Genomic DNA, 72,089 nt, shown 5'->3' on the forward strand with positions numbered 1-72,089 from the left:
TTGGGGTGCATGTGTCTCTTTCTATTCTGGTTTCCTCGGTGTGTATGCCCAGCAGTGGGATTGCTGGGTCATAAGGTAGTTCTATTTGCAATTTGTTAAGGAATCTCCACACTGTTCTCCATAGTGGCTGTACTAGTTTGCATTCCCACCAACAGTGTAGGAAGATTCCCTTTTCTCCACACCCTCTCCAGCATTTATTGCTTGCAGATTTTTGGATCGCAGACATTCTGACTGGTGTGAAGTGGTACCTCATTGTGGTTTTGATTTGCATTTCTCTAATAATGAGTGATGTTGAGCATCTTTTCATGTGTTTGTTAGCCATCTGTATGTCTTCTTTGGAGAAATGTCTATTTAGTTCTTTGGCCCATTTTTTGATTGGGTCGTTTATTTTTCTGGAATTGAGCTGCAGAAGTTGCTTGTATATTTTTGAGATCAGTTGTTTGTCAGTTGCTTCATTTGCTATTATTTTCTCCCATTCAGAAGGCTGTCTTTTCACATTGCTTAGAGTTTCCTTTGTTGTGCAGAAGCTTTTAATTTTAATTAGATCCCATTTGTTTACTTTTGCTTTTATTTCCAGAATTCTGGGAGGTGGATCATAGAGGATCCTGCTCTGATTTATGTCGGAGAGTGTTTTGCCTATGTTCTCCTCTAGGAGTTTTATAGTTTCTGGTCTTACATTTAGATCTTTAATCCATTTTGAGTTTATTTTTGTGTATGGTGTTAGAAAGTGACCTAGTTTCATTCTTTTACAAGTGGTTGACCAGTTTTCCCAGCACCACTTGTTAAAGAGATTGTCTTTACTCCATTGTATATTCTTGCCTCCTTTGTCAAAGATAAGGTGTCCATAGGTGTGTGGATTTATCTCTGGGCTTTCTATTTTGTTCCATTGATCTATATTTCTGTCTTTGTGCCAGTACCATACTGTCTTGATGACTGCAGTTCTGATGAGATGGATGAAACTGGAGCCGATTATACAGAGTGAAGTAAGCCAGAAAGAAAAACACCAATACAGTATACTAACACATATATATGGAATTTAGAAAGATGGCAATGATGACCCTGTATGCAAGACAGCAAAAAAGACACAGATGTGTATAGCGGACTTTTGGACTCAGAGCTAGAGGGAGAGGGTGGGATGATTTGGGAGAATGGCATTGAAACATGTATACTATCATGTAAGAATCGAATTGCCAGTCTATGTCCGATGCAGGATACAGCATGCTTGGGGCTGGTGCACAGGGATGACCCAGAGAGATGTTATGGGGAGGGAAGTGGAAGGGGGGTTCATGTTTGGGAATGCATGTATACCCGTGGTAGATTCATGTCAATATATGGCAAAACCAATACAGTATTATAAAGTAAAATAAAGTAAAAATAAAAATTTTAAAAAAAAACACACACATTGAAGGAAATTCATTAGTTTTCACAATTTTGTGTGGCAGTTTCCATCTATGGCAGTGGTTAAATTATCTCTCCCTTCCAGCTCATCCTTTACTTTATCAAGTCATTTTCCAACAGAATCTTTCTATCACTTGAGCTACTTTCTGATGAATGAGGAAATTAAGGCTGGGAGAGAAGGTTCAAGCCCGTGGGTCAATCCAAAGGCAGAGCAGGAAATTCTATTAAGAATTTAAACCACAAGTTCACTTTTCTTTGGCAGTGGGCATGTTTCTAGAAGCACTCGGTTATCACCATCCTTCCAGCTGTGTCCTCTATATTCCTGCATATTAATTCATTCATTCATATAATTGTATCGCTCAGGAGAGGGAACCCTAACAAACAAGGGCAGTGACTGTGACTCAGAGAACCTATGAGTTCTTCTAGGTCTAAGGACCTCAAAGAATAAAATATTAAAAGTCAACACAACAATTAACATGCTAACTATTCTAGCATCTTCTTCTCAACATCTCCTAGGGGTGAGTTGGAGAATATCAATATTGGAGCTTGAAAAGAGACGGGACAGCTAATTTTAAGAACAATTTGAGCCCCTTCACTTTATAAGCATTCTTCAAAGCACAGGAGAAGTGAAAAAGAGATATTTTAAGTTGGTATTCTCCAGTCCACTAAATTTTCTAACACAAAATTCAGTGCCCTTTTTAAGTCTCCCAGTAGCCTTGTTAATTCTTAGTGACAAAGATATTGTCCTTAACTTTTCATTTTGGGTATATCTTGATGGCTAATATGTGAATAATTTGTTGCTGTTCAGTCACTCAGTCGTATCTGACTCTTTGCGACCCCGTGGACTACAGCACGCCAGGCTTCCCTGACCTTCACTATTCTCCTGGAATTTGCTCAAACATGTTCGTTGAGTTGATGTTAACAGTCAGTGCCTCTTAAATTTTTCTGAGTACTGTCATTTCTCTAAAAACTAACTATGGTACTTTTAAACAAAATTTTTCCTTAATTTATGCATATTTATTCAGTAAACATTTATTTGGCACCTACAGTGTGCAAGTTACTGAACTAGACTATGGAAGATGTAAGGATGAGACACAGTTTGCTGGGAAACTATTATCCCAGGATAATAGTTTGAAGAACCATCTATTATCTACCATCCTGGGAAGAACAGAGACCACTGTATTTCAAATAAAGTGAATTTAATATATGGGATTAGGTTACTCAGGTGATGGAAGAACCAGAAGCCCATCAGAGGATGGTGGAGCAATACTGAAATAGAAAACAGCTGGTAACACCACCATCCCTAGGCAGGAAGAACAAGAAGGTTGTGTTTCCAGAACTCAGGAGTAAGGACCACCTATCAGACCTGGAACTATGAATGACAGTCAGAGCCTCAGAGAAGATACATTTCTCCTGGAGACATCTCCCAGGGCATGAGGGTCAGAAGACCCCAGTTTCTGATGCCAGTGCTACAAAGTGTGAAACCCACCCAGCTGACCCAGGAGTTTGGGCTGTACAGCCCACAGGTTCAGCCTCTGTGATAAAGGGCAGAGTAAGAAAAGGTAAAGAATGAACCTGAGAACAAGCAGACCATATACACTGAACTCTGACACCTGTGTGGTAGCAAATTTAAATTAGCAATATCAGGAATATATAGAAAGAGCAAAAGAAACGTTCAATAATTTTGCCTTAACATGGTCACAAAAAATAATGAAAATTTAGACAAAAGATGTATCAATTTGGGAGCTTCCCTGGTGGCTCAGTGGTAAAGAATCCACCTGCCAATGCTGGAGACACAGGTTCGATCCCTGGTCCAGAAAGATCTCACACATTATTTAGAGCACCTAAGCCCGTGCACTACAACTACTGAGCCTTCCTTCTGGAGCCTGCACGCCGCAACTGCTGAAGCCTACACACCCTAGATCCCATGCTACAACAAGAGAAGCCACTGCAATGAGAAGTTTATCCACTGCGATGAAGATCAGCCCCTGCTCACCGCAACTAGAGAAAAGCCCAGCAACAATGACGACCCAGCACAGCCAAAAATAAATAAATAGATACATCGATACAATTTAGAATTGCTGATACTTCATGACAGAGGCAGCACTTTGGGAAATCTAGGAGAAATGGATAGAATTTTGAAAACTAGAAGAGATATAGAAAGAATTCTACTTTGCAAAAGCCTCTAAGGTAGGTAAATATTCTAGAATCATGTACTGGGATCATATTAAAGATGGACAAAAGTACCAAGCTAAGGAATGTGAATTTTTCCTGGTAGATGAGGAATCACTAAGATTTAAGGGCAAGGAAGTGATAAAAGCAGAGCTGTGCTTTAGGGATTATTTTTGCAGCAGCATGTGAAATCCATTGGGCTTGCAGATGTCAGGGAAGAGGGAATAAACTCTGAAAGAAAGGCATGGCCATGGGATTTCATGGAACCTTTTCTAATTGGTAGAGTATCATCTGGTTGGAGGTATGGGGCAAAAAATCGGAAATGAGAGCCCCCTGAGAGCTCAGAAAGGGTGTCCAGATTGTGTGTCGGGGGTGGGGGGCACCCTATGCAAATAATGTAAGATTAAAACCTGAAAGAAAGTAAAAGAGTCACGCAGTCATGCCCGACTCTTTGCGAGCCCATGGACTGGAGCCCATCAGGCTCCTCTGTCCATGGAATTCTCCAGGCAAGAATACTGGAGTGGGCTGTCATGCCCTCCTCCAGGGAATCTTTCCGACCTAGGGATCAAACCCAGGTCTCCCTCATCGTAGGTGGACTCTACCGTCTAAGCCACCAGGGAAGGCCTAAAACCTTCCCTGAAGATGGATAAAATTACATGGACAGAAAAACAGAAGAGAAACATGCTTCAGAAAAGCCTTGGGCATAGAGGAAGAGGAGCTTAAGAAAAGAAAAGGAGTCGTAGGAGAAGAAAAAAGATCAGGAGAGGACTGCATTTCAGTGGAAAGAGATTCAGAAAAAAGTGAGTGAGTGTGTACATAAAACGAAGCACAGAAGCCAAGGAGAATGAATTCTGGAAAGGGCGGAAGGATTTTCCATTTTCTAAAGAATTTTAGAAAGTATCCAGAACTGAGTTTGAAATCCAAAGACTTGGGTTCAAGGCACACATCAAATAATTTCTTTCTACATCATACATTCTGCTTATGTATTATTCCTGCTCTGTCATCATTTTAGTACAATGGAAACTGTAGCATCCTCTTTGGTTCTCTTCAGGATTATCTTTCAGTTCCTACACCCTCTACTACATGTTTTGTACTCTTGACATCTCCCAGGACAATGCACTGCCACGTCACAATGCCCATCAGAAGTCCAGTCATCTACAGCCAGTGGCAGGAGTTGAGGAGAGGGAGCACACCGTATCTATAATTTGACTTCCTAAAGATTTGCCCATTGACATGCGTTTAGAAGGGACTTAGGGCATAATTGCAAAAACTGACCTGGAAAATCGAGCTAGCCTCTTACTTTTGCAGTGAAGTCTCAACAAAACACAGAAAGCATGATTTTGTAATAGGCTTCATTAACATAGTTTCAATTTATCTACTGTAGACATTCTGCAGAAAGCACTGAAAAAGAGAAAATACAAGTTAGAATGACACATGTTTATGAACTAGCATATCAGGCCATTCAAGAAATATATGCATTCTAGAGAAGCTATTATCCATAGTACTAAGGTTAAACCTCTTAGACTGTAATTCAAAACCCTACACAATCTGATAACAGCCTACTTTCTCCAGCATTCTCTCTCTAACCATGCAGTCAATAACTCAACAAACATTTATCAAACACTTAACTCTCTCCCAGGCATCGTGCCAATCATTACACTGAGCACACACCACCGCCACCACCCTCACCAGGCCTTTTCTAGTTAAACACTGCAGCCACCGCAGCTCTGCTGGTCAGGCTCCTCCAGGAGGAAGGCCTCGCTCCTCTTTGTGCAGACTAAAATCCCTCTAGAAGCTGCGCCTTTGCTTTTAAATGCTTTCCATTTAAATCTAGCTCCACCACTAACTAGCTGTGTGAACTGGGACAGATTTTTTATACTCTTTGTGCCTCCGTTTTCTCCTTTTTTATCCTTATAGTGTTATATTGTGATGATCAAACACATGTGAAAAGCACCTACGCAGATATTTAAAGGTACTTAGAACCTACCAGGAATTTCATAGGTATTCAATCACTGTTAAAAGGAAGTAGCAGCAGTAGTAGTTTAATGCTCAGTCCTAGATGTACCATCTTTATAATGCTTTCCATGATCATTCCAGCTCATGTCCAAGACTCAATGCCGTCTTGCATATGTCTTATATCTTAATCTTTAAATAGATTAAATGCCCCTTAGAGACAGACTGTTACACTTTTATATTCTCCAAACACACGCAAGCACATGTACCACAGTGCCTAACGGTAACTGAGATGTATAGAATCTATATATATATATATGCAGAATATCTATATATGTATAGATAGGTACATATCTGTATAATGTGGATATATACTATGTACATATCCATTATACCTATATTTACCCATGTTACCTATACTACCTATTCTATATATACATATTATATACATTACCTATACTGCTACAATATCTATAGATAAATATATTTAACCTATAGATATAAAATGTATGTATATAAAATACATTATAATATGTATAATATATAATAAGTGCATGCATGCTAAGTTGCTTCAGTCATGTCCAACTCTTTGAGACCCTATGGACTGTAGCCTGCCAGGATCCTCTGTCCATGGGATTCTTTAGGCAAGGATACTGGAATGGTTTGCCTTGCCCCCCTTCAGGGGATCTTTCTGACCCAGGGATCAAACCTGTGTTGTTTTTCTCTCTCCTGCATTGACAGGCAGGTTCTTTACCACTAGCTCCACTTGGGAAGCCCATGTATAATCCAGGCATATATAATATGTATACACATATTTATACACACATACATACACACAATGTGTTTGGACTACTTTAGTGGACCCTAAGGAAAATTTTGGGGTCCACTAAAGTGGTCCACTCTGGTACTCTTGCCTGGAAAATCCCATGGATGGAGGAGCCTGATGGGCTGCAGTGCATAGGTTCGCTAGGAGTAGGACACGACTGAGCGACTTCACTTTCACTTTTCACTTTCATGCATTGGAGAAGGAAATGGCAACCCACTCCAGTATTCTTGCCTTGAGAGTCCCGGGGACGGGGGAGCCTGGTGGGCTGCTGTCTATGGGGTCGCACAGAGTCGGACACGACTGAAGCGACTTAGCAGCAGCAGCAACAGCAAGGAAAATTTTATGAAGATGGTGAACTGTTATCCTTTCATCACCAGGGAACATCAGTTTGTAGCTACCAAAATGTGGAGGGGGACTATAGAATTTCCTTCTCAATGAATCTTTAATAACCTCGCTGCTTCTTGTAAGTCTGAGTTGGCTTAGACTCACTCCTGCTAGAGGTTGAGCAATGGATTAAATATTTATAGTTTCACCAGTTCACCCCATCATAACACCTCCAGATCATCATGCTGCTGAAACTTGATTTGTTAAGCACAGTTAACAAACTGTGACCCTATATCCCTGAACTTCACCCACAGGCGTGTTGTTGGGACCAGACAAGGCTGGTCTGTTTCTGGTAAGACAAAGAGCGATCAGCTTATGCTTTGACCATGCAAAGAACTGATTACAGCTGCTTCAGAGGTAATCAGCAAAGAATGTCAGGAGGAAATGGCCCAAGGGAGTAGAAATGCCTTTGCTCTCTAAGATGGTAGTTTCACAAGCCAATGGACAAATGACAAGCTGGAAATAGCACACACTGAGTATTCGTCATAGTACTGGGAAACAGTTTTAGTCTGTAAGCTGGACCACACATATACCACCCCTTGCTTGAGAGGAACTAGTGCCTGAAACAGATAAGTTTCCCGACATGTCTAACTTATTGAGTGCCTATCTTTCTGCCTGCTTTGCCCCACATGCTGATGGGAAATGAGGCATCAAGGAATGCACAGGCTTGAGGAAGCCCAGATAATACGAGGGACATGCTCCCTGGGGTGAGTCTTGTGAGACAGAAATGGACATGGTGCCTTCAGTACTGGGCTCACCATTGCTTCTACGTCTTCAGAATCAAAAGGGGTAGACCTAACACCTTCATTCACCTGGAGGTCTGTGCCAACACCAATGCTAGACTGACAGTAAACATTAAAGTGCATAATTTTGTGAATTCCATATTTCATTTAAAAACTGAACCATTGCAAAGTTAATCCTGCAACATCATCACATTCACCCAGGCTCAGGTGTATTTGTCATGGTTTCCCAAGTTTTGTCCTAAAGAATCATGGTTCCATGAGTTATTAATTGGAAATTCCTGAAAGTAAGGATTCAGAAGTCAAGTGAGTTTGGGAAAGTTGTCTGAATACGCCTCCTTCAGCAGGAGAGAAAGGAGGGAATGCCAGCCGAGGTCCGGTGATTACATGGACTCTGGGCTCAAGCCCTGGAGCAGCAGCACACAGGGGCAAAGGTTATCAGCGAAATGCATCAGGGCCTCTCAGGGAAGGACTCTTCCTCCTGGTGGCTTTGGGTAGCCTACAGGAAGAACTCCTAATCCTCCATATGAAGATGCATTTCCTGTGGTCACATGAAACAAGTCTGAATATTCCCAATAAATTCTTCAAACCGCAGTTTTCCAGAAATATGTATGTCTCTAAAAGATAATTTTTTTTAGAAAAAGTTGGAAGTTGCCTGCAAAAGTCTTGAAAAAGAGCAGCAGCAGATACAATATGATTGTATTGTATGATGATACAAGACCATCACCTACCTTCCTGTTGTTCTAAGCTGTAGTTCTTTAAGCAACAAATGAGTTATTAAATGAGAATATCTGTTAGAGAGCCATTGACTGAAACCACTGCCCTTGGCCAGATATGATGATAATGCTTGCCTGAGTTGTCTCACAATAGGAGGTCCATAAAGAACACAATGCTACAAGTGAAAAACTAACCAGGAGAACTGGGGAGGGATCAAAAGGAGGGAGGACACATTAGCCCGTAGTATGTCTTGTAAAACTAACCCTGAAGAATTCAAGTGAAAGTGAAAGTGAAGTTGCTCAGTCGTGTCCGACTCTTTGCGACCCCGTGGACTGTAGCCTACCAGGCTTCTCTGTCCATGGGATTCTCTAGGCAAGAATACTGGAGTGGGTTACCATTTCCTTCTCCAGGGGATCTTCCTGACCCAGGGATCGAACCCGGGTCTCTCGCATTGGAGGCAGACGCTTTAACCTCTGAGCCAGCAGGGAAGCCCAAGAGGGGCCAAAAAGAGGCGTATGTCCTGACTACCTCCCAGAAACCCTCATGCTGAGCTCCATCTTGGCTGAGAGATGAACACACCACCAGAAAGGACCCTGAGTCACCCAACATGGGCCAAGCAAGAGGACTGGCCAGAGACAACCCAGACACTAATCATATTGCCATAAAACCTGAGATTGTAAGCGACATGTCAGAGCAGTTCTCCCAGGTCCCCTCACCCTGCTGCTCTCTGCCCAGGCACCCCTTCCCAATAGAGTCTTTTGATTTGTCAGTACTTGTGTCTTCTGACAATTCATTTCCAAGTGTTAAGACAAAAGCCCACTCTTGGGCCTTGCAAGGGGGTCCCCTTCCTGCAACATACTTATATTGGTTTCAGACACAACAGTATTACAGTTTCCCTTCAGTTGAGTAATAATGTGAGGTATAAGGAATTCATTATCCAATAAAAGTGCTGACTCTTCTGTATGGTACTGAAACTTTCTTGTTACCTCTTTAGTTATAATTTTAATAACATCCAGTTGTTAGCCAAGATCCTCTGTTCAGGCAGGCCCAGAAATGCACTGGGGGAGAGAGTGGTTGGGGGAAGAGAACTTTCCCCGCAAATGAATGATGCTCCATGATTCTGCCCCCTCATCACACGACAACATGCTCTACTATCACAAGCAAGTTAACGCAACATTTAAGCAACTTTCTGGGCACCCGTGAGACTGAGGGAAGGGCAGGGTCCCTTTCAGGTCACAGGGAAGTGAGAGCAGATTGCTGCCACAGCCTGTGGGCTTGTCCTAACTCACCAGATTCATTTCACCAGAAAATCAGTCTGGAAGTTGTAAGAGTCAGTTACAGTCCTGGCTCTGCCACTAACCAGCTGAGACAAAGGGCAATTTCCTTTACATCTTGGTGCTTCCATTTCTAATCTGAAAAATGAGAGGCTTGGACCAGATGATCTCGGGACTCCTTTGGCTCCACTTCAAGCCACTAGATGATGCCTCTGTGCAAAAAGGAACCATATCTTTCTTGTTCATCACTTTAACTCCAGCACTGAGTATTTTCCTGAAATACAACAGGTGCTGAACGGGTATTTTTTTCTGAATGACTGAACACAAAATGCTAAGTTCAATGCAAAATATGCTTCTGGTTCATCTAATTCAGGGCAAACACCCCTCTCTTCCCTTGATTAAAATCCCTTTTGTTTTTATCTCAATTTTCTAGATGAGACCCTAAATTACCCTCTTACTAGACTTACTGAGCTGGTACACAGGATATCATTGCCACCTACCAGAGGTAACATAAATCTCTGAACAAAAACTTTTAGAAAAAAAAATCTGTGAACAATCCAATGTGTTAGACTTATCCACTGATGACAATGTAAATGTGTGGAAAAGACTGTTGAGCTAGGCAGTGATGACTTGTGATTAGGTTCAAAAACTAAAGAACCCTTTTGTTCTTTAAAAAAAAAAAAAAAACTGTTACACAGAGGTTCTTACCAAGATAAAAATAGACAGGGCTGGCCCAAGAAAATTGAGAAGGTCCGGCATTTTTTCTGTATTTCCAAAGTCCCTTTTCTAACCCCTTCCCCGAATTCAACAAAAGACTCATCATTTATCATAATTGCAAGTTTAAGCCTTTAATCTCTTATTGTTCAATCAAAGACATCTGTTAAAGGAATTTCAAACAATAGAAAACAGATGAGAGGATATTTGGCAGGAGGGTTCAGTGAAAGGCAGGGCGGTCTTCATACCTCTCACACTACTACCCCTAAAACTGATCTTAAAACCTAAACTTCCTCATGAACTTTTCAGTGGCTGGTTTGTCTGTGAGTTGAGGTGGAGTGAAAGGTGGTAGAACACTTAACAAAAGGAGCAGGGAAGTGGCTGGCCTATTCCCATCTTCCTATAACACTTGTCCAGGGTCAGGGTCCAGGAATCTGAGTCTTCTCCCCTTCCTAAGTCCAGTACAATATAGGATAATATCACTTCCCTCAGAAAGAGTCATGGCTTATTTTTCTCCCAACCTTGCCCCCCAGGAAACTACAGGTTCTAGGGTTCCTGATCACCCAGGTCTTCGGGACTAATGCATTCAGTCGTGTCCAACTTGTTGCAACCCCACGGACTATACAATCTGCCAGACTCCTCTGTCTGTGGGATTTTCCAGGCAAGAATACTGGAGTGGGTTTCCATGCCCTCCTCTAGGGGATCTTCCCATCCCAGGGATTGAATCTTTGTCTCCTAAGTCTTCTGCTTTGGGAGACAGGTTCTTTACCATCTGAGCCACCAGGGAACCTTCTGAGACTAACTCTAATCAGTAACTCTGTTTTTCTGAACAAGATCCATGGACTGACCCATAATCTAGGGAAAAAAAGAACAAGTATTTGAAATTAACACTGGAGATGATCCAACAGGACCGAAGCACAGGTACCTTGAAGCATTAGGTTGGGGTATAGAAAAGCCCAGTACTGCCCAGGACTTGAGAAACTTACCAGAGAGTAACATCCAAGATATGAGTGTGAATATATCCACGGTGATGATGGTAACAATGAAAAAGACCATAGCACCAGGAAAAATGATTCATGATGAGACCAATTTTTAGTGAACTAAGCAATGAGAGACGAAACGTTATAATATTCCTGTAAAAGCAATAGTAAATGCAGTCACTGGGATACTAAATGTAAACATACACGCATGAATGTATGGCCAGTTACAGAGCAAATACAGTAGAAATTATGTATATCTTAATGTGGTCAAATTTATTGTAGCCTTAATTAAATAGCAATGTTAAGCTGAACTGTTTATTCTTAGCTTGTGACTCATGACTGTCAGATTGTCTCTAAAGTAATAATAAAAAAAAAAACAGCAACAGTAGCTAAAAACCTTGATATTATTTGATTTGTCTAATATACCCATATCCCCATGCATGTGCGCTAAGTTGCTTCAGTCTTGTCCAACTCTTTGCAGCCCTATGGACTGCAGGCTGCCAGGCTCCTCTGTCCATGGACTTTCCCAGGAAAGAGTACTGAAGTGGGTTGCCATGCCCTCCTCCAGGGGATCTTCCCAGCCCAGGAATCAAACTCAGGTCTCCCCCACTGCAGGTCTTTAGAAGCCTTCAAAATTCACTAAGCTAAGTTGCCTGCTCTGGTCCAATAATGTGGAGATTAATCCTATGTCTGGAGACCTTATCTACTTAGGAGCTCTTTGAATTCATGTACATTTAAGAAGTGTAAGTAATATGTGTATACTGTACATTACTTTCTTTTTTCTAGTTCTATTTATTATCATAGCTAATGATTCCAGATCATAATTATTGAACCTCAGATTGTGCCAGGCATAGGGCTAGGAGGTATGCATATACCATCTCAGCCAATTTTAAGGACAATACCTGACATGGTTACTATTATTTTCCCCATTTTACATATGACAAAAATAAGGTTCAAAGAGGCTAAGTAACCTGCCCAAGTTCACAAAACATGTAGGAGAAGCTTTACTGTCTGAGCCACCAGGGAATTGTAAGAGATTTCAGACAATAACTAACAAATGCAATGTAATTTTTGCCAAACAATGGAGAAATGTAGTATCAGGTCTGTATGACCATATGGACTATTACTCCTATAGACAAAATTTAAATCAAGGATTCAAATTTTGAATTCTTGAAACAAAACTAGCAATCCATTAACTTACCCAATGACAGAATATCTTCAGTGATATATCTGGAAGAAAAATAACTGAAGGTCACTATGCTGCTGCTGCTGCTAAGTCGCTTCAGTTGTGTCCAACTCTGTGCGACCCCGTAGACGGCAGCCCACCAGGCTCCCCCGTCCCTGGGATTCTCCAGGCAAGAACACTGGAGTGGGTTGCCATTTCCTTCTCCAATGCATGAAAGTGAGAAGTGAAAGTGAAGTTGCTCAGTCATGTCGGACTGTTCACGACCCCATGGACTTCAACCTACCAGGCTCCTCTGTCCACGGGATTTTCCAGGCAAGAGTACTGGAGTGGGGTGCCATTGCCTTCTCTGGAAGGTCACTATAAACAATTAAAAAATCAAAATAGCAGTAGTAGTGGTGATAATAATGATGATGAGAGTGTAATTACAGCATGAGGAATTAAAGGCAATAAAGAAGAGCTAAAGTAGGCTTCCCTGGTGGCTCAGATGGTAAAGAATCTGCCTGCAATGCAGGAGATCTGGGTTAGATCCCTAGGTTGGGAAGATCACCTGAAGAAGGGAATGGCAACCCACTCCAGTATTCTTGCCTGGAAAATTCCATGGATGGAGGAGCCTGGCAGGCTACAATCCATGGGGTCACAAAGAGTTGGACACAACTGAGTGACTAACACTTCACTTTTTTCATTATTTTCTTAGATTTTTTTCCAAGTGATTTTGTGGAATGCCCTTCACTTGAGATCTTCCAAGAGAGATTGATAAATGTAAAATACACAGTCATTTCCCAAGAAAAGTAGCTAGAATATTCCACCAGACAGTGAGATCTTACAGGCTATACAAGCACAGGAGTAAACCATGTTCTCTAATGCATTTCTCAATTTGGCAAGGATAAAAATGTTCCATGAATGTGATCATCAAAAAGTCATTGTTGATATGAGATCAGAATCCTCTGACTACTGCAACTCTGGTAACAAATCCTCTTCAGGACAAAATCTCAGTTTATAGTAAATGTTTGGTTTATGACTACTGAGTCCATCCTGACATGAGTTTAGAAGATATTTTTCATATTGGCCTTCAAGCAATGTCATATTTTAATAAGCAAAAGCCAGATCCTGAAGCTCCCCAAAGATTCTCCCCACTTCCCCAGATTCCTAAGTCTATGATGCAATTACTACAACACATTCATTCAATAAACACTGAATTCGTGCTGATGATCTGTCTAGTACTGTGCACTGAGAGGTGCCAGTAAATGAAGATACGGCCCCCTGCTCTAAGAGGAAATTACACATCATGGACTTGGAGACACATGTTACCTATTGTCAATCTTCTCTGGAGTCTGTGGGGCTAGTGGGCCCTCTGAAGCTTCACAGGGTCATAGCACTAATATTCACAGATGGTAACCACAAATCTCAAATGTCTTTCAGTCACCAGTTCTTCACCCCCAATCCATTTGCAGTGGCTCCCACTCTAGTAGGTACAAAGCTACATCATTCATAATTTCCTCCATTAATTTTTCATTTCAAATTGGTTGCTCTACCTAGAAGAACCACTTAACTTTTTCCAGTGGGCTATAGGGCAACTGGTGTTTTTGTGCATTTTTGAGGAGGGAGTAGAAAAAAACAAAAGACGCAACTATATCACTGGGCCCCTTTGCTTGTATCCCAGCATCTCAGGATATTGCTCAACCTGTTCACAGCCACTGAGCCCCAAGCAAAGGCCTCCTGTGCTCTTTGCATCTCCGCCTGGGTGCTCTTCCCCCATGACTGTGGCATTCCTTCTTTACTGCCTTCAGGTCACTGCTCAACCGACACCTTATCAGAAATGCCTCTTCTGGGACTTCCCTGGTGGTCCAGGAGCTAAGACTCTGAGCCTAGGTTCCATTCCTAGTCAGAGAGCTAGATCCCACATGCTACAACTAAAACAGCCCACATGACGCGATGAAGATCAAAGATCCCAAGTGCCACAACTAAGACCCAGTGCAGCCCAATTAATTTTTTAAAAAATGCCTCCTCTGACTACCCTTTCTAAAAGATTAAGCCTTCTCATCATCCTTGCTCCTCTACTGTAATTTATTTTTTATCAGCTATCACCACCAAAAAACCCACAAACATTTATTATCTGTCTCCTCCCACTAGAAGTATCTTCCATGACAATAGAAATTTCACGTGCTTTCTTTCTTCTGCAGATTGCTCAGTTGTTGGCACTTAGGAAACACGTAAACATTATATGTTGAGTTAACCACCCTCCCCAAGTGAGTGAAGTCACTCAGTCATGTCCAACTCTTTGTGACCCCATGGACTGTAGCCTACCACGCTCCTCCATACATGAGATTTTCCAAGCAAGAGTAACGGAGAGTACTCCAGAACATCTTCCCAACCCAGGGATTGAACCCAGGTCTCCCTCATTGTAGGCAGACACTTTACCGTCTGAGCCACCAGGGAAGTCCTCCCAAAGTGTAAGACAAAGCAAGCTGCTTTTAAATTCTAGAAGTTGACTCTGTCCTCCAGATTGTTCAGTATTTTCTTTTTTTCTGCCATCATGCACCTTGTTCCCCAATAGCAGAGCCTCAGAAAAGACTTGGAGAAATCTCATGAAAGGCTAAGATTTGGGCCTTCATGTCCAGGTTCAAGATCAGACATGTGGTCAAGTCACAGATAGGCATGACGTGACTGTTGATTCCATCACAATCCAAAGTTTGATCATGACTTAGAAATGGGAGAACTACTAAGGGAGTGTCAAGTAGCCAGAATACTCAGTCTCTTTGACCACAACCAATTTTAAAAGTTAAATATTTCATGGAATCTTGGTTCCTCATTCTCAATGACCTAAAGCAGGGGCACAGAGAGGTTAAATGTTTTGCCCAATATGCAGTGTATCAGCAGAAATACTGGGCTTGGAAACCACTAGGTTTCCGTATTTCCTGCTTACCACCCCTCTGAGACAGAGAACTCTTCAGGGGTAAAGAGAGTCAGTTCAAGCCCTAATTGTATAAGGCTGGAGGAAGAAATTGTGCAAACACACACAGAGACACCATATACCATAGAATGGATGGAGAGTTTCACTTCCTGAGTTTTCTATAAAGATGGCTGAAATTACAGTTTGAGGGATAGGCACATCTTTTCAGGTCTTGCCAGCATAAAATTACCACCAGGGAGCCCAGAAGGGACTAAATCACTTGCTTTTCAATTTCCTAGTATCTCAAGACAAGCCAGATGATTATACAGTTTTCTGTCCTTCACTTTCCCAAGGAAGAAGTGCCCCTATGACCCTATATGCAAGACAGTAAAAGAGACAGATGTAAAAAAGAGACTTTTGGACTATGTGAGAGAAGGAGAGGGTGGGATGATTTGAGAGAATAGCATTGAAACATGTATGTTACCATATGTAAAATAGATGACCGGTGCAAGTTTGATGCAGGAAGCGGGGCACGCAAAGCCAGTGGTCTGGGACAACGCAGAGGGATGTGGTGGGAAGGGCAGCGGAATGTGGAGTCAGGATGAGGGGACGCATGTGTACCATGGCTGATTCATGTCAATGTATGGCAAAAACCACCACAATATTGTAAAGTAATTAGCCTCCAATTAAAAGAAATAATTTTAAACAACAACAACAAAAAGAAAGAAAGCTGCTCTACCTAAAATAAAGAAATGATTCCAGGTTACCTTTACAACACTGTGTAGTATTTCTCCTCAAAAAGCAAATTTTAACATTCAACAATCAGAAGAATAAACAACAGATGCAAAATACTTGGACACATGGAGAAACAGTAGACAAGTAACATAATTTGTACCATCTTCTTTTTTTTCTCTCTTTCTTTCATGACTTTGTGAATCCCTTCCTACCAGCTCTTCTCAATAACCTCCCCATCACCCTTTCAGTGTCTCCTAATTTCAATCTGATACACAAATCCAACAACTCAATTCTTTAGTTGATATTTTTAGGCCCTTTATAGCCAATTAAAATTAGTCCTTCTTGCTGTGGTAATTAAGGGCCCCCACAACCTGATCCCAGTCTATTCTGGTGATCCGCAAGCTTAGGGGCAGGGGATGGCAGTCGAACATATCTGTAGACATTTAACTATTGTGAGAAGGCTATTTACTGGCATCTGCTGCTAAACATTCTACAATGCCCAAGACAGCCCCCTACAACAACAAATTATCCAGCCCATGTCAATAGAGCAGAGGTTGGGAGACTCTGCACTATGCTTTCTCTCCACTCCTTTTTTTTTTTTTTTTACAGTCAGCTCTTCAATAGATGATTTACAGTGACCTAGATGGTGGCTCATGGGTTCAAACCCTCCAGCTTTCTGTGATATATAACTACGTATAATTATAACTATAACTATGTATATATAAGATATATATATATATTTGGTTTTTCATCTTGCTCCTGTAACCAGGCTCCAAAAACTCAAGGAGTTTTCCAAGTGAAAAGAAAGATCAAGCTATCTCTTGTTGCGTTAACAAGGTGACTTTTGGAAAACACCCAAGGATGGGATCTGATCGCCTGGGGATCCAACCTTGCAGTGAGATTAGAAGTTTCAGTTTTTTCCCAGTGACCTGCAGAGACATCAGGGATTGATTGGCTGGAGCTGGAATCAATAGCCAATGGCCAATGACTAAATCAGTCCTGACTGGGTGATGAAGCTTTCATAAAAGCCCAAAATAGGATGGGGTTCAGAGAGCTTCCAAGATGGAGAAAGAGAACACCTCCATGTGCTACCACGCTGGGCCTAAATCCCATAGGACAAAAGATCCTCTGCTTTGGACCTTACTCTATGTATCCCTTCATCTGGCTGTTTTTTCATACCGTTTACTATCCTTTGTAATAAATCAGTAATCTAGTGAGTCAAGGGCTTTCCTGAGTTCTGTGAGCCTATTTAGCAAAGCAATCAAACTCAAGGAGGAACTCAGAGGAACTCCTGACTTATAGCTGGTTGGTCAGAAGCACAGGTCACAGCCTGGACTTGCTACTAGCATCTGCAGTGGCAGCAGTCTCGTGGTATTAAGCCCTTAACTTGTGGGCCTAATGCTATCTCTGGGTTGATAATGTCAACATTGAGTTGAATTGTAGGACCCTCAGCTAGCATCAGAGAATTGCATGGTGGAATTGAGAATCAGAATCTTATCCCCTCTGTGGTCTCTCTCCACCTGGAAAGCTCAGGACTTTCAGTCTGCTGGCAGACTCCTATCTTTTCTCTAAGACCCACCTCCTCCTTCAGAGTTTCCTGGATGGATGTGCTCTTTCCTTTCTAAATTTGAAGAGTGCTTTGGTAATCCTCTTCCGTGAAATTTACGACATATAGTCTGGTCTTCCTAGGTGGGTGGTGCCAGTGCTGAAGAACCTGCCTGCTGCTGCAGTAGATGGCAAGTTCTATCCCTGAGCAGGGAAGATCTCCCAGAGGAGGAAATGGCAACCCCCTCCAGTATTCTTGCCTGGAGAACCACATGGACAGAGAAGCCTGACAGGCTACAGTCCATGGGACCTCAAAGAGCTGGACATGACTGAGCAACTGAGCGTATATACACACACCCCATATATAATCTAAAATTATATACTGCAAGCTTCAAGAAAAACATACTTTTTGAAGACCATATCACCAGTCCTAGGAGATGCCTGGAACAGAGCAAATGCTAAACAACACCTAATCAAGGGAGCAATTGTCTGTGCTCTAAATTCTTCACTCTGATCAGAATGAACGTCTCCAATTCTTCCCTGAATCTTTACATCACCCCTTCCACCTAGAAGATACTTAATAAATATTCACTAAATGTTGGAATAATTAACAAGTACACATATAGTAGGATATAAATATTAAATGTTCCAAATGCAAAAAATAAATACAATGTATATTAAATAAATGCACAACTGAAATACATGGGTAAAAATGAAATAGGTTCAGGCTGTATAAATTGAAGCCTAGGCAACTGTTCACTCACCTCAACTTTTAATTACATCAGAAAATTCATGTCACAAGCATGTTCCAAAGTCTTACATTTCCTCCTCTTTAAAAAAGTACTGAAATGCGCATTGAAATGTGAATTGCTCATCTGGAGAACACATGAAACAGAAAACACGCAAAGATAGAGTGTGCCATTGGTCAACAGTACCAGAATAGAGACCAATTTCAGTTTTTAGTGACACATTATAAACCTCTTGCAACACAGAGACACTAATGTGTAGAGTAACCGTGACCAGATCATCAAGGTGATAGTTAGGAAGCGCTTGGGAGACAGCATTAAACTTGGGTCCCTGACAACCGACATATCTAACGTGTTGCTATTTATTAGAATTTCCTCATATCCCACATTGGGTGAAGATGGAAAACTAGAGCCCATCATAATTTCCTGTGGATTCCTATTTATTCTTGATGCGGTACTTCATAATCCCTCATCTTTCCTTTCCCCAGGTACGCTGATTCCATCCTTTTTACCTTTTCTCATAGGTTCTGTTCTCTGCCCCATAACCATCCTTCTAGGTAATCCTTAATCCTCCCAAACTGTACCAATAGAAACAAACCTAACATTTTATTTAGCACTTATTGTGTGTCAGACACCTTCCTAAGCACTTTATCTGCATTATCTCATCTAATTCTTACAAGAACTCTAAAACATATGGGCTATTTTCACCTCCAGTTTCACATGAGGAGACTGAGGCTCTGAGAATATGAGGAAATTGCTCAGGGTCACACAGCTTAAATGATTCAGTATTCTTATCAGAGGTGAGTGGTCTTGTCACAATTTTAAGATACCTTTGAATTCATTTGGCTCTTAGTAAATATTTACAGGGTATCAACAATGAGCCAGGCTTTGAAGAGAAAAAATGGAAAGCAATAGGGACATGAATGTTCCTCTCAGGAAGATTTTAGACTACAGAAAAAGACAGGTATTAATAAAATTAATAAATACAAATTAATAAATAATTGTATTAATAATTAATACAAATTAATAAACCAAGCTAAGCTGTCAAAAAAAAAAAAGAAGCAGAGCATCAAACCTACCACAAAACAGAGAATAGGCACAAGCATTTCAAAAAGAATAGCCTGTAGAGAGGCCATGGAGGGAAGGAACACAGCATGGTCAGCAAACTCAAAGGGGCAGAAGGAAAGCAGAGCTGGGAGGCTAGAGGGGAGATGGAATTGGTCTCGTTTGGGTTCCTGATAAGCTGATTTTGGAGACAAACATGGGGTTCGGGTATTTTAATTAATGATTCCAGAGCACTCAGTGAAGAAGGAGGAAAGAGAGAGGGAAGGAAGGAAAGCAATAACGTGAGCCCAGTTCAACAAGGACCTCCAAGAGACGACATACAACATACTTCAGATCTGCCCCACTGCCAGGGAAACGAGGGGAGCTGAACTATTGATTCCTCACCCCCACTGGTTCAGGGCACTCCTGGCAATCCGACAGCACTGCCTGGGAAAGAGCAAGTCAGGCACAGCTGGTGGGGAGAGGAAGAGCCCCAGTGTAGTAAGTGTGACAAGCAGGGTTAGTATCCACTGCAGGCCCCACTGGACTCCACCCTGTGACCCTGGGGAGCTAGTCAAGGGCCCTGACTGGGGGAGGTGGTAACCTAATCAAATTTGGGTTTGAGGCACTGACTCTGCTGTGGAGAACAGGTTGGAGGGAGCCCGGGTGAATGTCATAAGACAGCTAGGACGTTACTGCAGAAGTCCAGGCAGGACTGGCTACTTCATTGGTAAGAATCAGTGCAAAACGACACAGTGAAGCCCTTTGTTCACAAAGAAGGATAAAAGTTATTTTTAAAATATGAGGGTTTTTATAAAGCGTTCTTTTTAAAATGCAGATGTGAGAGTTGGACCATAAAGAAGGCTGAGCGCCGAAGAACTGATGCTTTCGAATTGTGGTGCTGGAGAAGATTCTTGAGAATCCCTTGGACAGCACGGAGATCAAACCAGTCAATCCAAAGGGATATCAACCCTGAATACTCATTGGAAGGATTGATGCTAAAGCTGAAGCTCCAATACTTTGGCCACCTGATGAAAAGAGCTGACTCATTGGAAAAGACCCTGATGCTGGGAATGATTGAGGAGAAGAGGACAAGAGAGGGTGGGATGGTTGGATGGCATCACCAATTCAATGAACATTAACTTGGGAAAACTTCAGGAGACAGTGAGGGACAAGGAGGCTTGGCATGCTGCAACCTGTGGGTTCACAGATATGACTTAGCTTCTAAGCAACAACAGAAAATGGTTTTAAAGGTATAAAGCTGTTTCCTTTCTTCTGCAGTCCCTCTCTCTATTAACCTGTGCTGATGGTTTTTATTTGTTGTCATGTTCCCTTGGGCATGGGGATAGCATGAAGCGACCCTCACAGGCACCTGGGGGTCCTGTCCTGCCATCTCCCAGACTAAAGTGCTAAGCTCCAGCTAGGAGTTGGGGAGTAAGCCAGGTATCTCCCCTGTTCATGGGCCTGCCTCCCAACTCATAGCAAAAGGTGACCTTCAAAAATATGGCACCCTCCATGCCAGGACATGCTAGGTCATGGACTGGGGGTGAGTGGACTCACTCTCACTGAGTTGCCTGCCAAATGCACCTTGGCACTGCCAGTCCTGCACAGGAATGAGCACCTCCATTTCCTGTCTCAAGATCTCATATTCAGCCCCAAACCTCCCAAAAGGTCCCCATCAGAGGCAGAAGGGATGAAGAGACTAGGCAGGGTCTGGGGTGCCAGGGACAGGGGAGTGGATAGCCAATAATTATTTGAGGATGTGGGGGAGGCACCAGGAGTTGGGCTTATGTGTGAGCCAAGACTCCAAGCCACCAGCACCTGCCTCACTGTACCATTTGACTTCACTTACAAGATACGAATTCAAATGTAAAATTACAGCTAAGAACTTCAAGATGGCTAATGTTGGGCATTAAAACCTAAGTGAAGGGTCCTTTAGAGTGTGGGTCCCTGTGTGACTGGTCATATGCTTATGAAATTGGCCATGAGCTTAAAGGAAAGGATGGTACTTGGCCTATTGGAGGAGACATGGAGAAATAAACCAAACTGAGAACTACCTTCAAGATAAATGTAATGGCAGTTGGTGATGTTTTGGTCTGGATGGGTAGAACGGGGCAAGATAGAGAAATAAGGGAGAGAAAGTGCAGCTGTGGAGGTCTATATGCCTGGACCTCTCTTCAAGGAAGAATTCAGCTATAAGTGCAGGCAGCTAACAGCCTCCAACTATTGGCACTTTGGGGGCTATTCCTCTGCTTTTGTGCTGAAGCAACACTGATCTCGCAGACAGAGCTCAGTCATGACCGCCCACAGCAGGGATCTGAGGGCCTGCTCCTTTCTGCCCAAGGCAGGACTCCTGCAATGGCCATCTCTTTCCCAGGAGCTCCTTTTTGGATTTTCCAAGACACTGTCACATCTGCATTGTATTGCTCCATCCTGCCTCCCCAACTTTTCCTTTCATAGGTGTGGATTCTGCATTGGTCTCAGAATTCCTTCCCTGCTCAATCCTGTTCCTCCCCCCTTGTATCGTTTACAGGCATTATACGTCCTCTCCACAGGCCTCCTGCACTTCTAACTCCATCTCAGTGTCTGCTTCGCAGGGAATTCAGCTCACACAGAGGGTCAAAGACATCTCCTAGTCATCTGTTTTGTGCGTCTGCATGGACCCACTGGGACACTAAGAGACAGCAGGTTTATTGTACATCAATTCAAACATCATAGAGCACCGTTTTTTTGGCAAGAACTGTGCTCGGTACAGTGGAGGATTAAACTGATATCTGATAAAATCACCGTTCTTCAAGAAGGCTCTTGTCTAGGTGGGAAAACAAGGCCCATACAAAATGAACAGATGGCTTTTTCGAGCACCCAATAAGAATTCCTTGCAAGAAATTAAAAACCTCCAGATGTGCAGGCAGACTACCCCTCAAAGATGAGACAGCAGTTTCTTCTGCCAACCTAGATATAGTTTCCAGATTGTGTGTGTGTATTAAAGTTGCATAACTTCTCATCTCTCTAAAAAGTTACTGTATTATAAACCACCCAGAAACCCACCTTCACTTCCAGAGAGGTCTAAAACAGACCCCAACCTTATGCCTAAGTGGTTGCCAAGACTGACCTTTCCAACAGGTCCCCAGAGGATTGGGTATGAGTCGTGCCTGGGTGGGGGCCTGCAAAACAGGCCAGTTTTCCTCCTCAAAGTCCCATTGCCCTGCTCCACCAGGCCTGGCAGGGCCAATTGGAAAATCAGTTATAAGGACTTGGCCATTTGGTAATTGACATCAAAGGACTGATGCTCCATCTGTCAATTCTCACTTTTATCTGCTTGCTCTTTGGTGCAGACATTTATAAATAGAGGCTTATGGAATTAATCAACTCAAAATAAGATGATCATTCACTACATCCCTGCCAGGTGTCCTAATGGAACAAAGAGAATTATCAAATCTAATGCCAAGTTTTGCAGTACTTAATTCAGAAAGCGGTACCTGGAATGATCCTCACTTTGGATAGCGCCCTCCCTCCCCCATCCAAACACCATTGCACATTCATCCCCTAACTCATAATTTAATGATAATGGCTCATTCTGCCTCTTGGTGAGGCAGAAGTGATGCTAAAGAAGGAGAATGAGCGCTAAGCCTTTCTGCACACATGGACCTGATCCAGCCTTCCACATGGGTTCTCTGTTGAGCCATTCTGCACTGGCATTGACATACTTCAAATCATGGATGCTTCTTAACAATGGTCCTTAATAGTCAAAATGGGCAGAATAAAGCCTTGGATTGCAGCCAGTTTCCTTGTAGGCTATGCATAAACTTACTCACAACAAGAATCTTGAAGGGAAGGAATTTTATTTACCCTCATTCCCAGGTGAATAGGATAAGGTCCAGGAAAAAGGAGAGCTACTAGTCTCTGGGTCTTCACCCTTAACTGCATTTCCATCTGTCAGATGGAGGAAGATACAGATATATGAAGGAGGAGAGCAAGGGGTGGACTGCCAATCCCCTGGGGAAATACCTACTGCAGAGGACTCTAATGAACATATTGAAATAAAACTGCCAGTCATGGTCACACACAGAATTATTAGAGTCTGCATTTGCAAGGTTATATCATTTTACATCCCTTTGGACTTATTTTTCTAAGCCTAACATGAGGAAACACACATGCGGATTCAAAGTTGCTACGTTATTGTTCCTATGAATTGGCATCAGGTACATCAATCTGATTCAAGCTGGACCACAGGCACCAGTCAGATCCTGTACATCCAGATTCTGAAGGTGCAAGAGTGCATCCCTGAGAACTCTGGAAACTGTTCTGCTTATTAAACTTTTAAAGAAGTTTCCTAGATCACTTGTACATCCTTCAAAGTTTGAGAACCATGGAGAGGGATTAGTAAGTGGGTTAAGATGATAATTTGGACGTCTATGAAACTGAAGTATTATAAATTTGCTTCTTCATATCAGCTACCTTACACAAAATGCTAGAAATACACCAAAGTCAAAACACATTAGTTTGCAAAATTCCACAACTTTGGTTAATCAGCCAACACCTCTTTCCACAGGAAGAGCACATTATGCTGTATAAGACTCTCTTTCCAACTCCTCAATCCTCTCCCAACTGCCAGCCCCTACATTTGCATACTTGGACCTTTCCCGAGAGACACAAGAAGAAGAGAATCAGGTCATATGCCAGACAATTCTGAAAGTCACCACAGTTACAGGGAGTCATTGTGCCTGGGCTTCCCACGTGGTGCTAGTTATAAAGAACCCACATGTCAATGCAGGCAAATGTAAGATATATGGATTCGTTCCCTGGGTTGGGAAGAGACCCTGGAGGAGGGCACAGCAACCCACTCCACTATTCTTGCCTAGAGAATCCCATGGATAGAGGAGACTGATGGGCTATGGTCCATAGTGTCACAAAGAGTGAGACACAACTGAAGTGGCTTAGCACACATGCATTCTGCCCAGAGGGCTTTGGGCAGGCAGACACTCATACAAGGAGGAGACAAAGTATTGGATGGGGGGACGGTAGGCTGCATCCTGAGCTACCAAGTGCCATCATGTCATCAATCCCTGCCTTTCTTAGTTGAGGAAATTGAAACGCAAAGATGTAATGGGACTTGTGTAGCCACAGAGCAGAGTTCCAGCTGGTCCCTGGGTATCCCAGTCCCAGTCCTGCTCTTTCCACTCCTGCAGGCTGACTGGGCCGCCAGAGCCCTGGGTGCAGTCAGAGGAGTGATGGTGAAGAAGCTCTGCTTGAAGGACTGCAATACGGAAACCAGGACCCCCATTCTTGAGCGTAGGACCCCAGCCCCTCTGTCTGTGTTTTTATCCCTCGCCATGGCTAGTGGCAACAATTACTCTCATGAAATTGCCTTCTAATGCCAAGCTTTGGACAACACTGAACAAAAGGCCAGCCCACAGGGAAAAGTGAATTTCAGAAGTGAACCCCAAACACAAATACGTAAATGGCATGAGCATGGTGATTGCTGGTGTTTTTAAATGTTTTCTTTCTGACTGGACTACATAGAATTTTGCTTCTTTGAGTTGGTTCAGTCCTGGCTGTAAATAGCATCTGTCAACCATATGCCTCTTTGGATAATCAGGGACAGAGCTCTAGCTGTGTGCATGAGGCTGTGGCAGCTTCCTTGAGGCCTTGGAGCTCCACATTTCTGCCCTGCCCTCTCTGGTCACTGTCCATTACTGACGTCAAATGATTCTTGTTGCTTGGCAACAGGTGTCCTGCAGAGATCTGGCTTCCTGACACTGAGTTTGGGACCACCCTGAATCATCTGGGGAGGGAACATGAGAGGGGAGGGACCACCCCTTATCCCAGCTCTGCTGTGGTTAACCAAACCCTCAGCTATTTTTAAGCAAATACCAAAGCCTGCCCCATGTGTCATCACGGCTTTCACACATGCCGCCACTTTTGACAAAGGCGATGAATCTGTGGCACGTTTTCTGGGAAATGCTGTCCATGAGTCCCACTTCACTGACGCTTATCCACCAGAGAAGACTGTGTCAGCAGGCATTTTGGAAGCTCACGCACAGTTGGCCTTTCCCGTAAGTGAATAGATATACACACATACACAGATCTACATTTTCAGGCTCTAAACCAAGGATTCTGATAAGTTTCTGCTCTGGGGCAAAGCACATCTCCAACCTCATGCTGAGGGGAGCCTTAGAGAAGCCACCCATCTTCACCATCAGAACAGGTTTATCTAGCTCGGGACCCTGAGACCCAGGGGCAGAAAAGGTAGATCCTCCGTATGCTGGATCAGAAGCTGCTTTTCCTTTGCTCTGCGGTCAGCCCAACTCCTGCGGTCCCTGCTCCAAGATCAGCTCTGGAGCTGTGGAGAGGCTGGGCTTCAAGAGAGAACACCAGAACAGAGACCCAAGACCACTATGTCTTTCCCTGGGTCACTCACTGTTTTGACATGCTCCATATTTTTGTTTTGCTTTGGTGTAGAGAAAGCAAAAATTTTATGGCGCTGTAAAGAGAAGAGTAAAAAGGGGTTATGGTTACAGGGGCCACCGAGTGAAGTGAAGTGAAAGCCACTCAGTCGTATCCAACTCATTGCGATCCTATGGATTATATAGTCCATGGAATTCTCCAGGCCAGAATACTGGAGTGGGTAGCCTTTCCCTTCTCCAGGGAATCTTCCCAACCCAGCGATCAAACCCAGAACTCCCGCATGGCAGGCAGATTCTTTACCTGCTGAGCCACCAGGGAAGCCTCACAGGTGCCACCAAAATGTCCTAAAATTCTGGCATCGGTGTGTTGCTTTTTAAATACCAAGTACATTATCTGCCTTTACTCTGCTGGCTTGAAGGGGACATGCTTGCAGGGTCACCAGTCCTGCCTGGAGGTTACTCTTGGCTCTGGCTGGCTGGCCTGGGGCCTCGACAGATAGCTCCTTCTGTGCTTCCCTCTTGCCTTTAGGGCTTCTTGGCACCACATTCACTGAAGCCACGAGACCTGTGATGGTTGAGGTTGAGGATCAGAGGCCTAGGCACAATCCTGAACCCAACACCCAGGGAGGTACCCTCTTCCCAGGTGGTTTGAGTCTGTGCTTCCCAAATCGTTGCTAGGAATAAAGGACTCTCATATTAGGCCACTCTAACAAGGCCAAGGTGACATCCCGCAGGGAGAAATAGGGCCAGAAAGGTCTTATTTTGAGAGGCTAAATTTTCTTTTAGTTTCCTAAGTGTTCTCTCTCACTGCTTTAGGAGGAACACATTTATTGGATTAAAACTATTTCTTAAACAAGCATTTCTGTATTTCTTTATATTTACCATGTTCCAGGCACTATTGAAGGCAACAAAGACAACCTAAATGCCCATCTGGAGCTTACGTTCATGTGTGGAAGAAGGGGGCAGCTGATAAATCATAAATCATCAGATAGTAAAACAAGCAAATAACCCTAAAATAAGAGTCTGTCGTGTGGTCCTGTGTGCAGGATGTGGGTACCAATGACATTTGAGCACTAACTCTGATATGTTTTATTGCACTTCACAAATGCTGTTTTTCACAAAGTGAATGTTTGTAGCAACCCTGAATTCAGCAAGTCTATAGGTACCATTTTCCAAGCCCATTACTTTTCAACTAAGGTGGCCACTGTTTTTGGTTTTTTTTTAAGATATAATGTTATTACACACTTAATAGACTACAGTATAATATAAACACAAATTTTATATGCCCTAGGAACCCCCAAAATTCATGTGACTCACTCCAAGCGTCCCAGGTGGCCATTACCCACAGTGGAGGAGTTGTCATCACATGCGCACTTACAGGACCTCACTTTAGGGGACCACCAGTGTAATAGCAAAGAAGAAAATGTAGTAGTAAAGAAGTCGGGATATTCGCTTTATTGCAATGACCTGAAACTGTACACACAGCACCTGTGAGGTATGCTTATGTACTGAAAAGGCTCCAAACATTACACAAAGGTTAGATGTTGCTTTAAAATTTTTTTCTCTCCATTAAATTAAGACCAAAGTATGTCTCCTGGCTACTAATTTAAATCTTGTTTATATCTTCTATTTCTGGGAAGAAAAAAAAAAACTGCAAGATTACTATTACATTGCATGCCTACATGCTCAGTCATGGCTGACTCTTTGCAATCCCGTGGACTATAGCCCGCCAGGCTCCTCTGTCCATGGAATTTTCCAGGCAAGAATACTGGAGTGGATAGCCTTTCCCTTCTCCAGGGGATCTTTCTGACCCAGGGATGGAAGCCATGTCTCCTGCCTTTCCTGCATTGGCAGGGGGATTCTTTACCACTGCACCACCTGGGAAGCCCACCTTCTTTACTATTACATTGGTTGTCCCCTAAAGTGAGGTCCTGTGAGTGCTCATATGAAGACAACTCCTCCACTGTAGGTAATGGCCACCTGGGATGCTTGGAAACATGGGAATTTTCTTCTTTAATATCTAACATTCCATATCATTAATAATCCATTGTTTATACTCTAACTCCTATCTGTAACAACATAGGCTCGTCTTTCCAACCATCTTATAAATAAGCACTCTGAGACTGAAAGGATTTTTTTAAAAGGGTACCACCAGGAAAGCTGATTGAATATTCTTCAGTCGTATAAATGTCACCTCAACATTTATCCCACGTAAGAGGAATAGTATTTATCCCCCAAAGCTATAGGGTGACTGGAGCGTGGGTGTGGGGGATCATGATTAGTGTGAGAGGCAGGAAAACATTAAAATACAAGTAGCAGGGAGGAAATGACATAGCCTTCCTACCTCTTATCCTCGAGTGCTTTCAAGAGCCTGTCTGGGGCCAGCAGCCCCAGGAAGCCCCGAAGCTGTTGTGAGCCTTTGCCTCTGGGCTGTTATTTTACTGCAGTTCACTAGGGAGATCTTTTCCATCAACCTTATCTCTGTCTTGGCTTTGGGTCAGGTTGAGTCAGACCTGGAACACTTACTTTCACAAAGACCAATCTTTTGTCTAGACACACACGTCTCCTACCAAAGCTCGCTGACCAAGGTCAAGGAAGTGGCAGTATTGCATGCAGGCTGTCTTGGATGAGTGGACATTCCAGGCAGAGGGCTGAGTATGGGGGATGAGGAAAAAGCAGAGGCTGGGAATGGGTTGGCAGCACTTCAGAGTGGGCAACTGAAGGCATTTTGAACTCTGTTTGAATGGGATAAGGGGGCCACTCTGGAACGCCCCTGGAAGGGTTTACAAATCCACACTGGTACTAGTTTCAAAGACCCCAAAGCCTTTGTTCATATTGTTCCCTCTGCCTAGACTGCTTTCTGTTCTTCATCTCTACCTCCTTTTCCCCTCGCCAAATTTCTAAAGATATCTAATATTTAGTTTTGGCTGCATCAGTCTTGGTTGCAGCACACGAGGTCTTATTGTGGTGAGCTGGCTTCTCTCAAGCCGTTGCATGGATTCTTTAGTTGCAGCTCACGGACTTAGTTGCTCTGTGGCATGTGGGAGCTTAGTTCCCTGACCAGGGACTGAACTTGCATCCCTTGCATTGGAAAGTGGATTCTTTCCACTGGGCCACCAGAGAAGTCCCTCCCACTGGACAATTTCTATTCACTCTTCAAGTCTTCTACTAAAAGTCACTCTCTCAGAAAAGCTTTTCCCAGCCCCCTCAGGCTAGGGCAGTCCCCATTCTATCCTCTCATCACACTCTGCCCTTGGCCAGTGTAGTAGTCATCTCAGCACTACAATTATGATGTATCTGTAGCTCTTGGAAAATAACCACCCATATTCATTAGCTGTGGATGTAGTAAATGAGCTTATAATTGACTTAATTATAATTTTTAGGCAGTAGAATTGCACAATAAAAATAATGTGTGTAATTATTCTTGAACTAATGGATTGCTTAACTGGTAAAGAATCCACCTGCAATGCAGGAGATCCCAGTTCGATTCCTGGGTTGGGAAGATCTGCTGGAGAAGGGATAGGCTTCCCACTCCAGTATTCTTGGGCTTCCCTGGTGGCTCAGCTGGTAAACAATCTGCCTGCAATGTGGAAGACCTGGGTTCGATCCCTAGGTTGGCAAGATCTGCTGGAGAAGGGAACAGCTACTCACTCCAGTATTCTTGCCTGGAGAATTCCATGGACTGTATAGTCTACAAGGTCGCAAAGAGTTGGACACAGCTGAGCAACTTGCACTTTCACTTCTCACTTTCAATGATATCTCCCCCACTAGATTGTAAGTTCCTTGAGGGCAGAGACTGTCTGAGACTGCATACTCTTGGATGCCTAGTACTTTATGGTCTACCTGACACATAGTTGGAGGTCAAAATATGTGCTGAATAAATGAATGTGTAAATTCATGAGACTGACCATAAGAGGCTTTGGTAGCAAGAGGGAAAGTTCAAGAGGAAAAGCACCCCAGAGAATAGCTCACAGCTGTTTAGCCCAGGCAATAATGTCTAAGTATCTCCACTTTTGCTGCCCAAGAGTTCAGTGTGGCTTCTGCCGCCCACATCATGTGGCATCTCTGGACACAGGGTCCTCTTCTTTCTTATGCCAGCATTGCCTTTATGAACAGAGGGGAAAAGGAAACCTAGAAGTCACTCCCTGCTGTACTGCATGTTTCCCTTCTGAAATCAAAACGTGGTCTTTGGTCATTTCAGAGAAACGTGAAATGTAGTTTACATTTGAAAAACAGCTCATTATTAGAGAAAAAGATTGTCAAGCAGTGAATCAGACAATGGTTTTTCCCATGCTGACTCATCTTCAATATAGCATGTTGCAGCACAAACCATCTCTCTGTGAAGTTCCATTACTCAGCAGGTAAGATTGTGCCTATTTCTGTGTAGGTCTGGTCTCCTCAGAGATATGAAGGCTCTATGAAGGTAGGGATAGTCTAATGCATACCTTTCGCAACCTCAGGATCTATCACGGTGTCTTGGGCACAGTGTAATCACTGATGTGACAGACAGATGCAGCAAGTCAAGAAGGCCTTGAAATGTTCTCCATTAAACAGAAAGCATCTCCCATTAGTCCATCTCACAGGGCCTGAAAAAATGGCTTTCAAGGACTCTCCTCACAACAGCCTGGTATCTTCTTGTCTTCCTCCCATGATGTGTACCAGCTCATTAAGTCTTCTCTGCCCTGCTCCACCCCCTTCAAGCCTCCCTCTCCCTTCTGACTCTTCAGAGGTGTCTTTGAGGACCACCACCTCTTTCTATACAGGGCCCTCTGCCAGAATTTTCTCAGAGTACATTCTTTTCTTGGTTACAAAGAGGCCCACATGTCCAACGTCTTCTAGGGCAATCATCTATACACAGAAATCAAGTCACTTCATGGGTATATTTTCATGAATAGGTGGGCAGAATCAGCTCTCTGGGGATCTTTCACAAGCTCAGTTTACTTAATAGGATCCTACACTATAAAATGCTTTTTTAAGTCTGTTAGTGTAATCAACATTCTTAGTCTGCACACCAATATGAGGTAGCCAAGAGCCTTGAGCATTGGTGACCTTCACTAACATGCTGTTGGTGCTGTGGTGACATCCCTCAGTTTTTAATGTCTTCACTTGATTCCAGCTTAGTTTTTCTTGCGTGTCTCCATTAATTTTAAGGCCAGGTCTGTGGTGTGTTGGACTGTCAATTATGCTTCCATGTAAATAAGCAAGCTAAGACAATCTAGGCTGGTAGTCACAACCACTGGAGTTATAGTCCAAAGGTCAAGAAGTATGAAGGGGACCTTAGTGAAAAACCATCTAGTTGGGTAAATATGGGCTAGATCCTATGTATAAACTCCTCTCAGAATACTACTCAGTACAGTGGTTGATGGCCTGCTAGCTGATACCTTCCTACATAGGGAGAGTGAAAAAAAGTATGAAAAGAAAATATACATGGTGTAAATGGTCTTTGGTAGAAGACGATACCAGCATTGGGGGAGAGAGTTCTTCTTTTCTTCATTCAACATAACTCTTTTTAAAGCCAAAAATGTGTTCAGTGTTATTAAAAAAAATAAACACCCAATGCTGCTCAGCCATCAAATCTGCCCTCAAGTATGATCACACCACACGGAATATTTAGTTGCTGTTGTCCGGCCACTAAATCTCTCTAAGACCCCATGGACTGTCACCCACCAGGCTCCTCTTTCAGTCAAGAATTCTGGAGTGGATTGCCATTGTCTACTCCAGGGGATCTTCCGGACCCAGACATCGAACTCATGTCTCCAGTGTCTCTTGCGTTGGCAGGCAGATTCTTTACCACTGAGCCACCTGGGAAGCAAATGGTCTAAGGGAATTGCTAAAGCTGCTCTAATCTGACCTCCTGCCTCCAGGAAACATTGTGCTGTCATTTCTCCCATCCCTCAAGTAAGGAACATCCAAAGAGAACAGGGGGGCTCTCAGATAGGTAACTGTTATGTGCCTTCCATAGTGCTCACTGCATCAGCAGTGATGGGCCCTGCCCTCATTCTTGTTCTGTGTGCCGCAGCCATGCCCCATCCAGCTAATCAAGCCTGTGTGGTAGTGTCTCCTTGCTGATTCCTGGGATGCATGAGTCAACAGCCTCCTTATTGACCCCTGGCATGGATGAATATACAAAGGAAAGGCCTCAGGGTGTGATGTAACCATGAGCTTGCTTCCCTGTCTTCTGCATGTCCAGGAAGAATTCTGTCCCCTACCTTGGTTGACCATGCAACTTCATATGCCAAGTCTCAACATCTTCTCTTCATTCACATGAGCTACTACAGAGCGATGGACTAGCCAGGTCACAATCCACAGAGCAACAAGTAGAGAAACCAGGAGGGAGGCAAGGAAGAGCAAGCAAAACACCTCTCATGCCCTTAAATGTCAGACACTGGGCTGGCCACTTCATAAATATGACTACATTGAATCTTCAGAAGGATCTCAAGCAGGTTTTGGTTTTTGTTTTGTTTTTTTTTTCTGCATTTTGCACATGAGGAAATTGAGATGTAAAGAAATCAAGTAACTTTTCCAAGTTTACAAAAGAGAATGTGAGTAAGAATTTTAGCCTGAGTCCTTCTGATACCAAAGTCTTTGTTTTTCCCCCTGAAACATTCCTGAGAAAATGGGACTTTTAACCTGTGTTCCAAACTCAAGAGGCTTGGGAAAGAACCAAATTGAAGCAGCATGCTGGTTGTTGACCCAAAACTCCCAAACATCCTGACTGGCCACCAATACGTCACAAATTTCTAAGTTCCAGAAACTAATTTTAAAGTTCAAAAGAGAAAATCACCTTAAAAATGCACTAGTGATACAAAAACAAAATAAAAATTAAATCTCTTTTTCAAAAGCATTTTTCTTTAGAATAGAGTGAGCATGTTTGTGTATGCAAGAGAGAGAGAGAATACTGAGAAGGACTTTAAAATGTCAACATTCTCGGTAGTGTTGGGAACCCAAACACAACAGTCTTAGGTCATTGCCTGAGAACTAGAAAAGTAAGCCGACTGGACAATAACCATAAACATGGCCCCTTTTAAAACTGATGTTGCTAGTGTCCCTAGGAGAATACAAAACATAAAATCAAACAAAAACTATGGTTTGGCAATAATTCTGACTTTTAAGAGGATTAAATAAATAAGAGTTTCGGTCAGAGAAAGCAATGGTCATGTTCAGAGTTTCAGGATCAGTCAAAAACAGTTTGAGATATTTTAGCAGGATTCAGGGAGGTCTGAAAGCTTGAAAATTAGGTAAGAAAAGATAGTTTGATTTGCCCCAGTGGACTCCATAGGAGTGTGAACTTTAAAAAATAAGTCAGCATTCCTCTTTACTGGTAGAAAAAAATAAGGCAAATTATCAGATCTAGGTAGCCAGGGCATTGGGATAAGAGTTTTGCGCATATGTTTCCATTCCCCAAGTCTCTACTTGGAAGATGCCACTGGTTAGCCTCCTGTGTGGATAGGGCAGGTCCCTGCTGTGTGGGCTGACCCTCCTCGTTCACATCACAGAGTGTCTCACTAAGGCCTGGGACTCAAGGCCACAGAGGGGCTGTTGAGAAGCCATCCAAAGGCAACTTATGTTCCCTCATGGACTTGGCAAGCTCTGAGGGTCACATCTCAGCTTGACCTAAAGGCTACAGCTTCCTTCATGAACTTTCATTCCCCTTTCCCTGACTCCCTCCAACCACAGGCCAAAAACAGCCCAGTTCAGTCTCCTACATCAAAGAATTCCTTTTACTGAAAGCAGCCCAGCTCCTCTACCATATATGGCTTGGGAGAGGAAAGGTGGGAAGGAAAGCACCTCAAATGTGTGCTGTGCTGGCTTTGAAAGGTGCCCTGTTTGTAGAGAGGGTTATCTTGTGTTCACATGCTGTTTTCTCTGGTCTGAAGCAGGAGTTTGATGAGGTGATACTGAATCCCTTCGCTAGCACAGAGCAATGTCCCTCTAAGGGGACCTGTGACAAAATTGAATTAAAAAACACAGACACAGACACAGACACACACACACACACACACACACACACACACACACACACACGCTCCCAAAACATATCTGAAAGAAGAGGTATGCCCTGCAGAGTTCCAACCAGTTGGGATGGATTGAGGGGACATAGGGTTGCATGTTTTCTCATTTCATGTGGAAGTAAAACAACAGGGAAAACACCCATGATGGTTATTCTATATTAGGATCCATGTCTATGCAAACAGTGGGAAATGAGACATCAAGCCAAAACCCATAAGCCCCCTTTTCCCAGGAAACGCCTGGATACATCTCCCGTTTTTCCTCCTTTCAACCTATAGGAAATGAACACATAGAAAGTATTCAGTGAAGACTTGTTGAATTTAAAGGAACTGAAATCAAAGTGTGGGCACGCATTGCCAAGAGGAAAATAAACATCTCATTCCTTGTTCCAAAACCACAGAGACACTGTACTACAAAAATACCTCAGAAAGCACGTCCATAAATCCCCCCATATTATGGCGCGGGTCTCCGGTTTTGCTAAATTCTCAGTGGGTGTGCCACTTTCCTGTCAGGATTTGCTAAATAAAAATGAAAGCAGAAAAATGCCCAACCATCTCTGGTTCTTCCCTTGTGGGGAAAAGGGCCAAAAAAATAATCCTTGAGTTCTCACTTTGGAAGGCATATGTTAAAATTGTGACCCTGAATGCAAAGAGAGTGTACAAATCTTCAAACGCTCTCTCAGGCTCCGCATCTTCCACAGAGCTGCTGGAAGTAAGATTTAAAACTTTTAAGTGTCATTCTATAAGAAATAAAGAAACTTATAATTCAGATTGTATTGTCCTAAGTAAGCCTACTTTCCTCCAAAATATTTCCACAACACCCAGGAGCCAAGACTCTTAGTACAAGCTTCGGCCCTTCCCTTGCTGGTATCAGCAAGTGTCTGTAGCAAAGGGCCTTCATGGGGAGTTTGCCTGCTGGTAGACATTGCTCCTAATTTAACAGCAAAATCATTCAAAGGGAATAGTTTTAAAAGTCTCTAAGTCAAAGGTCAGCAAACTCTGTCCACCAGCCTCATCCAGGCTGCCTCATGTTTTTGTAAATAAAGTTTCTCAGGCACAGGGCCCTGGCCATGCCCCTATTAATATATATTGCCTGCATCTGTTTTCACTTTGCAATGGTTTCAGAGTTGAACAGTTTCAACAGAGACCCTACTGGCCCAGCAAAGCCTCAAACATTTACTATCTGGCCCTTTCCAGTAATAGTTTGCCAACCTTGGCCCAAACCTGTTTCACACAACTTACTTTCAAACAATGGTCTCTGATTATTTATCGAAACCTGATATATCTCATGCCAGAGAAGAATTGCACTTAAAATTACAACTGCTTTTTATAGAAACAGAACACTTGATTTTTATATGCAAGGAAAGAGATTATTACCAATTCTCAAGTCAATATGCAGAACACAGTTTTAAAAGGCAGCTCAAAATTTGTGCTCAAAAAGGAAGGTGACTCTCTCCTGCCTACAGGTGCTCTGTTGGGTGAGCCTTAGAGGAGGCTCAGAAGTAGAGAACACTGATGGAAAGACTGTCATCATAGAGTGCAAAAAACGTCCTGGGGCACAGATAGGGACAAGTATGTGGGGAGCCCCCTCAGTGCAGCAATATAAAGACAGACTCCTGCCTTTACTGAGTCCTGCTCACAAAAAAGGTGCTGCCTCGCCAATAAGTCGGCATCAGCCCACGTCCAAGGCCACTTTCATAAGGATCAGGCTCAACTGCTGGAACAGAGCTCAGAGACTGAGCATAAGCTGGGCTGATACAGAAGCCCCTCAGAGTCTGAGACCCAGGCTCCTCCTGTCTCACTGTTCTGGCATCTCCACTCTGCAGTCCCCCTTTATAAGACATGAGATGCACCCAGCCCGTCCACATTCAGTTCCATGGGATGGAGGGTGGGGGAGGGAAGGAGACGTCTGAAGCCAGACAAATGCAGCTTGGCTGCATTTTATTCTGGGCAGTCAGGGGCCCAGATACAACTCAAGGCTTTCTAGTGATTGAAGGATGAGAATCAGGAGACACTAGCATTTTCTACAGTGAAGAAACACTGCCTCGGATGGGTGAGTCTAACAAATGTCATGAAGGCAGCTGTCAATTTACAGAGGTAAAAAATTATCTAAAAGGAAAAAAGAAGCACCATCATATTTGGAGAAAATACCTTACAAAGAAGAGAATGGGGCCTGATAATAAATTTCCCCAAACTTCTACCCCGATAAAGTTTGTCTCAAGATTCATATAGTTCTAGGCTGATTTTAGACCAAAGGACACGACCTTACCACTAAAATCCAGGCTATATCTGGTGAGGGGCACCAGCAATCATGTGTCATCCTGCTCTGAGTCTGTAACACAGAAGTGCCAACGCAAGTCAGAACAACCAGGATTCTCACTTCCAAAGCCATCAAACAGGGCAAGAGCATGGCTACCACCTCCACCAGAATTCTGAGAGACCCAGTAAATGGAAAACAACAGGAAAGAGGTGGGCAGACGTGCTCCCCCCACACCTAGTACACAGCCAGCCTGCCCCAGATGAAAGAGAGAAAGCAAAAAATGAATGTTGACACCTGTGATGAAGAAAAGGGCACAGGCTGATCCCACATTTCATTTACCTCAGGCCTCCTCCAAGCCACTGCTTGTCATTTTGAAGGTTTACTTGTCAAGATGTACACAGGCAGTGCTTAAGCCATACCAAAAAGGAAGAACATTAAAAACAATCCAAAAAATGAAGATCATCTTTGCCAAAGGGAGTTGCTCTGTCATTTGTGGCAAAAGACACTGGTGCTGCTGGTGCCATCCAAGTAGAAAAGAGAAAACAAACAATCTGATTTAATAATGGGCAGAGGAACTGAATGGACATTTCTCTGAAAAAGACATGCAGATGGCAACAGGTACATGAAAAGCTTTCAACATCACTGATTATTGTGCTGTGCTAAGTTGCTTCGGTCGCATCCAGCTCTTTGTGGCCCTATGGACTGTAGCCTGCCAGGCTCCTCTGTCCATGGGAATTCTCTAGGCAAGAATAGTGAAGTGGGTTGCCATTCCCTTCTCCAGGGGATCTTCCCTACCCAAGGACCAAACCTGTATCTCTTATGTCTCCTGCACTGAAACTAAATAGACATTTCTCTGAAGAAGACAAACAGATGGCCCACAGGTACAGGAAAATGTGCTCAACATCACTAATCATCAGGAAAATGCAAGTCAAAATCACAAGCAGCTATCACCTTACACCTGTTAGAGTGACTATGATCAAAAAGTTCAGAGATAGCAAGTGTTGGTGAGGATGTAGCAAGTGTTGGTGAGGATGTAGAGAAAAGGGAAGTGTTATGCACTGTTGGTAGGAAAGTAAATTGGTGCAGCCACTATGGAAAACAGAAGGGAGGGTCCTCAAAAATTTTTAAATAGAACTACTATATGATCCAGCAATTCCACTCCTGGGTATTTATCTGAAGGAAACAAAAGCATTAACTTAAAAGATATCTACATACCAATGTTCATTGCAGCATTGTTTATAATAGTCAATACATGAAATTAACCTAGGTAGCATATATATGTGTGTGTGCATAAATATGATATATATGAATATTATTTAGCCATAAAAAGAAAGTCTTGCCATTTGTGACCACATAGATGGACTTTGAGAATGTTATGCTAAGTAAAAAATTCAGACAGAGAAAGATACATACTGTATAATCTCACTTATAGGTGGAATCTATAAAAACAAAATTCAGGGAGGTATGAATTGGGAGACTTGGATTTTCATATATACACTACTGATATTATGTATAGAATAGATAATTAACAAGAACCTTCTATATAGCACAGGGAACTATACCCAATGCTCTGTGGTGACTCAAAGGGGAAGAAGATTTTAAAAAGAGGGAATATACATATGACTGATTCTCTTTGCTGTACAGTAGAAACTCACACAACATTGTAGAGCAACTATGAGTGAGTGAGTGAAGTCGCTCATTCGTGTCCAACTCTTTGTGACCCCATGGACACCAGGCTCCTCCGTCCATGGGATTTTCTAGGCAAGAGTACTGGAGTGTGTTGCCATTTCCTTCTCCAGGGAATCTTCCCAACCCAAGGATCGAACCCAGGTCTTCCGCATCGTAGACAGACACTTTATTGGAGGATAGTCTGAGCCACAACTATCCTCCAATAAAAATCTTTAAAAAATAAAAATAAAATAAAAAATCATGACTCACAGAAACAGAGAAAAGGGTATGTGGGAGGGCAGAAACGGGTGAAGGTGGTCAAAAGGTATACACTTTCAGTTATAAAGTAAACAAGTCCTGGGGATGTGACATACAGCCTGGTGACTAGAGCTAACAATAATGTATATTTGATAGTTGCTTCAGAGAGTAAATCTTAAGACTTTTCATTCTAAGAAAAAATATTTGTAACTATGTGAGGTAATGGATGTTTACAAATTTTGTGAATGTTTCACTATATGTGCATATAGCAAATTCTTATGTTGTACATCTTAATGTTATACGTCAATTATATCAATAAAACTGGAAAAAAGGAATATAAAAATATAAATAACGGTAATATAGATTTCAAAAAAGAGAAAGAAAAATTTGTTACCCAGATTTTCCACCTTTTCCCACTAACAGGGAAGAGCCCACTCTCAGACCTTCCTAAGAGGAGGCTCCTGCAGGTGGGGAAAGAAGGAAGGTTCAGTTAAGGGCTCCACTTCCTGGGGGGCATGTGCACCCTGTCTCGCTGGCCTCCCAAGCAGCTGCTCTACACTGAGATGGGAGATCAGTGCTATGATTTTCAATGCTTGATGTCCCCAGCAGCACTCATCAGCTGCTAATCCCAGAGGAAAGACGGTCCAATAAGCGATGGACCGCATCCATCTACCACGACAGCACAGAAGCTAGAGCCGCGGCCAGCCCTTGACTACATCCTGGAGTCTGCTCTTTGTTCTCACCCAGCTTTCCTTTTAGCATCTACTGCCTTATTTTTTGCATCCCCGCTGAGGAATCCCCAGACTGTTTATCAAGCCCTTCACCCACGCTGCCTGCACCAGCGCTTGTCTCGGTCTAGACTTCCCTCCAGATCTCCTGCTGCTAAAATGCATTCACTGTGCCTTTCATTTTACTGCGAGAAAAGGGTCAGTGTTAGAAAGGAGCTGATACAACACTTCCCCAAATAACTCCTGGGTCAAAGAGGAAAATCACAGTTGCAGCATTTTTAGGAAGAAAAATAACAATATTGACAAAACTACATATCAAAATGCACAGTGTGCAGTCAAAATTTATTCAAAGGAAAAACTGCCTTTAGAAATGTCTTAAATATTAAACAAGAAAGAATGAAAATAATCTGAACAGAAAATGGAAGAAAATATTAATAAACATGACTTTAGGAAAGAGAAAAGGAATACAAGTATGGCTAAGAAACTAATATTATAAGGGAATATTCATATAACCTATGCTAATACATGTTAGAGTGTCAGTGTATTGGAAAATCTTCTAGAATATTTAAGTGGAAAAAAAAGACCCATCAAGACATATTCAGCTAATATGCCAATTGAAATTGGAAAGATAAAAAGAACACCATTTTAAAAATCACCACCCCTAGGTGGTATATAATTCCTGAGTTTTCTGGATTGTTTCAGAGAATTTGAAAAGCTGGAAAACTTTCTAACTAATTTTATGAAGTTGGTAGAAATGTGATATCTGAAACCTGACAAAGTCAACAGAGACATACACACATACATTATATAAATATTAATATCTTGTATGATACACAGAGGTCACAAATAGAGCATGTCAAATGATCCAGCTAAGTATTAAGAGAATAATTCAAAATGGACAAGTAAGTTTTATTGCAAGAATACAAAAATCATTCCATATTAGAAACTGTATAATTCACTGAGACCAAAGGAAAACAGATGACCATCTCAACAGATGACTAAAGGACATTTGACGAAATGTGACTTTCATTTCTTCATTTTAAAAAGTCATAGTGAAGTTGGAAAAAAATTTTTTCACTACAATGATAATGATTATATCTATTGATAATCAATAATCAGCTTCACACGTAAGACTCAAATAGTAAAGGTACTCCCCTCAAGGTCAGGAAAAAGACAAGGATGCCTGCTACCACCACCATCATTTTACATTGTTATAGAAGCTCTGGTCTATCTAACCAGACAAAGAACTGTTGTAAAATGAGATATTAATATTATAAAGAAGGAGATAGAACATTCTTAGCAAATGATGTGATTATTCATTTGCAAAATTCACCATACTTAATTGAGAGACCATTAGAACCCATTAGATTTCCTGAAGGTGATCAGTTATAAGACAGAACAAATGCTATAGCACCTCAACATGAAACAGAACAATTCATGAAAGGTAGTAATAAACTGAGAATAAATGCATCAAGAATAAACTAAGAATAAATCTAAGATCAAAAAAAAGAAACTGTAAATTCCTGAAGGAAATAAAAAGAGTCTTGAATATGTACACAAATATGCAATATTCATAGATGCAAAAATAATGCCAATTATTTATAAGCTGATCTATAAATATTATGGGGCTTCCCAGGTGGTGCAGTAGTAAAGAATCTGCCCATCAGTGCAGGAGATCCCAGAGACATGAGTTTTATCCCTGGGTCAGAAAGATCTCCTAGAGTAGGAAATGGTAACCTGCTCCAGTATTGTTGCCTGGAAAATTCCATGGACAGAGAAGCCTGGTGGGCCACAGTCCGTGAGGTTGCAGAGTCAGACACAACTGAGTGACTAAGTGCACACACACACAAATATTATGCAATTCCATCCAAGCTTTCTCTTGTCATTATTATTTTGAAATGTTCTTTGCTGCTATTGCTGCTATTGTCATTGTTGTTGAAATTTTTTAATGAATATAAAGTTCACTTGAAAAAATAAACGTGGTAGCTAAAAAATTATTAAAGAAGTGTAAGGACGGAGGACTTACACATTGTATAACCTGCAATTCTAATATTAAAACAATTAGTATGCAGCTAATGATAATGTTGGTGGAGGGTGCAAGGTGCACAAAATTGTTTAAGATATTGTTATTCTCAAGGAGATCCCATTCTTTTTAGGGAACTAGACATAAAAATGAATAAGTCTGTTAAAGCATAATACCAATTGTACCAAAAAAACATTAAGACAAAGTACTCTAATAATGCAGGAAGGGATTTCCTCCTCTCCTTTTGGGAGGCTGGGAAGCCCTGCGAAAGCAGAAGCTGGTCTATGTTTGGGGCTCACTGGTGGTAAAGGGTGGCAATCCAAGAACTGGAGAGATCCAAGCGAGGTCCAAGAACAGATTGCTTTGAAAAAAGAGCAGTAGATACTGAAGGCTATGCAGCTAGAATGGGACTCTATTTCCAAATCTGAATATCTTTGGGAGGCAGGGGTTCAGAGGGTTAAAAGGTATTTTTAAGTAAATCTGGATTCCTGCATTTCATGCTCAGAAGTTATAATTTGCTTTGCGGTTGATTCAGGGTCACAACCAGTGTTTTAAGTCACTCTTTTAGGCTATAGGTAGCTATGAAAACAAAGATGTTATACCATTCTGGCCGTGTTTCAGAAAAATTCCTCTGGCAGTTGGATGGAGGTGGACTGGAAGGGAAAGACACTGGAAACAGTAGACAAAACTAATTCTCAGAGATGAAATATACTTGCCCTAAGCTGGCATCACAGGCTAATGGCAGAGCCATAGGTCTCCAACTCCCAATTCAGCGCCCTCCACCCCACATCACAGGGCGAGATGGAATGTCTAAATGACGGCAAACAGTGTCTAAGCTATGTCATTTCCCGAAGGCAACTCTGCCTGTGGACCTGAGAAGACAGACCCTGACCACCTCTCACTGTAAAATAATCCTTGTAAACACTTGAGTTGGTTGAACATTTTCTATAAAGAGAGCAAGTAATGAGCAGTACAGAGAAGTTCAGCAAGAAGACTCTTGGAGATCCTCATTTTACAAAGCAGGATGCACAAAAGAGAATTCTTCAAAGTGATGTGAGGAATTTATCTGTGTTCATAGAGCACATCCGCAAGATGGATATGAATCTCTCAATCTGCTTTTCTCTTCCTTCATCCAGGAAGCTTGGGTTATTCAAGTAAAAGAGTGTGTGGGTGGGTGTGTGCACACACACACATCCTGTGCACCTTTTAGATTCCTGATGTCATTAGAAAAGTGCTTGAGAAATCCAACAGACTGGCTCTCCAGCATACACCCACAAATGATGACGGAGCTAGGATCTCTCCAAAGTCTATTGTATACAGTATTCTATTTTGTACTAGTTATGCAGGACCTAAGGGAGATTTCACAACGTTAGGAAGACAGTATCTTTTCACTTGTTTTTAAATTTCTATCAGGTGAGTCAGGAATATTGCCTTGTAAAGAAATTATCTCTTTGCTGATTAACTTGACATTCAGTTTTCTTGTCTAAACCCAAGATTATGACCTGAACAGTTAATATCATTGCTTTGGAAGGGCAGAGGAAAAAAAAGATGCAAACAGGGAATGGAAAGAGGAAAGAAGAGAGAGGATAACAGGCTGCTTTTTTTGATTTATCTTGCTTAATGTTCAATATGTAAGAACTAAATATTTCCCAAAATGATGGTGATAGCAACCAAGAAAGAGTCAGAGAAGATATAAGAACAGTCATCCCAAGGTAACCCTAGACCGAGACCCACATTCAATCCTCCACGTGCAGACTTTCATTTCAGTGAGCTAATGAACGATTCTGCTATGAGGATGTACAGTAAGTGCCAACCTGGGCCTAGAAAACACACGAAACACCCCTTGGATGCCCATCGCTTGGAGTCTGGATCTATAATACGACAGCCAGATATCCATAAGAACCTTAAAACATGAAAACATAGTGGACAAGGCATTCTGAGACTGTGGAGGTCAAAGTCAATAATATTTAGCAACATGGGAAAATAAACGTAGGAAAAAATCAAACTCGATTAAGGCTCTGGTTACCCCATTCTACCTAGTGGGAGTCCTCAGTATTCCTCACTCTTCTAGGCCAGAAATGATCAGTTATTCTTCTGCATTCAGCCAGTCATACACATGATCCAATCGGGATGATTTTAGTACAATTAATGTAGTTAAGGGAAAACTGACTTTACAATGTTCATCCATTTTTAAAACATCTCATAAGGCCATCACTAGTCATATCTGTGCACAGTTTTCACTCTCCCTCTCAGTCTCTGCACATTTGGATTCACCTTGACTCTCTCCAGTATCACTGCCTGCTCTTCAACATTTCCTCTTGATGCGGTGTTATATAAACGGGCAGAAAGACATCTAGGTCCAAATTCTGCCTCTACCTCAGATAAGTTACTTAACTGCTCAATGCCTCAGTTTCCTCCTTATAAAATAAGAACAACTACCATATCTGATTGTTTGTCAAAGATCAAACGAGATCCTCCATGTGAAGCACTTTTATGCCCGGCATCTGGTAAGTGCTTTAAATATAATATCAGTGTTGTCAAATTCTAATGAATACAAGAATCACCTAGAGCTTGTTGAAATGCAGATTCCTAAGAACCAAACACAAACCCTCTGATTCCATAGGCACAATAAGAGGCCCAGGAATCTTCTTTTAGAGAAACAAGATCAGATAGTACAAAGAGTCTATAGACCACATCCTGAAAAACTCTCCTACAGTGTCACTCCCTACACAAAATAATGTAAGGGCAACAGGTAGGCAGATCAGCTCTCAGAAGCGGAGACCTCCAAAGCATCCTAAACTACCATGATTAAGGAAGACAGATTACAACATCAAGAGAATAGCTGAAGAGATAACAAAACAGCCCAGGAATCTCTGAAATCTTTCCTCCAAAGCTGTCAGTGACAGCCAGGGAAAGGGTGCCAATTTCGTCCTCTTGTCTCTTTATATTTAGTGAAGTTATTTTGTTCTGTTGCTACCAGTTACCAGGAGCCCAGCTTAATCCCAATCTGCCCATTCTGTTGACATTTCATGTCTCAGTGGAGAGGACATTTACTGTTTTCCCAGTGATCTCTGTGCCAAGAACAGAGCCCTCATTCCTGGCTTCAGATGCGCGTTCCTGCAGGAGCATCAGACTCCACAAAGACAGACCCTGCTGCTGAGACCCTCCAGAAACTGGGAAGCTTGTTTCCAGTTTCCTTCACTGAGGCTTGTGCCTCAGAATTAGAGGGCTGTGCCAAGAGCTTTATGCTTGGAGAGGCCCCCAGTTCTGGAGTCCTAACCTAAAGGGGTCAAGAAAGACCTGCCAGCAAGAACTCAGGGACAGCAATTCACAATGGTGGTACAGAAGAGTGGGTTCCAATAAGCAGGAACCAAGAAGCCGGGGAAGTGGCATGGCCTGTAAACAGCTCCCAGTGAGGACTACAAGGTGCCTCTGTCGTCCCTCACACACTCCTCGGCAACCTGGAAATATGCAGCCTCCAGGGGAGCTCAAAGGGTAGTGAATGATTCACATTCCTGCTGCCCTCTGCTCTTTGCTGTGGGATAAACAGCCCCAAACTCAGCTTCCTGGCAGAATGTGATCTGTCCTGTCCAATTTCTTCAGTAGTTGTATAAGCAGCCGAGACACCCTGCAAGCTGACCCTGTCTCTGCCTCACCTGCAAAGGTGGCCTAGAGATAGCCCTTCATATCCTCATGGCGTTTGGTTAGTCCAGTTGTCAACCAAAGTGAATCATGAAATATCTCACCAAAGCACCTTAAACCTCACAAATGGAGAAAGAGAGCAAGAGAAAAAAATGGGAGAACTGAAAGGTTTTTTTAATGTTACCCTCCTTTTGTTGATCCATATATTTATATAGACTTCAGTTCAGTTCAGTTCAGTCACTCAGTCGTGTCCAACTCTTTGCGACCCCATGAATCGCAGCACGCCAGGCCTCCCTGTCCATCACCAACTCCCGGAGTTCACTCAGACTCACATCCATCGAGTCAGTGATGACATCCAGCCATCTCATCCTCTGTCGGCCCCTTCTCCTCCTGCCCCCAATCCCTCCCAGCGTCAGAATCTTTTCCAATGAGTCACCTCTTTCGCATGAGGTGGCCAAAGTACTGGAGTTTCAGCTTTAGCATCATTCCTTCCAAAGAAATCCAGGACTGATCTCCTTCAGAATGGACTGGTTGGATCTCCTTGCTATCCAAGGGACTCTCAAGAGTCTTCTCCAACACCACAGTTCAAAAGCATCAATTCTTCGGTGCTCAGCCTTCTTCACAGTCCAACTCTCACATCCATACATGACCACAGGAAAAACCATAGCCTTGACTAGACAGACCTTATTTGGCAAAGTAATGTCTCTGCTTTTGAATATGCTATCTATGTTGGTCATAACTTTGCTTCCAAAGAGTAAGCTAGTACTTAATAAGAAAGAGTATTTTTTTATTTAAAAGAAATCACTGTTAAAGAATGAGGCACAATGATTATGAACACAGGTTTTAGAATTATGGATTCTACTTACCAGTTAAGTATTTTGGAGCAAATTATTTAAATATCTTAAGCCACTGTTTCCTAATCTGTAGAATGAAGACAATATTAATACCTATCAACAGGGTTATTTGGAGGAGAGCATAGTAACACCCTCCAATATTCTTGCCTGGAGAATCTCCATGGACAGAGGAGCCTGGTGGGCTACAATCCATGAGGGTGCAAAGAGTCAGACATGACTGAGCTACTAAGCACAGCACAGCACAATAGGGCTATTGGAAGGGATAAATGATACAGTCTCTATAAAGTACTTACATTATAAGTACTCAATTAATTGCACTGATGTTATCTGTGGTAGCATGCCCCTTCATATATGAACACACATCTGTCCAGTTGACATTCACAGACCTGCAGTCCTAAAGTAGGATGACTTATCTGGTAAACCTACTCCCCACTCACACACACACACACACACACACACACACACACACATACATGTGCACACTTGCTTTGCTGAGTCTCCTGCCATTATGGTACTTGTGGGTAAAAGGGGTAAAGAGGACAGTACGGGGATTGATACAGTCCATGATGTTGACCTCATTTAGCACCTCTTGCATCAAGCCGCAGGTAAGCAGATACTGTGAGCTGTAGTTATCTAGGATCAATGGCTGTAGAGATGGGTCCTATAACCCTATAGTTCTGGAAATAAGAATATAAAATTCCCCTTCTAGAGATAAGAATGTTCCCAAGACTTTTTAGTGATTAGTGACTTTATCAATGAGACATTACATGCACACCACACACACCAGAAGTAGGAAGGTTAACAGAAATACTGGAGAGGCTCTTCCAACCTACCCAACTCACTGGGAAGTCAGCTACACAACACTCTTCTTGCCTAAGGAGGGATTCTTCCATCACTCTCCATTGGGTAACACTTGACAATCACTCTCACTGTGAACAACTGTAACTGATAAGAGAGTGTTGGAATGAAAAAATATATATAACTTATCAGACTTTAAAGAAAACTGAAAATAAAATTGCTCTCTTCTTTCTTTTCTAACACACACACACTTGTTCTGTTTCACTGACTTTTGCATCACTCCAGTGTCTTTGACAGCTTCCTTCTCAAGAAGAATCTGAGGCCCCAGGAAATCTTTTCCTGTTCACAACCAAGTCAGGTCTTGTACTCCTGTTTTCCTTCTGCTTCTCTCCTGTGCAGTCCCCTATCTGTGCGGTTCATTTATGTCCACTGGGCTCCTTTGTGGTTTCTGTTGAGCACTGCAGCTGCCTCCCTGGAAGACAACTTTCTCCAAGCTTGGCCAGAACCAATAGGTTGATATCCTTGAAGTTTCCAAACCACGTCCACTGAGGCCCTCAGTCCACTGACACCACACCCAAGTGGGATATATATCTCTTGTGGACTTGCCTTGCCCAGTTGGATACCAACACAGTCCTGCTGTGCAAGGATATGGTGCAGAGAGTTTCATGAAGGACTCAATTTTCACCCTCTTTCCCATTCCCCTAGGACACAGACAGTACTCCATGAAAAGCTGGGCCAGAAAAAAGTCACATATAATACAAATCATTCATAAATCTCCTTCTCCCCTCTGATGGCCAATGGACTGAATCTCTTACCAGATCAAGTGCATCCAGTTGACTCTTTTTGGGGGGGAGGGGGAGGGGATGAGTTTTCTCTTGGGAGGCTCATCAGGCATTTATGCAATAGCATTTCTGCCCTACCAGGAGTCCCAGCATGTCTCTGAGAGTACCCTAAGATCAAGCTCAACTACTAAGATAAAAGTAATATTTTTCAGCTCTTCTGCTTCTCATATGATTTCTAGAGCTCTGAATCTGAACTTCACCCATGAGAAAAAAAAAAAAAGAGAGATCCCTGATACTCATTATCCCCAAAGCCCATCATTTTAAAGGTGTGAATGAACAAATGAAAGGCTGAGAATTTGAAATATGCTTTCTCAGCCAAATGTTGAATCTAAAGCAGCCTTGATATCAAACTATATTGCCTTTGATCTCCCCATCCCACCTTTTTGTATCTTACTATTCACCCTGCCCTTGGCTCTCTGCCAACTTGATGGGCACTGCCCTGGCTTCCCTCTGTTCTTACCCAGCAGTGGCTTAATCTTAAAATTTCCTGCTGATAAACACATTTCAAAATGTATCTGTGAGACTTCTCTGGCAGTCCAGTGGCTAAGAATCTGTGCTTCCAAGGCAGGGGGCCCAGCCAGGTTCGATTCTTGGTCTGGGAACTGAAATCACATATGTCCTGTGGCTCAGTGAAAAAGTGAAAAAAAAAATTTAATGTATCTGTCTTGAGTTCAACTCTCACAGGCCCTGAACCCCTAAACTAGCTAGTTAATCTCTCACTATAAGGGTGGAATGACAAACTAACCCTCTCAGGTTTCACAGTCACCACTAAAGAGAGTGTTTGAGAAGCAACAGCTTAACCTGAAGGCCCTGGGGGAGTGGTGTGGAGCAGGAGTGGGGGTGATGGGAGAGCAACCAGGAACACTGGGCCTCTCCCTCTTGCCCACCACCCTCCAGTGTTTGCAGAGCCTGTCCTATTTTTACTGTGATCTCTCCCTTCTTATCTCTTATCTCCAGCAGAAGGTAAACAAAATAATCTTTCAACCTAATAAAATCTAATAACCTCTTAACAGAAGATAAACAAAATAATCACCAAAACAAACATTGCATCATTTGCTTTCACTTTTGGTGGTTTTTTCCATTAGTCCTCATTTATCCATCGTTTTTGACCCTTGTCATTTTTCCTACACCAGCCACAACTTGAATGAACTCTTCAGAGTCCCAAGCAGTGGATCTTTACCCCTGTTTTTCCCCATGTCTCTGATACCTTCACTCTGATAATCATTATTAAAACAGGAAAATATTTAGCTCTGATTTCTGGGACCTTCTGTGTAAGCAGATCTGCAAGTATGTGGGAGATCAAAGCCCTTGGGTGAATCAACATAAACATATGCTCCAAAGAGGAGATATAAACTTCTTTTTCCTTAAACCCCAGAGCCAGAGTTCTCCTCCCTTCACTTGACAAAATCTATTCTGTATGTCAGAGAAGGTTTCCTGAGCCTTTCAGAGGTAGGCTTATGTCAGCATCATCTCTCATTAGTGAGCCCAGCATTACAGTTGGAAGAAAGTACTCATTTTCAACAATTAGAGTTGATTTACAATGTTGTGTTAGTTTCTGGTGTAGGGAGAGCTCATTTTTGAGATGACAACATACAGAGACAGAAAAAGGAGACTTGATTTTATAGTAATGAGATAACCCTCACTAACGTATTTCCTTTCCTTTTTTCTGTAACTGAAAGTGCATGTACTTCAACAAAAAAAGTAATAAAGCACTTCTCAACCAGTCTTACCCAATGAAATTAACCAGAAAACTTCTTTCTTTTCACTCCCCTTTTTCAAGAAACTATACAAAAAAACAGTGTTTGATTTCTGTGAAACATTCAGGAATTCCTCATATGGGGATGGTAGTGAGGATTTCTAAGCTTTTAGGCTGTAATAAGGTCTGGGTGACTCATTCTTAGCCTTTTGATCATTTATCACATGACTTGCTCACAGTCCACAAAGGTCATGTTACAGCCAAGTTAGAATTTTCTTTAAGGTCCCTAAATTTCTCAGTAAGATTAGGACAGAAAGCTTTAATTTGCACCTCTGGCCAATACTTTCCTTTTACCCCATAGTCTTCATCTCTTTTCTCCAACATATTAGCATAGATTCAGTTTCTCTATGAACCAGAAAATGCTAAATAAATTGCTTCAGTGTCTGAAGCAATATAAACGCTGATGGATGTCTCAAGTGTAGGAGGTCTGGAGCTGGAGTGGTTCTCCACAAAGCCAGAAACACAAGTCCTTTCTACCTTATTGCCCCTCTGAGCATAACCTTAGCCTGGTGATCCAAGATGGTGGCTGGGACACTTGAGGTGGTGGGAAGGATGAGGGAAAAGGCACCCATACTGTCCCTGAAGAAGTTTCTCAGAAGCTGCTACACAACATTTCAGTTTATACCCCAGTGAACAGAACTTAGTAATATGGCCATACCTAGATGCCAGGGAGTAAGACTGCCATTCTGAAAACAGTATAAACAGGTAAAAGTCAGAGGTTCTATCTCCATGGGAAAAGGAGGTCACGAGCAAACCCATTTGTGTTACCAATTATTATAATATTCAAATCACAAAAAATTTCCAATTAAGAGATGAATCTGGCTGAAATGCTGGCACTAAACCAGAAGACTCAGTGATAGATTCTAGGGTGAGAAAGAGAGGGAGGCTGAAACAGGACAATAAAATTGGAGGAGGTGGCCTTTGAACATGAGGGAAGGAAAGAAGCTGATAATAAACTTAAGAATTATTTAGAACCTACAAGATATCAAACCCTAAAGCCATAGAAATTAAAAGTTGATCACACTGTAGAAAAAGACAAATAAATCCATGGAACAGATCAGAGTCTAGAAACAGTGCTGTATATACATGGAGGAAGAATGGATTATTCAGTAGTTTGAAGACAAGGGGCTAACTTTTTAGGAAAAAACAGATCACCTTCTCTTATAACCTGGCTATTCCAGAAACACTACATGAAGGAAGGCTCTCTTGCTACTGTTTTTTGAAAATGCAATTCCATAAGTGAAAGAATAGGGCAAAGAAGTGATAAAACGAAGGGTGGGGAACCAGCATGAGGGGATGGGCTACTGGGCCTCTACTGCGTCATGAAGAGACACAGCCTATCACTCATCCATGCAGGATGTCCACAGACACACTACCTAAAACAGTGCCTCTGAACTGTTTGCTGGGAGAACAAATAGAGTATTCATCTGCTGATTTCCTTCTGTCTCCTATTTTCCACCAGCCACAGTGCTCACTGACACCCCATCTTATGCTTTGTACATTAGATACCACAGTTTCCACGGAATAGTTTCCAAATAACATGTTTCTATAAGCAGAGCAGCGAGTTGTTTTCAAAACATATTTCTTTAGGGATTCATAATGGAGTTTGATTGGCAGCTTTAGAAAAATAGAATCATTTACATTCAATTTCCCTTTAATAGCTGCGGCTCACCAGCCAAAGGCAGTTAGAGATGTTAGAATTCACATCAAATGCTAAAGGACCCATCCCTTTGCCTTTAATATTATGAAAGGGAGCCAGTAAATATCTTCTGGGTACTCATTTCCTCATCCCAGAAGTTGAGGAAAGCAGAGAGGACAAAGGAGCTTTCCATCCCCCAGGGCAGGATCACTCCCACCTTCCACTGAGAAATCCAATTTCAGATCAGTAATATCCATCACTCAATGCTTATTGAACAAGAAGTTCCAGGCACCAGACACTGCTGAATTTCTGTGATATTCTAAATTCAACTGGGCTAGCCTTGCCCGTTTTTCAATATTGGTCATGACTGACAAGAGGGAAAATAGTTGCACAAGCCAGAAATATGAAAATAATTGAGCACTTCTGAAAGTTATTAGTTTGGATTTGATTTCTATTTGAGGCAAAAAGTAAAAAATCTCAAGTAAAGTTTTACTTGACCTATGCTGTTGATGCTTTTAAACTGTGGTGTTGGATAAGACTCTTGAGAGTCCCACGGACTGCAAGGTGATCTAACCAGTCAGTCCTAAAGGAAATCAATCCTGAATATTCATTGGAGGAACTGATGCTGAAGCTGAAGCTCTAATACTTTGGCCACCTGATGTAAAGAGCCTACTCATTGGGAAAGACCTTGATGCTGGAAGCGATTGAAGGCAGGAGGAGGAGGGGATGACAGTGGATGAGATGGTTGGATGGCATCACCAACTCAATGGATGTGAGTCTGAGAAAACTCTGGAAGATAATGAAGAACAGAGAAGCCTGATGTGTTGCGGTCCATGGGGTCGCAAAGAGTTGGACACAACTGAGCAAGTGAACAACAAATGCATCATACTTAATAGACCCAAAATCAAAATAACAATGGCCAAGAAGAGTTCCCTTTAGGTCTTCATCCACTAGAACAGGAGCTCAAAGCAGCAGAGATTTGTGCCCATTTTGTTAACTGAATTATCCCAAGTCCTAGGAACAGTGCCTGCTACATAGCAAGTGTTCACAAAACAACGCAATAAACAAAAGAGACTTGTGGGAGAATGTACATTTCTCATCTCAGTTGGACCTCTACTGAACAAAACAATGAATTTCGTGCATACTGCTCTTTTTTATATCTACATTTTTGTGAGTTTGAACCTGGTATCCCAGCACAATTCTCTATTTCAAGAAACAAGGAGAAATCCACCGAATTGAGCAAAGTGTTTCTGATGTCTCCTAGTCTTTGATTTATTAAAATTTGGAAACACAGCTCATGATTTGGAAACACAGCTCCTTTACATGAAGGTTTTAAAGTTTGTCTTTACGTTTTAAATAGGCCAAGTTTAAGAACAAACAAATTTACATTTCTTAAACCAGCAAAGAAACTAATGGCTGACTAATTTGGACTAAAAAAAAATGGAAATCTATTGTGTGAACAAAACTTGGTAGCCTACAAAATTAAGGGGAAAATTAAATAATGAGATTGAGAAAGAAAGGGAGTTAAGGCAGTTCTGGTCATTATAAGGAACAAAATTAATGAACAGAATTGTTGGGTATGTTTGTCTGGGGAGAATCAGCTACAATGGTCATACTGTTCAATCTTTAAATCCCAGGGAGAAAGGTTAAGAAAGTGTACGGCCCCTTAAGAGATACCCAACAATACTGTGTCGAAGAGGAAATGCAAGTCTCAAAGCAGGGGACTATTATCAACATCCTGGGGAATGGACCCTGAACAGGCAAAAACCAACAGCTTTCACTAACCTAGTGACTTCTCCCCATATATGACCTACAGTTAAAAACCAAATCTCACCATGAACTTTTTTCTACCCAAATAAAAAACACAACTGCCCTCCATGGAGCTAAACTCCAATAACACGTCCAAATAGCAACTGAGAAAGTCTTGAGGAGGTCAAAAAGATGAAAACAGTCCATGCTGCAAAATTTATACACAACTTCTCGAGATTAGTGTTGCACCCATGAAGTGCCCCCTGCCCTGTGAAATGGAACAGTTCTGAAATATAACACCAAAGCATCCTACTTAAATAGCTGGAACCTTTAAGAATGGAGTTGACAAAAGCAAATTCATCTATTTCCCTGCTACGGACTTTTACTGGTACTTAGTGTCAGTTTGGACTTTTGAAAATATAGAAAGTTCTTGTTTAATATGGTGCACAGAACTATAAAAATGACTTTGCAGGTTGACCATGCAAAATGATCCAAATAATCAATAGGAAAAATTAAAATTATTCCCACAGCTTATAAAAAAGCTTTGTCAACACTTAAAGCCTTCTTTACTATTGGTTATAAGCAGTATAGGAAATGAAAAGATAGTAAAATGAATATTTACTTAGTAAACCATAATTTAAAACTCAGAATCATTGAGTATTAAAATATTTTATTTCTTTGACAAATAACATATAATATCCCTTATACATGGAATCTAAAAATAAGACATAAATGAACATATCTATGAAACAGAAACAGACTTACAAACAGAGAAAGAACGGACTTGTGGCTGCCAGTGGGGTAGGAAGGATTGGGAATTTGGGATTAGCGGAGGCTATCTAATGTATATACTAATGATGGATAAACAACAAGATCCTGCTGTAAAGCATAGGCAACTATATCAGTAAACTGTGATAAACCACAAGAATATGAAAAAGAAAATGTATGTATATAGACATATGTGTGTGTATATCTGAATCACTTTGCTATACAGGAGAAATTAACACAATGTTAAAAATCAGCTGTACTTCAACTAAAAAATTAAAATATTTTATTTCTTTGTAAAAACAAACTCCACATGAGATTGAACCGAGTTTGACTTTTTTCTCTCATAGCATAACTACAGAGTGAGTTTTTCCTTTCTCTGCCTTGACAAATTGTCCTAATTTTTTCTAAATTTGGGTCAGCTTCCAACATTTTATCCTTCGTGCTTTCAATATTATGAAATATTTCCAAGAGTTCCTTTAACGTGAACATTTTTTTTTGCTGGCGTCACTTCCTCTAGAACATCTTGATCCTTTTCTTCTCAGACACTCTCCTCCTTTTTCAGTTCATCTTCACTAAGCTCCTCTGACTGCATTTCTAGAGCACCTTAGTGGCACAATCAACTCCTCAGTCAGTGACTGCGTCTTTAACTCTGTTTACCTTTGATATGAATTTCACTTCCAGCATTATCCAGTTTTGTTCTTTGCTGCATTTTTTATCTTTGTTGGCCAGTTTCCTCTTTGAAAAGTGAAGTCACTCAGTCGTGTCCAACTCTTTGCGACCCCATGGACTATAGCCTACCAGGCTTCTCTGTCCATGGGATTCTCTAGGCAAGAATACTGGAGTGGGTTACCATTTCCTTCTCCAGGGGATCTTCCCGACCCAGGGATCAAACCCAGGTCTCCTGCATCAGAGGCAGACGCTTTAACCTCTGAGCCACCAGGGAAGTCCAGTTTCCTCTTTAATTACCTATTTTTGTAATATTTTGCTTGCTGGGTAAGTGACAAGGAGCCAACATGATTGGTTGCATTATAACGTACATCTAGGCTGAAGAGGTAGCAGTGAAGTTTGTTCTTTATGCAATCTTCATAGTTACTATACCATGGTTACTGAAACATGAACTGAAATGGAGCACTAGTGTAATTTAAGGAAACCATGGTAACTAAAATCCATACATGTCAGAACTATACAAAGTGAGGACTGTCTGTGTTACAAAATATTCTGCTAAAAGTCATTAAGCAGGTCCTGAAATTTCTTAGCTTTGTTTTCATATTTGGGGTGAATTCCTAGATAGGAAACCAAATATCATGTCTTATCAGTATTTGCTTATAATGGCTGAGTGGCTTATATTTGACAACTGAATTGGAATTATCTAACAAATCTTATTGTTGACTTTCTGCCAAATACAAGTTCGAATTTGATATGTTAATTTCTCTTTTCTCTGATGAAAAAAGCTAATCTTTTGTTTATATGTATAAGATTAAAACCAACTATTTTCAGTTGGTTTTAGAAACACTATTCTCACCTTTCAAAACCCAACTCAACTGCTACTTCCTCCATGAGCCTCTCCTGGACTCACATGGCAGGTGAGCCCCCATGACAACTGATCCCGATCTGTGTCTTGGCTTTCTGCACACCACTCTCTCTCGGCGGCAGACAAGAGCCCTTGAAGGACAAAGATTTATTCTTGTTCATCTTTATATCCTTCATAGCCAGCACAGTACCCAGCCCACATCATATGCACAAGTGTTTCTTGAATAAAGAAAATCTCAAACTTAAAAAAAAAAATAATCCCTTTTTTTTTAGAAAACAAAAGAATGCCTCCTAGTATGGGATTCTAACTAAGAGAAAGTCCCTGAAGAAATAAGCTAGAGATCCAGTTTGAATTCCTAGCATTTGCATTCAGGAGCGCAAGAACCCCATTCCAGATTCTGGAGGGCACCTTGTGTGAGGTGGTCAGATGGGCCTAGGGAAGCCCCAAAGAGGAGGTAACTCAAAACAACCTCTTATCTGCATAGGACCTCTGCTGACACACTGACTTTGGTGTTTGGACCTTTCGAATCTATAATGGGTACACACGGGGTGAGACAGTTATGAAAAAACAAAAATACAGGTCACATGGTTCAGTGCATAAATCCAAGGAAAATGTTTTTTATATGAAATGGAGACAAGCATGTCTTGCTCATCTTGCAAAGTACAGAATGTTCCATGTGGACTAATCAAACTTTATAGGCCTACTATGCATCCTTGTACATTTCCTAATAATCTGTCCCTCCCAGAGATGTTGCTCACTGGAAACTTGTCCCTGACTAAAGAGCCAGTGTTTTCTGTAATGCATGGAATAAAATGGAAATACCACAGGGTCCATCTGACTTACTGAGGAGCAAGCAGGAAAACAACATCCATACATTCCACATTAGGCCCTTTCTCTCTCTCACACACACACAGAGAGAGACATAAATCAGAGACAAAGGCAAGAAAGGATTTGGCTCATATAAAAAAATGAAACAATGCTATTTGCAGCAATGTAGATGGACCTAGAGATTATCATACTAAGTGAAGTAAGTCAGACAGAGAAAGACAAATACCATATGATATTACTTATATGTGGAATCTAAAATATGACACAAATGATGAACTTATTTACAAACGAGAAACAGACTCACAGACAGAGAACAGACTTACAGTTACCAAAAAGGGGAAGCAGGGTGAGGGAATAATAAATTTAAAACATGGGATTAACAAATAAAATCACTATATATAAAATAGATAAATAACAAGAACCTGCTGTATAGCACAGGGAACTGTATTTGATATCTTAATAACCATAATAGAAAAAATAGAAAAATATATATGCATGTATGTATAACTGAATCACTTCACATGAGAAGCTAACACCACATTATAAATTAACTATACTTTAATAAAAAGCTGTCTAAAAAGTAAAGTGTATCGATTAAAAAAAAAAAGGATTTGGCGAAATTGTGGGTCAAAGTACACAAAACTCCTTTCATTACATTGATTCATTTATCTGAAGATTCCCACAAATATTTAATAACATTCATCTGACAAAAGGGATTGTTGCTGCCATTTTACAGGGGGAAAAAAGAGGAGACTCTTGATCTAATTGCACAATGGAACAAAGAAGAGAAACAGCTCTGCTAAACCTGAACACCAACTACAATACAAAGGCTGTAAGAGAATCACGAAAGGCTGCACTTGATCTTAAAGGATGTGTTGGAACTCGTCAGACAGTCAAGGAGTGTGTCCGTGTGTGTCTGCAGACATGCAGGCAGGTACGTGGAGACCTAGAGATGTGGGAGAGAAGACAGACATTTTCTGTACCCCATACCAAGGGTACAGCCTCAGCAAAGGCACAGAGATGGCTGTGCACGTCTTGTTGCTGCCAGCCAAAGTGTGAGATGATGAGTGAGAAGCAGGATTCACAGCTGGACAAAGCCAACTGAAAAGCCTCAAAGCACCATCACAAGAATCAAGTCTAGATTTCACTGTATATACAGTACAACATGTGTCTCCAGATTTTCAAGGAGAAGTTATGCTAAGACCTTGGTTCTTATTTGAAAGAATGCCTTTCTGCAGCAAACAAAAATGTCCTTTGGAGTTTCTTGCTATTGCTGTTGTTGTCAGTGGTGGTGGTAATGCTGGTGGTTTAACTTGGGGTTTTTTGTTTGTTATTTCTGGCAGAAGCTGCGCTTCTGCCTTGCCCTGCTGGCCCTACACTCATAGACTTAGCCACTCTGCTCACACATGCAAACCCAGAAGGACAACCTGGTAGAAAAGCAAGAATGTATCAATGGAAATAACTTGATACTGGAACTTAACAGCATGTTCCACCCAATGGCTCTGATGGATTGAGCCAAAAGATCCATGACCCATCTACACCATCAATTTCCGCTTACTAAGGGAAAGATCTCAATGATGGAAAAAAGGTAAAGAGAAGCAAGAAAAAATCAAAATGGTAATAATATCAGTTACACTAAGGTGAAACATTTAACAAACATACATCCATAAAATTTTAAATATATTCATTATGGAAGAAGAGCAGCAATTGAAAACTAAAACAAATCACTTCAAAACCTCACTGATAAAGCACTGATAACAAGGCATCCTTTCCAAAAGCTGTGGAAATTTCAGCTCTTTGTGGGTAAGTCCAGTGGGAGTTTTGCAAAATGTCAAATATTCCATGGCAACAAAAATTCTTATATAATAGTGTTTTGAAGGAAATACCAGTAGCCCTTCATAGCATGATTATTATTTTATTTGTAAAGTAGACCTGAGACAAAGGTAAAAACCAAAGCATTCTTGGTATATAATGCTTGCCTGCAAGTTCAAAAGAAAGGAATTACATCTCTGTGTTAACCCATCAGGAGGATTGGCCCAAACTTGAATGCAGCTTTAAAAATCTGCCAAGGCAAAAGCATCTGACAGCAGTCTCCCATAGACCACACAACAGGACTTCTGTCCTCAAGGCTCTGAAAATTTCAGGGCAGTGTGATTACCTCTCAACACTTGGACTTCAGACCTGAGATGGGAAGGCCTTGAACTGATGGTCAGGGTACTCATTCTAAATCCTGCTCTTTTTGGGCTCTGTGTCCATACTGAACTCTCTATGGTTTTCCTCTAGCATCTTCCTCAAGAGATGGGCTTTGCTCCACAAGTCTGTTGCTCTGAACTCACCAGGCACAACGTGAAGGTGTGAGTGGAAAACAGTCACCAAGAATCCTTAATGAGAAATGTGATGCTCAAACAGCCTTAAGAAACAAACTGATGCCTTTCTTTCTACACAAGCAAAGACTGAGGCTCCTCAGAATCTTAAAAGGACTGCCTATTTTCTTGGTGATCATTTCAGTTGAGGGTGGAATCTGTTATACTATCTGATCATCAATCCCAAACAATATCTGATTTTCTTACTATGTATTTTTAAACCAACTGCTTTTAATGAAAAGTTCATCTAGATAGAAACTGCAATTCATTATGCTACAGCCACGGAGAGAACACAAAAATAACCAGGAATGAAGACTGGGCTTCCTGAGAGACAGACAGAACAATGAACAACAATGTCAGTGCTGATGATAAAAAACACCAGCTATGCATTTTTAGGCTCACTTCCAAGCTGTTAATTATTGCTACACCCATCCTCATGGTCTCAAAACCAAATCTGGAGCTTCTGAGAATTGATTCATGCCACTTCCCATATTGGCTGGATGTGGCTGGGGCTCTGTGAACAGGATGGTCTGTAAGAGTATGGGCTCTGAATCCAAATGGCCTAGGTTTACATTCTTCTCTCACTGTGTGATCAAATCCAAGGTATTTAACCCATCTGTGCCTCATCTACATTCTTAATCCCTAAAATAAAAATACACACCTGGGGTTCATGCGAGGATGAAACGTAAGGTGAATGTTTAAAAGTCTTCAAACACAGCTGCCATGTAGTAAGTGCTGGTTATACACTAATGAACGTGATGATAGTAATGGCCACACACTGGAAAAGGTCCCTGTCACCAAATACCGCTACCTCATTAGCCTCTTCAGACCCAACCCACAGAAACAGGATGTAAATAGGCAAATGAAGATGTGGGATCACTCAGACCACTACACTGCGCAGTTCAGTACAAAATGAATGAGGGTTGTCATTCTTTTCTAACTTTGTTGCCTTCTACCAAACAAAGAAGACTTAGAGACACAAGTGGGGGTCAGAAAGCACCATACCCCGTCATGGTGTGCTCGTGTGCTTTCTCTCTCTTCCTCTCACGACCCACTCACTTGATTCACCATTTCTGTATCTCTACCTAATGGCTTCCCCCCCATAAAAATGGAGGTTTCCAAACTGTAGCTCTCAAGCTTGGTCAGGAGAGAGATGGAGGGTTCTTTCTGCTCATGCTTTGCCCAACCCAAAGGCAAAAAAGTAGATCTTGATCCAGGGGTTGGCAGGATAGCAGGCACTCATTCCTGCCCAGCTTCCCACTGAAAAGAGTCACAGTGAGCTGCTCACCAGTTACCTAAGATGCATGCTACCACGCTCTAATGGAAACTGCATTTTTTCTGGAGACACTCCTCACCGCCATCTGCCATCTCATGCCAGGAAAGGATGTACTTCCTGTGAATGTGGCTTTGACCTTGAACTACTCCTCATGAATATTAGTTAATGATGGCTCCCCCAACCCTTTCATAGGGTGGGTGGGTGTGTGTGTGTATAGGTGAGGCAACCTCATCTCTGATCTCCACAATGTTTCATCCAAGAGGAAGAAATGGTGACTCGGAGAAGGTAAGTAACTAGCACAAGATCACAAAGCCTGTTGTAACCCAAGTAAGCTTAAAGTTAAACCCTCTGTTTTCTCCGCAATAACATGCTGCTTCCCCTGCATGACATTTGAGAGTAAAAGCAGAGCCCATCAACTATTACAAAGCCACTTATTAATAAAATCTGCTGCCTGATTTCCCTAGAGAGTTAATTCCCTTTGCAGACACAGACTTTACTCACTGAATTGCCAACAAAGAAGAAAGACATGGAGAAGGGTCCAAGTTTTGGAAGCCTCCCAGCAGCTTTTCAAATCTCTTAGCCAAACACAATGAGCCCTGACTTGCATTGTTCTACCCAACAAGGGAATGCCAAAGTGTTTGTCCCTAACTTCATTATGAGAAGACCAATTTGTGCTCCTAAACACATCTGTCATTTCCTGAGGTTTATCTCTAATTCTAGTTTTCAGTGTCAGACTTTAGGACTTCTGCACCCTGAAAATGGCCATGCTCTTCCCACCGCCTGTCCACACCAAGAGTTTGGTTAAAGCCAATAGAATATGCAGTAGCGAGAGGAATGTCCCCTTGTGACCTCAAGCTCCCTTCTTGGCTCAGAAATAAGCTGTGCTCCAGCCAGGAGATACTTTCTTTTCTTTTTCTTTGCTTTTATAAATTTATTTTCAAGTTTGAATACAGTAAAAATCAGTTATTTTTGGCTTACGGCTCACTAAGTTTTGACTGAGTTGTGTAACCACTGAAATCAGGATACAAGGCCATTCCTTTGCAAAAAAATCCCTGGTGATGCCCACTGGTTGTCAGATCCTCCTTTCACTCTTAACCCCTGGCAATGCCAACTATCCTCTGCCCCTGCAACTTTACCTGTTCCAGATAAATGGAACCATGCACTATGGAGCCTTTTGAGTCTGGCTTCTTTAAACTAACACAAAGCAGTAGAGATCAGGCCAAGCCTTTTTTATATGAATAGTTTACCTTTTTTATTACTGAGCACCACTCTGTTGGATGAACTCCCCATGGTTTGCTTATCCATTCCCGAACGGAAGAACATTTGGGTAGTTTACATTTTCAGGTTGTTGTGAATAAATCTTCTCTTACATAATTTATAAATTTGCATACAGGTTTAATATAAACCTGTTTTCACTTCTCTGGTGCAAATACCTAAGTGTGCAATTGATAGCCATATAGTAAATGTATGTTCAATTTTATAAGAAATTGCCAAACTATTTTCTGAAGGGTTGCATAATTTTTACATCTCTGTCAGCAATATATAAGAGTTCCAGTTGCTTCACATCTTCACTAGCACTTGGTTTTGTCAGGTTTTTTCTCTCTCTCTCCTCCTCCCCCCATCTCCCTCCTTCTCTCTTTCTCCACTCCCAATAGGCCAATCATGGAACTACTTACACAAAGATACTCTTGTGAAAAAGGTGAGGCTCCGTGAACCTACATAGGCAGTCATAGGCTTGGATAGCCCAAAGCAGTTCACAAGGTCAGGAATAGCAGAGTTATCTGTATGGCCTCAGTCAAAAAAACCAGGACCCACGGGTTATACAATTCAAAAAGAGTTGCAATTTGAAACTCTCACAACACACGAAGTTAGGAATATTGCCTTATACATTTATTCACATAATACCATGCTTTATTCTTAACATACAACTAAACAAATGCATTCACTTTGCTTTATGAGCTTTCAAATATTCCACAGAGCATGTGGGCAGCCCCACTCATAAGGACTGTGTAAATGGACAGCTTCACTGCAGAGATGGTCAAAAGCCTTAGGCACACTCCATGAATAGTTGGAGCCAAGGCAGAGAGGCTCAGAATGTACAAACTCCAAAATGATGGTAACATGTTTTAAGAAAGTCATAAACCTATGAGCATCTTATGGAATTTCTGGGCCCTACTGCTAGAAAAGTGAGAAAATAATATATAAAGAATCCTTGAAGTCTGTCTATGACCTTACAGTGGTCTATGATCTTAAGTGGTTAAGGACCACTGTCCAAAAATACCCATGGTTTTTACAGGCAGGAGGTCATTTCTATCAACATCCTCCTCTTCTGAGCTGAAGAAAGGAACCCAAGAATTGGTTACTAGTGAAACCAAGGAGGAACAACAGCGGCATGGCTCTATCAATTATATTAATTTTCTAGGGCTGCCATAGCAAGATACTACAGACTAAATAGCTTAAACAATAGAAAGTTATTTTCTTACAATTCTAGAAGCTTAAAGTCCAAGGTCAAGATTTTGGCAGAATTGGTTTCTTCTCAAGAAAGAAAGATGGCTTACATATGGCCATCTTTCTCCACTGTCTTCACAGAGTCTACCCTCTGTGAATTCATGAAACTTTCACACATTTTAAACACATGTATCATATTACAGTTGCTACAGAAATCTCAGAATACATTTATGCATCACTAATTTGAAATTAGCCACAGCTACTAAACCCACTGTCATATAATGCACTAAAGAAGAGGCACATATATTGCTATATTACATTTTTAAACTATATTTCAATTAAAAAGTATTCTCCTTTGCAATCTTACATCAAGTTTTTAAAAAATATTTTTGTCTGAGAAGGGTACTATAGGCTTCTCCAACTGCTAAAGAGTCCACAGCATAATTACAGCAATACATGGATATGGATTTATTTACCTCCAACCCTCACCACTGGGCCACTTAATCTTCACTGGTAGGGTCAGATCTATCCCAAACTCTCAGTTCAAACATGCTCGAAAGAGAAAATGAGAAGGTCAAGAATTCATCAGTTCGGTACAAGTTGACCTTGTTGCAAGTTCTGTTTTTCCCTTGAATTATGTATTTCCTGTGACTACAGGCAGACCTCAGAGATATTGAGGGTTAAGTTTCAGACTAACACAATAAAGTGAACATCACAATAAAGCAAGTCACACAAAAACTTTGGTTTCCTGAAAGAGGAGAGTGAAAAAGTTGGCTTACAGCTCAACATTCAGGAAACTAAGATCATGGCATCTGCTCCCATCACTTCCTGGGAAATAGATGGGGAAACAGTGGAAACAGTGTCAGACTTTATTTTGGGGGGCTCCAAAATCACTGCAGATGGTGATTTCAGCCATTAAATTAAAAGACACTTATTCCTTGGAAGGAAAGTTATGACCAACCTAGATAACATATTGAAAAGCAGAGACATTACTTTGCCAACAAAGGTCCATCTAGTCCAGGCTATGGTTTTTCCAGTGGTCATGTATGGATGCGAGAGAGTTGGACTGTGAAGAAAGCTGAGCACCGAAGAATTGATGCTTTTGAACTGTGGTGTTGGAGAAGACTCTTGAGAGTCCCTTCGACTGCAAGGAGATCCAACCAGTCCATTGTAAAGGAGATCAGTCCTGGATGTTCTTTGGAAGGACTGATGCTAAAGCTGAAACTCCAGTACTTTGGCCACCTCATGCGAAGAGTTGACTCATTGGAAAAGACTCTGAGGCTGGGAGGGACTGGGGGCAGGAGGCAAAGGGGACGACAGAGGATGAGATGGCTGGATGGCATCACCGACTCGATGGTCATGAGTTTGGGTGAACTCTGGGAGTTGGTGATGGACAGGGAGGCCTGGCGTGCTGCAATTCATGGGGTCGCAAAGAGTCGGACATGACTGAGCGACTGAACTGAACTGTATTGAGGAATGGCTTTAAGTCACCAGCTTTATTAAGCCTAACAAGAGAGTCAGCCAGTCCTTTGATGTTTCGAAGTCAGACATCAACTTCTCCTCTCTACCTGTGAAAGTCCTAGATGGCATCTCCTTCCAACAGAAGGCTCTTCTGTCTACATTGAAAATCTGTTCCTTGGTGTAGCCACCTTCATTCGTTATATTAGCTAGATCTGGATAACCTGCTGCAGCTTCTACATCAGCATTTGCTGTTTCACTCTGTGCTTTTGTGTTATGGAGATGACTTCTTTCTTTAAACCCCATGAATCAACCCCTGCCTGTTTCTATTTTCCTTCTGCAGCTTCCTCACCTGTCTCAGCCTTCACAGAATTGAAGAGAGTTAGGGCTTTGCTCTGGACTAGGCTTTGGCTTAAGAGAATGTTGCAGCTGACTTCATCTTCTATACAGACCACTACAAATTTCTCAGTGTCAGCTATAAGGCTGTTTTACTTTATTATTCATATGCTCACCGTAGCAGCACTTTTAATTTCCTTCAAAAACGTTTCCTTTGCATTCACAGCTTGCCTGACTGCTTGGTTCAGAAGGCCTCATTTTTGGCCTATACTAGCTTCCAACATGCCTTCCTCACTGAGCTTAGACGTTTATAGAGTTGATTTAAAGCAAGTGATATGCATTTCTTCCTTTCATTTGAACACTAAGAAGCCACTATGGTGTTGTTGATTGACCTAATTTCAATATTGTTGTGTTTCAGGAAATAGAGAGGCTCAAGAAGCGGGAAAGGCCAGTCAGTGAGCAGTCAGAACACACACATTTACCATTAAGCTCATGGTGTTATATGTGTTTTGCAGCACCTCAAAACCAGTTACAATAGTCACATCAAAGATCATGGACCACAGATCACCATAACAAATAGAATAATAATGAAAAAGTATGAAATATTGCAAAATGTGACACAGAGACATACAGCGAGAAAATGCTGAGAAAACTGGTACCAACAGACTGGCTCGATGCAGGGTTGCCGCAAACCTTCAGTTCGTGCGAAATGCATTATCTGCCAAGCACAATGAAGTGAAGCTCAATAAGATGAGGTGTGCCTGTGGACTGCTGCCTGGGCCCGCAGTTCTTTTGAGACTGAAACCCAGAAACCTCGCACCCCAATCATTGCACCTATCACAAAAAATGTAAAAGGTCTCCTGTAAACTGTAATAATAGCCAATGTTTCTAGCTTAATGAATTGAGAGACTAGTGTTCTGCTCATGTTTTCTTCTATAGAAAGCTCTGAGGTTGAATGGCTGCCAGGAGACGGTTCATGAGGCACCATGGGTTGGATTATGAAATGACAGCCAAATTTCCTGCATGAAATTTCCGTCTCCTTTACATCAGGAAGGTGTTTCTTACTGACCACGTTCACAAGGAGCACTGGTCCTTATCAGGTTTAGTGCTAGACTCCCAAAGGAATCGAAGTTGTGTGAAGGAGAAGTTCTAATGCACTGCTATGTCTTCCTTCTCCAAGAGTATCTGAGGGATAGATTAGTGTAATTAATGTAATTAATGTAATTCCTAGAAGCAAGGCTGGGAAGAGCTGCAAAATGACCTCAAAACTTCTAAAAACTGCTAATATGGGTCTGCAGAATTAAGGCAAAGAAAATGACAATCATAATAATGTAGAAAGGGAAAATAGTTACCACAGAAACATCTGGAACTTAAAACAATGGAAGAAGTTGTCCACTGAGGAAAAGTTCTTATTTTCCATAGATAGAGACTTTCTGCTGAAGAACCACCAGTTCTGAAGTTGTTCTTAATGATAAAAGACTAAGACTTTCTCAATAGCATTTTAGTAAATCTTTGAAGGAACTGAAGAAAATTCAGGAATGGGATAAAGCTAAAAGGAGAGAAGTTAGGTGTCATGTTCATGACCAGATTTGTTCAATTCACAAAGAAGCCTTCTCAGACTTTCAGTCCTCTCTGGCACTCTCTCCAAGAGCAACACTGCTGCTGGATTAACCTCTTGGAGTATGGAAACTTAAGCAGATGTGTTTTGGTTTTACTTATTTCACCTAAAAAAAAAAAAAATACATTTGGCTCCAATAGAGGTAACTACAAGTTTCTTTCCTGTAGAGTTTATACAGATTTTAAGACAAAGAGTCATGCTACCAAGTAAAATCTGGGCTATTGCACAGGTGCTTGGCTCATTTCTACAGGCAGGCTAGAATTAGGAAGTAAAGAATCTGAGCATATCACACTCCATGTTCACGGGTGTATATGGGGTCCTGCTTTCACCCCCATTTCCTCAGGAACTCTGATCCTGCAAATAAACCATTTCTAAATTCACCTTTAAGCAATGTTTTCTTTATTTAATTTGTTTTATTTTATGTATTTATTTGATTTGGCTGCATCTCACAGCATGTGGAATCTTAGTTCTCCAACCAGGAACTGAATACACACCGCCTGCAACGGAAGCAGAGTTCTAACCACTGGACTGTCAGACCAAGCCCCACTGAAATGAAATTCAGGCCCTCAAAGGTACATTTCCTTAGTTTCCATCTTCTCCACACACAGAGGCCACTTACATGGAAAACAAATCGCTTCCCCTAGAGATAGTCCCTTTTGTTTTGTCCCAAGTGCCACATTAGTGAATAAGCCTGCAATGTAGGATAGTAATCGCAGTGAATTATAGTAATGAATGAACCCTTCACCCTAAAGGGTGTCCAGGAAATAAATATGAGTGCACTCCTGAAACACATATGTATAGGAGTCCATTATGCAATAACTTGCCAATCGTAGAATGTATTTTAAGAACTCATCAGGTATCTGTGGTCCTCTTGAAATCTGTGATCTGGAGCCCAACCAATTTCTAAAAAGCCCCGGTGATTTAGAGCTGTGGTTCTTAAATTTAGCTGTATATCAGAATCATTTAGAAAGAATTTTTTTTTTAATCACAGTTCCCTGAACACAGCCTAGACTAAATAAACCAGAATATGTGGGGGTCTGGGCATCACAGATAACAGCCAAAAATAATCTCCCCTGGTTACAGATTCCCAGGGCTGAATGCTTTAAGATCTGGAGAGTCCTTGTCTGGGCCACACATTTTAGGTGAAGCCCAAATCACACAACAGGCGGATGGAGAGAAGGAGGCGAATCTGCCTGCTGAGGATGAAAAGACACCTGAGGGTTTAGTATTTATCCTCCACAATTGGTTCAGGATACTAACCAAGGTCACACCATGGCACCTTTTTTCCCATTCAGTGTTGCCCTTAATACCCATTGTTGCCCAATTTCACACATATAAGCATATACATGTAGAGATAGAAGCTAATTATTTGCCCCCGTGCCACTGCCCTGGAATAGTCCTATCCAAGACATAAACCTGCTTAGATTCAAGCTAACCAGATAACTTTAAAGGAAATCATTCCTCAAACGACAAGTCTTATATTTGGCATGCTTTCAAATTGCTTGAGCAATTAAAAAGTAAGCAAAACTAACCTAGACTCCCTTCCCTTCGTGAGCTGAAAATAGCTCAAAGTATTTTTCAAGAATGAAGGATGAAGCACCAACCCACATAAACTGCTGACTGGTGTCTGTGGCTGATTTGCACAGCCATTTAGAACACTAGATGAATGAGGGTCAGGTCCTAATCTCATTTTTGTTCTGTTTTGAGGCCTCGGATTTTGTACTAAGCCCTAGCTACTGGTTCAGCAAAGATAAGATACTCCCTTCATGACCAAGTGAGCCAACACATGCCCAGCCCTCTAGAACATACAGTTAAGTCATTAAAGACACTAGCTGAGGACCTAAAATGCAAGGGGAATTGCCCAGGTAAATAAATCCTTGTTCTTTTAAAGTATATATAAATACGAGGATAAAGCTGAGAGTAAGAATCCATGATCTGGAGGAGGGGGAGGTGAGGACAGGAAAAATTACATTTTCAGTCACCAATACCAGCTTGTGTAATCCTCTTTTCCCTTTTTTTTAAATAGTAGAAAATTTCCCCCGGGACTTCCCTGGTGGTTCAGTTGTTCAGACTCCAAAGCAGGGGACGCAGGTTCAACTCCTGGTTGGGGAGCTAAGATTCCATGGGCATTGCCAGCCAAAACACTAAAAGCAATATTGTAACAACTTCAACAAAGACTTTGAAAAACGGTCCACATTAAAAAAAAAAAAAAAAGTGCCCCCTTATGAGGTTAATTCTTCCACAGATGGTCTGGGACCTCCCCTATCCCTCTCAACCCAATTCCCCCCATCAGTTAGCCCTCTCACAGCTTAACTTCTCCCCAGGTGCTCCTTCTGGGTAACATCTAGATTCTCTCAAGTCTCCCCTAACTAGAAAAAATAAGCAGAAAGAATAAAGAGGAGAAGTCAATCTGCTCTCTTCCCTGTGCCCTTCTAACGACTGCCCCAGCTTCCCAGCCTCACATCCTCATCTACCTGTTCACCTCCCCCCAGCCCACCGAGTCTGGCTTCCCTCAGCACTCTTCCCTCATTGCCAAGATAAACCACCACCACCACCCCTTTTGTAGAACCCAACGGAAACTTTCAGTCTCTACCTCTTTCCCTTGACCCCCAGCTTGCACTAGACGCATTTGACCACTACCTGCCTGACACCGTCCCTTCCCCACCCTCTTGCCTTCCACTTCCCCATCCTCCTCCCGCTTCTCTGGCTTCTCATTCCTGCTTCCTTTGGCTGTTTCTCTGCCCTTGCCCATCTGACCTGTTATGTTCCTCAGAGACCTGCCCTTGGTCTGCTTCTCACCCTACTCCTTCTTAACAGGTGAATCTTCATGGCTTAAATGACCACCTATTTGTTGATAAACTTCCAAATTTATATTTACAGGCTTGATATTTCTGCAGAGTTTCAGATCTGAATAGCCCTCTGCATACTCAACATCTCCCTTTGAGGGACTTCCCTGGTGGTTCAGTGGTTTGGACTCAGTGTTTCTGTTGCAGGGGGCAAGGGTTTGATTCCTGGTCAGGGAACAAAGATCCCACAAGCCAAGTAGCAAAAAAAAAAGAAAGAGAGAATCAATATAACATCTCCCCTTGATCTCAGAGACATTTCAAGCTCAATACATCCAATTATATACAATGCAATTCACTTTCTCCCCTAAACCTGCTCTTCTTCTGCTCCCTGGGCCAGTCAACAGCAGCACCATACAACTGGTTGCTTAAGTTAAAAAACTTAGCATCTTCCCTGTTCTTTCTTTTCTTCAGTCTGTCCATCCAATAAATTACTAAGTCCTGTTGACCAGAGGAGCCTGGCAGGCTACCATCTATAGGGTTGCAAAGAATCCTACGCGACCGAAGTGACTTAGCACACACAAGCATTGCATTGATTCTATCTGCTAAATAATCTTTTCAGTCTATTACTCCTTTCTCTTTCTACTGCCAAAGTTGAGGCCACTATCCCCTCTTAAACTGATCACAGCAACAAATCCCAAATATCCTCACAGCTTCCAGACTTACACCCTTCCAACCTATATTCTTTGTTGTCACCAGATTGATCCTTCTAAGATGAAATGCTGACCTCCCTCCCCCATTACAAGCATTAAAAATCCTTAGTACATTCCCCAGTACATCAGAATAGAATCCAAATTCTCCACAATGGCTTCGTGTCCTAGGAGATTTGGTGATCTGGCCTTGCCTCCCCTCTATAGCCTCACCTCATGGCCACAATTCATGGACTATAATCTCCCTAAAAAGCAATTTTCTTTATCATGTCCATCATTGTATTCCCAGCCTTTCAACAGTGCCTGGAATATAGCAAATTATTTATAGATATTTTGCTTAATCACTTTGCTAATAATTAAAGTTTAACATATTAAAGCTAAAAGAAATGACAAGTCAAATTTGCAGTTTCTTCCCGGCAGGCGTTATCAGTATATTGCCTGGGGCTCTATTGCATAATTATGAGGCATCAGGCCCTTCACTAAAAATGCTAAGGAGCTGGTGACCACTATTTGGCAAGGAGGCTTCATAATGAAAGGGACTGTATCTTTTTTCACTATGCCAAAGAAGACCCATCATAAATTCTATTTAGACACAACATATGCTACAATGAGAGGGAAGTATTCCAAGAAATGGAAAAAAGTATTTCCCAGATATCTCAAACTGGGTTCAGAATTTCTGTCTTCAGATCTTAGACAACAGTGAGAGAGGTAGAAGCAATTGGTCATCCTTAATTGTACCTGCTACCAGTTGATGGCTGAAAGGAAAAGTCTAAGATTACTTCTGTGAATATCAGCACGGAACCAAGTTCAGATATTTCTAGACAGTATGGAGGTTTGGGGAATAACTCACAGACATGTAGTCTTGGACCAACCTCAGAAGCAAATTGTTTATCCAGAGTAATGTAGAAATTTCCAAGGAATCTGTGCGCATGCATATGTGCATGTGGTGTGTGTAAGTGTGCATGTAAGAATGTATGAGTATGTGTATGTGATTTACTGAAGATCAAAAAGTGAGCTGAGACTCCTGACATATCCAATTGGCTTATAGCCACTCCCATCTCTACACTAGGACCATCACCACACACACACACATCACATATTTATTTATATTAGGTTGGCCAAAAAGTTAGTTCAGATTTTTTGTATGCTTTGGCAAAACCCAAACAAAGTTTTGGCCAACCCAATGCAAAACTTACTGAGTCCATCTATTTCCTTAACTCTTTGGTTTTCCAGAGAAGGCAACAGCAACCCACTCCAGTACTCTTGCCTGGAAAATCCCATGGACAGAGGAGCCTGGTAGGCTGCCGTCCATGGGGTCGCACAGAGTCGGACACGACTGAAGCAACTTAGCAGCAGCAGCAGCAGCAATCCTCACAACAGCCCTGCAAGTTTGATGCTTTTTTCTCCATTTTACAGACGTTTAAGCTGAGCACCTGAAGATCTAAGATCCTTCAACAAGTTACAAAAATAAAAAAGAAAGAAATCAGAATCTGAACCTTGGTCCATCCAATTCCAAAGCCAGCCACCCTGTCATCAACACTTTCCTCCCTTGAATTGTCACTCTCCTCGTACTGGTTACAAGAAATGCCAGTGGGAGCGGCACTGCTTTACAATAAACCACCCTAATAAAAATGCTTCAGTGATTATTTTTGAGATGTCAAATTGAAAATGTACAGATTTCCCAGGACAAACAACCTGCCAAGTTTGATTGCACAATCAAAGGGCTGCAAGAAACCAAGAAAGCCAAATGTGTGTTGGAAAGACTACAGATGTCATTTGGGAATGCTCAGCACTTCGAACTTTCAGGCTGAGACAGCCTCACTTCCACCGGAACCATAGCCTTATAAGGCTAAACCAAGGCCAATGATTTCCTCAGCTGAATCAACCTGACACATACCGCCTGTTCTCTTAGCTCACTGGGATTCCACTGGCGGAGCATCAGCCCCGTCATGGAAAAAACACCATCGCCGGGAGGGCTGAGTGAACTGGATCACAAACACCCACCTTGTCATAAAGCTGCTATGAGACTTGCAGTGGGAAGATGGAGGAGGAAACAAGCTGGGGTCAGGAGTGGAGATATTTAGGCTCCCAAGAGAAATTAGTCACAAGCCATTCCTTCATCTCCACTTACAGCCATTTTGGGGAGCAACAAACTCTAAAAGGATGAAAAACACAGTCCGCCTCCCACCCACATCCAGCATGTGCTCTGAAGATCACAGGAAGGCTTCTCTTCATTTGTTCTGGGGCACACAGGCTGCCTGTGAACAGCTGTGCCTTCCAATGGACAAATTAGACAGTCAGTGTTCCAGAAAAATAGTGGGCTCTGGGGAATTAAATCAGCCATTCATTTGATTCTTTTCCATTAGACCTAGTCTCATTGTACCAAAACTCTAGGAAAATAAAAGGAACTTAGCAGAAATCAGCTCCACAAATATTCACAAGGACAACTGCCTGGTTCTGAGAAGCCACCTTGACCAGAGGTTGGGAAATAATGAAAAGGTTTGAGGCTTCAAAGTTGAGCACATGAGCATGCTTCCAAAAATGGAAAACTAGTGCCATCGCCAAGTAACTTCCCTTCCAGTTATCATTACTCTCTACAGATTATGGAAAATATTTGTCTGAGATGTTATTTCAACTGCTCTCATTCTCAGTAAGTATAGTAGGACTATCATGAAGCATGTGTTCATCATTTCCCCCCAGAAGTAAACTGTTGATCTTGAAATGTCAGGTGCTAGGGAAAGGATGAGGAAATTTTCAGAAGAAACCCAAAGGTCCTTCTAAGGGGAAAGACACTGCGAGTCCAAGTCTTTGAGATTCTGCTTAGTGGAACATCATCAGGGTGGACTTTGGTGACCACCTCCCCAACCAAAGCCCAGGACAAGAAAAGGCTACCAGCCCCTTTAAGAGGAAGCATCATGGTAGAGATATGGGACCAGTGGGCAGACTTATACACCAAGATTCATCTCTGAGACAGAGTAGTGCTTCTGGGTCTTTAAGGCTGTAACCATCAGAACTAGTACTGACCCAGCCCCATTGAGCAGAAGCTTGTGTCCTAGGGAAGACAGACATAGGGGAATCAAACGGTGGACCAGCTTTTGAGTGACTCATTCTTGGGTCAGGAAATACTGGAGAATCACTGTTGCCAGGGTTGCTGCTAGAATAAGTGCTACCCTCCATTATCATGTCTGTGTATCCACTTAATTTGCATTTTCCTGAGTGAGAGGCCTGATACCAACCAGCTCTCCCACCTGGCAGCCTGGTACCACACTGCAAAGCTACCAGCTTAAGGGGTGGTTATAGCACCATCTAGCCTCACGGAGTACAGCAGCCATGAGAACGTGTCTTGCAAACCTTCTTCTACCAAGGATGGAATCGACCCAGGGCCTCAACTACTACACTTTTAAGTCTCTTGCTGTGTTCGCACCATGAGTCCTCTTTCTGAGAGCTGCTCCCTGCCACTGATGAGGACTCCATTCTGGGTGACAGCATACCCTTTTGTCGGTTAACTTGGGCACGAGAACTTCCCAGGTGCCTCCTTAGACTACAGAGCAGGGTAGCCAGCTTCTACCTATCCTTCTCTCCTGATCCCTTTCACTGACTCGGTCACATTGTGACCTGACTGCTAACGCCAGCTTTTCCCTCCCTAAGTCCTTTCACACAAGCAGTCCCCCAGGAAAATCTTTGCAACGTGTAACACTATCTTGGCGTCTGCTTCTCAAGTACCCTAACATAAAAAGAAACATTTGAATTGTGTCTACAGGAACAAAGTAGAAGAGGCAAGGATTATTGCTCAGATGTAAATTAAAATAGCACCCTGAATATAAAACACCCTGAAGCACCTGAAGACTCGTTGAGGTTATCATAAGTATGGAAGCCAGGGATCACTATACATAGGTTCAAATTGATCAATTGTATTTGTGACTTTATCTGTAGGCAACACTTTAAATAAATATCTGCTATGCAAGTTTAGGCACAAAGGGAAGTATCAAAGCAAAAGGCTGTTCCCTACTCCAGTAACGGAAGGGAAAGCAAG

The sequence above is a fragment of the Ovis canadensis genome, chromosome 7 (genome assembly GCF_042477335.2).
Source record: "Ovis canadensis isolate MfBH-ARS-UI-01 breed Bighorn chromosome 7, ARS-UI_OviCan_v2, whole genome shotgun sequence".
Lineage (NCBI taxonomy): Eukaryota > Metazoa > Chordata > Mammalia > Artiodactyla > Bovidae > Ovis > Ovis canadensis.